Source organism: Ixodes scapularis, unplaced genomic scaffold (genome assembly GCF_016920785.2).
Source record: "Ixodes scapularis isolate PalLabHiFi unplaced genomic scaffold, ASM1692078v2 PGA_scaffold7__128_contigs__length_106722199, whole genome shotgun sequence".
Taxonomy (NCBI): Eukaryota; Metazoa; Arthropoda; class Arachnida; order Ixodida; family Ixodidae; genus Ixodes; species Ixodes scapularis.
Window position 1 is genome coordinate 453,663 of NW_024609882.1, and position 60,948 is coordinate 514,610.

The 60,948-nt window shown below is 48.2% G+C and overlaps 2 protein-coding genes across 10 annotated transcripts; one reads left to right on the forward strand and one right to left on the reverse strand.

Annotated features, from left to right (window-relative positions):
- Positions 1-21,440: 21,440 nt before the first annotated feature.
- LOC8027361 lies at positions 21,441-40,561 on the forward strand. 9 transcript variants are annotated; one of them, XR_006076626.1, is made up of 14 exons: positions 21,441-21,501; positions 22,856-23,024; positions 23,413-23,534; positions 23,633-24,395; positions 25,592-25,751; positions 29,733-29,864; positions 32,170-32,211; positions 32,280-32,339; positions 32,397-32,438; positions 33,620-33,673; positions 35,824-35,886; positions 35,984-36,035; positions 36,107-36,402; positions 38,481-40,561. XR_006076626.1 is itself a non-coding variant. In XM_042286492.1 (12 exons), exons 3-11 carry the CDS (start codon positions 24,123-24,125, stop codon positions 35,992-35,994), a joined length of 837 nt encoding a protein of 278 aa, XP_042142426.1. In that variant the 5' UTR covers positions 21,448-21,611; positions 23,413-23,534; positions 23,633-24,122; the 3' UTR covers positions 35,995-36,035; positions 36,107-37,708. The 9 variants fall into 9 exon arrangements, 3 of the variants coding, with proteins under 3 accessions (XP_042142426.1, XP_042142427.1, XP_042142428.1); XR_006076625.1 differs by having other exon boundaries at positions 21,452-21,611; positions 22,848-23,024; positions 36,091-36,402; XR_006076624.1 differs by having other exon boundaries at positions 21,452-21,611; positions 22,848-23,024.
- A 531-nt stretch (positions 40,562-41,092) lies between these two features.
- Positions 41,093-59,251, reverse strand: LOC115310934 (max dimerization protein 1). Its single transcript, XM_029969429.3, has 6 exons — positions 57,855-59,251; positions 57,618-57,705; positions 57,432-57,461; positions 51,688-51,802; positions 46,205-46,370; positions 41,093-43,880 (listed from the first exon to the last, which is right to left on the reverse strand). The coding sequence occupies exons 1-6, from the start codon at positions 57,913-57,915 to the stop codon at positions 43,750-43,752; spliced, it is 591 nt and encodes a 196-aa protein (XP_029825289.2). The 5' UTR covers positions 57,916-59,251; the 3' UTR covers positions 41,093-43,749.
- Between the last annotated feature and the right edge of the window lie 1,697 nt (positions 59,252-60,948).

Sequence of the window (60,948 nt, forward strand, 5' to 3'; positions counted from 1 at the left end):
AAAAATCTATCAAAGTAAAAATCACAAATATCGGGGAAAAGGCTCGAGTCTGTTGAAAGTAGGGTAGGCGTTTTAGAAAACGACTTGCAAGCACCAAGACAAGACGACGACGGCCAAAGAAAACCACATGTCGCACTACGCTCAAGGCTCGATGAAATGGAAGACCAGTCAAGGCGAAATAACATTCTTTTTCACTACTCTTTTAGGGATTCCCGATGACTCGGCAGAAACGTGGAGACAGGTAGAGGAAAAAATAAGAAAACTGTTATCGGACTGTTTGGTCCATAGAGTTATTACAAAAAAATGCTAGAGGCTCAGCTGGCGCTAGTGTCTATGGGACTTCCAGTTGCAAATTGAAGCAGACAGCATGCAGTCTAGATTTCCAGCCTCCTATGGGAAAACGCGTGTGAATTTTGTCTCTTCGCCAAAAAAAAAACATGAATAACTTTTGTCATTTCGGTTGTACCGGATGTATGTACCTTTATTGGTATTGTGAGAGAGCAATTGCTTTAGTTACAACATTTTTCTTTACTACTGAACAATGTTAAACTTCACTCTATTTCAGGCCCAAACCTCTGTTGCAAGGAAGGTATGTAAAAACAAGCAACGATTCTAAGCAAACTAACGATCGAAAGGAATTTAGAGTGTGTTCAAGGTTTGCTCGCATTTCGGTGGTGCTTATATATTGCTAATTGCCCGTCCTGTCATTGGATGAAAATGACTCCGTCGTGCATCTTTATGATCGGCTAAAAAAACATTTGAACGCAAAAAATAAAGCACGTGAACTACGAAAGGTGTGTTTTCTTATTATTTCCTATGTTGGGCAGTTTTTATCGCGCACCTGTCCTCTGGCTTCCCCTATTTGCAAAGATTTGGAGCGTGCGGGTAGATGATTTGAACACAGAACAAGCATCTTCGCACATATTCATGAGCAGAAAGAATAAAGCAGTACTTATTTATTGCAAATCGGACTATATTACGTGACTTTCAATTTATTTTGATCGTCTGCAAGCATAAGGAGTTACCCAGTGTGACTGCGTAGTTTTTGCAGTCTCTCTTGGTTTTTCAGATGTCCTTCGTTCGTTTGGCACGTATATCCCCCATGCTGGAAAGCGTCGACGCCGTGTTCGTGCTAACAGTGTCCGACAGTGCACATAAATGCACGTACGAAACGGTTTTAACACCGTTTTTAATGCCGCAAATTTCACATAAAAATGCTGTAATTGACCAATTATTTCGTCCGCGTGACTGAGAAATGTTCCAATGTGCCTAGTACGTACAAATTATTGGTGACACTTGCTCTTATAATCGAGCGCAGAGAGAAAATGCACCCGCTTTTTCCCATAGAAATGCATTACCGGAAGTCAATTTCTGACTGCTTGCTGTCTGCTTCAAAATGCAACAGCACACTAGCGCCAGCCGAGCCTCTAGCGTTTATCGTAATAACTCTATGGTTTGGTCAAGGGGGGGGGGGGGGGGGGAGCTGACTCATTCGCCAGCGTGAAGTCTTAGTATTGAGCGGGCTCCGAACAAGTGCAGACCAGTCATTGTTAAGTTTGCTTCTTTCTAGACAAAGGACCAAGTGCTGCGATTAAGGGCTAAAGTTAAACTTGTAATATAAGTGCTGGCGAGGATTTTTCGTTTGCGACACGTTTAGTGCGGAGAAACTTAATTGAATTTGGAAAATCTCAAGGTTCCCCTTTCAAGCTTAACCATAACAAACTGCTCCTGACCGATAAATGCTTCATCTATGATCACGAACTGGGCCGCGCCACGCAACTGGCTCAACCACACGCCTCCACTGTTGCAGAGCGTCGCGTTTCGACACCCGACCTAGATCTGATTAGCGGTCAGCGAGGGGGCGTCACGACGCTTTACGTAACGTGTCCGTCCTATTCACTAACGCACGAAGCTTAATAAAAAAGCGTGACGAATCATGTTCTATGATCGATACTTGCGACGCTGGCATTGTTGCGTTGACCGAGACGTGGCTTTTGGCAAAAATAAGGGACACAGAGCTATTTCTTGGACAAAAACACTTTAATACGTACAGTGATGCGATTGGCCTAAGCCATTTCGGCGCACGTTTCGGAGCAACCAAAACAGTGTTTTGGAGCAGCAATAGCGGCTTTTGGAGCAGCCAAGACAGTGTTTCGGAGCAGCAAAAATGGCTTTTGGAACGGATATTCTTTGAAAAATAAAAAAAAAAATATTTGTTTTAAGGGCTGTACAAACGAAGGGCACTTTGTGCTGTGTTGCGTTCTGATGTGACCTGTTACCTGCTGCTTGTGTTTTTACTGCTGAGACATCCCACAAGTGCATACCGCTACGTTAGGCATTGCCGAGCAATTCCGAAAAACCGCTTGCCACCGTTTTACTGCTTCCCGACGTGCCAGATTTTCTTCAAAAGTAAGCAAACGTTAAACAAGGAATTGCAAGCGTCCCAGCTGGTGCCGCAGTCACGCAATCATGATCGCATGCACGTGAGGCCAACTTCGGCAGGCTTGCTCTTTGCATGCTTCGTCACTCGAGCACAGACAACGGCTGTCCGATCGAAACCGAAACCATGCCCCATAGCTCCGTCGCTAACTTATCCTCAAAATTGTACACAAAATGTAACTTTCGAGCATGCGACAAAAACAGTCCAGTGGCGCGTGCTTGCCAGGCCGGCAAACAAGGTACAAGCTAAACACAGAAAAAATAAAGAACCTGAGTGCATCGATGCAAGACATTGTGAGCCAGCCTCAAAACGTTCTTGGAGCGCTTTGTGCAACGACTGGACTCGAGACAAACAAGCGCGCTGTGCGGGTTCAGCGTGCAGACATTGCCTTCTTTGCTTTAGCTCACTTCTCTTCACCAACTGTCTTTCACGGCAGATTTTTCACGTACCGAGGTCCCTCTTGAAAGAACGCCCACCGAGAGGAATCTAGATAATCAATACTTTGACAGAGCAGTGTTTGAACTAAAGATGGATTTTTGTAGTAACGTCTGATTTCAACAAGAACAGGAATGTTGATGAACATGCGGCGGTACATGCGGCGGGCAACATTCGACGTCGCGCAACCACGGTGACTGAAAGGCAGTGACCAAATATAGTTTTCCCACGGCCGTTGATTCAGCTCACAAAGTAACTCCTGCCGCGCAAAAACATGGTTTCGTTTCACAGCATGACGGCATGGCTGGTACCCAGCACGGTAGCGTCGGAGCATCTGCACACATCCGCGTCCATCGCTGAAAATATAAAAAAAAGAGACGAGAGACGAAACCCACAAGAGAGAGCGCGAAACGCGAGACACCGGGAAAACCATGCAAGACCGAGTGGACAATGGACTTGTTCCAAAACCGACGCGCCCCATCATGGCGAAATACCACGCAGTGCACCCTGGGAACTAGCTCGCTACTCAGTTTCGGTTTCGACTGAGCAGCTTCATCTCATGCTATCACGCCGCGACCGAATGCGCTGCTTGCACTTTTCAATTATATGAGTTTTACGGATGTACAATACACCCATTCTTGAGCGATACAAGACGAAGACCGGGGCACTTTTCTTGGTTCCCGACACACCGGATATTGTTCGTGCATATGCAAACTTAGTAAGACGTGGCTTAGTCCCCTCACCCCACGAGTGCATCTTTGAGCTGAATTTCAATAATCCCGTCTCGTACCAGTGAACTAGAACTGAAAATTGGTCACCTTGAGCCTTACATGTGTTTTGTTTGCCAAACGTCCGCTTCTTGTTACTTCATTGGGCGAAAAGCAAGCCGCATTCTCACGGGAGTATCAACGTTGACCCCAGCGTTGACGCATGAACTTTTCAGGAAACGCAATAAATTCGACCTCACTGCTGCACAAAAGTTACTACAATGTCTTCCTCGTGCCATCATATATCTCCCACTCAAATTTTATGCTGACAGAAGGTTAAGTTTTCGCAAACACTGAGATTGGCTAGCTACGACAGAGGATAGCAAGCGTCCCCTACTCCTCGCTAAGCCTTGTTGGACGAGCTTTTACTGACGCCCGAGATCTGTGCCTGAATGGTGTGTCTGAAATTATCTCGGCATACTCAGTCAGAAAGAAAGCAAACACATAACAAATATAATGGCCATTACCAACCATCAAATGCGCTTTGAATAATTTCGTTCGTTTGGCGCACCGCCATAAGGGTTCATACCCTTCCGGCGCACTTCCGACGAACGGTGCGACATTTTTCACACAAGTGCTCGACTTTTGCTTTCTTAAAACGGTTTGTATGTGCGAATGTGCCTATAAGATTTCAGGATAACTTTATGCGCCTATGCGATGTTGAATATTAGTGGAACGCAAGCGGGCTTTGCTTCGTGCAGTGCTGCGGGTCAGTACAGATAAGAGATAAGAAGTGTGTTAAAAGTGAGCTTTTCAATGGCGCCTCCAAGTTTTACCTCGCATACTCAGGCGTATTAAGAAAAGCAGTAATTGCAAAAGGTTATACTTCGTCTATGGACGCACGAAACAAACAAACTTCTCGATCAACAACACTAATGTAAAGGCGCGAGCTCGATGTATGCATACTTATTGGTTGCTACAGCTTGTTGATTCGTACACAAGCAAGATCCCCGAGCTTCGCAGCGTCGAGATTCCCAGCACTGGCTCGTCCACATACCTCGAACCGCTAACAGAAAGGCTCAAGCACAAAAATACAACAAGCATGAGTTAAGACAAGCTATACGTCTTGGGCTTGCGCTAAAGCTTCGAGGTCTGACCATTTAGGTTAGTTTAGAGACCAAAAATGACGCTCTTGGGACCAGAAAACATGAGATAACGGCCGTTAATAGTCCACGCTCTGTGTATACCGTATTTACTCAAATGTAACGCGAGTTTTTTTTCAAATTTCCCTTACCTAATTTGGGGGTTCGCGTTATAATTGAAACGCCTCAAAATTTGCCTTGGCGGTGTCGCAGCACAGGCTCTTTAAAATGGCTACGACAAATCTCGCGATCTTTCAATCTTGTGCTGGTAACATATACACGCTGGAAACAGCCAATCCAATCCTATTCTTGTTTGCGACTTGTTGCGCCACCGTTAGGGTTACGGGTTACCGTACCCATGTGCGCGTGTTGTCCGTGTTTTGTGAGCTGCTGCTACGTGCTTCCGCGACTGGACTCTCGAGCAAATGGCGATGCGACGAGCTCAGTACGACGCCCGCTTTAAAAGAAGCGCAATTATGATGGCTGAGGAAATCGGAAACTCTGCCGCGGCTCGACGGGTAGACGTGACAAAATCGACTATCCGTGGGTGGAGGCTCCAGCGTGAAGTGCTCTTGAAGTGTGAACCCGGCCGAAAAGGCTTCCGCGGACCACGTTGTAGTACTTTTTAAGGTACTTTTTTCCCCTCACTTAACTCGCGTTACATTCGTGTTCTTTCTTTTTTTTTTTTGCGCTGCGAGAAGTCATTCCTCGCGTCACAATCGTGGTCACGTTACATTCGAGTAAATATGGTAATCCCTCGTCGATGTGTCGATCGAAACCGAAACCATGCCACTCTCCTCCCTGGCCAACTAGTTCCCAGAGTGCAACGCGTGCCGTGTAGCATGCAGGGCTTTATGGAAATAGTCTATCGATGCACGGTACTTTGTGTCAGGTTGCCGCTTGCGCCACGTAACACACGCCTGCTGAATTACAGTACTCAGTCTAGTTTTGATTTTGAAAGGCGACCTAAATTGGTCCTTTGGCGCAGGCTTGGCGTAGATTACCCATATTTTGGCGAAATGTAGCAGGGTGTAGCAGGGTTAGCCCCTTGGCGCAGTTTGGCGCAGCAATCGCATCACTGTACATGTCGGCACGAGAGGGAGCAACGAAGCGGCAGTGGCGTGTTAATCGGCGTTAGGGACTGCATCTCTTCATTTCTTGTAGATATTAACGGTCCTCTCGAAGTAATTTTTGTTTGTGTTGAGCATCAAAGGCTAATTCTAGGCTGCTGTTATTGCCCACCTCCATGATCAGCTGACTTTGCTGATCAACTGCATGAATACACTTCTAACACGTTTTCCTCATACACCGCTACTGTTCTTAGGTGGTCTTAACTACCCAAACATTGTGTGGGGCTCGGCTTGTCCTCACCCCGACCCTTCTTCGCTCGAGTGTGCCAACTTTTTGCTGCATCCAAATTCCATTTGTCTCAGTTAGTCGACATGCCAACAAGAATAACGGCTGCTACGTCAAACATTTTACATCTTATTTTAACTACCATACCCAGTCTGATTGGTTCAATTTCTTATCTTCCTCGCCTTGGCGATCATTCATTGCTACATTTTTCACTGCCCATTCCTTCGAGTTGTGCCCGTAATCAGAAAGAGCTGATTCGCAACTACAGCAAAGCAAATCTATTAACGGTGATTTGTGTACTTTTTTAGACTTATATTTTGCAAAGTTTTCGGAGCGCTCTGTTGAGATTAACTGGACACTCTTTAAAGAAATGATTAGCACACTTACTGAAAAGTACATTCCCTCGAAAACTATCGTTGTTAATGCTAGTGCACCTTGGTTCAACAAAGTGCTCCTCAGACTTTCTAACCAAAAAAGAAACGCCTATTCAGAGCCGCAAAAGGTTCACTCTGTCCAGTTCGCTGGCAGAAATACCATGATGCTGCTGAATGTTAAAAGAATGCGATTAGAGATGCAAAGTTCAAGTTTTCTAACCGGGTCTTGCTCCAAAATAATCCTCGGCAATTTTGGCACGTTATGAGCTGTCGTGATAGGCCATCTGTGACTTCCCTTAAAACAGCAGACAACACTCAGGTTGACAAATCTCATTGTGCCTCAATTTTTAACAAAGTGTTCATTAAGTCTTTTTCCAACCCTTTTAGCAACACTGATGACGTATCGTGTAAACACTCTCTCATTCATGGATCATGTCATTATTAATCCCGATGGCGTTTCAAAAATTATAAATGACCTTAAGTTATCTTCAGCTACAGGCAAAGATGAAATCAACTCTAAGTTCCTCAAAGCAACTGATCAGTACTCCGCTCTTAAGGCCTGTTCACACTCTTGCGACCTCTTAAACCTGGGTTCCTTAAAACTTCGTAAACCAGAGAACACACTGGCGCCATCTATTGGGAAGCAGTGTAAACTCGGCGGTTTGGCATTTTTTTTTTATTTCTCGCGCATTATCCTTTTTTTCTTGGCTCGAAAAACTTTTGTCAATGTTATAAACGAGCCTTTCTATGGGTATTACGCACATTTGTCCTCGGATATCCCGCAAAACCTTCGCTCTTGTGAAATGCAGTTCCAGGGTCACCGCATAGATGGCGCCACAATGCCAGTGTGTTCCCTCATTCTAAAAACATTTAAGAAGTTTTAAGAGGGGGCGCACCTCAGAGCCCCATAGAGAATACATGAGGTTTTTCACCAAATTAAAAAAATTCTCACATAATAACGGCTGCGCGGATTTTCTTGAAAATTTCGGCTTTAAAGACATTGAGTCATTATCGAGTCACTAAGCGCAACAAATGTTTCATCATAAATTTAATTATATTCTTTAAAAAATCATGAAAATGGTCAAAATCGGCTAATTCGGCACTCTTGCGTTCGGAGCGAATTTACAAAATTATCTAAATTCAAACATAAGAAATATTGCGCTTAATGTCTTCTAAATTTATTACGGAATCGAATAATATTCAAATGATTCATGTAAGTCGATTTGTTCCGTAACTACAGCAAATATAGAGAACCAAGGTGTCGGTGCTTGTTTTCGTCGTTTTTAAGGTACCTCTCTCTCCCGTGCGGTGGCGCTCGCTGTCCACGAAATGCGAAATTGTCCGTTCGGAGATCGGCCGGATCGGCACTGTGCGAGGTGTTCTTCCGCGGCCGTATTCCGCGCCCGTATCCTGTTTCATTCTGCACGCCGAGGCGTCAGTGTGCGTGTCTTGCTTTCCTGGTTCTTGGCCTTGGGGTCGTGGAAATCGGGGATGAAGCGTGCACAGAGTAGATCGTTGTTTGCCTCCTTTTTATTTTTCACGGACGTCCTGTGACCTCCGTATGGTTCGTGGTCACCGCAATCTAACGCGGGGAAAAACGGGTCGCCTGCTCTGTAGTCAGGGTATTCCTAGGGGAGGGTGATAACTCGCTGTTCTTCTGGAAATTCACATATCACCCAAAAAGGTGACATGGCTAATGATTACGGTATGTTTTTTCCGGTGTTTATTTTTGAGCGAAAACCGGTGCATGTTTTTCGGTGCTTATTTTTTAATCACTAGTGTATTATGGGTTGAACGTCTTGTGATGATGCTAAAAAGCGTTGATAACCAAAGAAAAATGCGATTGGACAAGAACATTTCAAATTTCCAATTCTATTCACATATCCATTACGCTCTTCTCGTGGGAGCATCTATCCTGACGAAAAATGCCTAAGTCATTGAGCTGTGAACGCATACTCAGTGTACAATCTTTCGGCCTAGAGAGGTATTGCGCACGCTCGAACGCGCTTCACAGCCCAGTAGACGAAGTTGGTGGCACCCAGAAGGCGAGTTTTTGAATGGTCTGTAGTAGGCAAAAGAAACAAATAACAATCAACGCATATCAGCTCTTCAAGCGAAGAGCCGCGTTTCTAAGGTCAATGGTTCCGGACGGCACTAATGTTGTTGGCGTTGTCGTAAGATGACGTCAGTTCATACGAACTGACGTCATCTTACGTGATCACGTGACACAAACACGTCATCTTACATGATCTCTTTACACGAAATGACGTCATCTTACGTGATCACGCTGCACGAAATGACGCCATCTTACGTGACCACGTAACACGTCATCTTGTAAGTCAACCTCTCCCTACAGCAGCGCGCTCCGCGCTTTCCGGGCCCGTGCAGCGCTGTAGTCGAAAGCAAGCTCCATATGGCAAGCGAAAGCTTCTGAAGTCTCACATTGAGAATACTCGCAAGCGACCGTCTGTGGAAGCTTCGCACGTTGAGGTTTTTGTTGAGATCGAGCCATCGTGTTCCATTAACTATAGTTGAAGTTATCGTTCAATAAAGCCCTAAAAAATATGAATGTAGTTGGTGTAGACATCAAGATCTAATCAAAAATGCGGTTTGACGTCGTTTAATTAACGTGTATATACAAGTGTAGAAAAAAATGAGTTATTTGTGCATAGATGTTTAAAAAAGTGTTTATTATTCGACATAGGACTTTGGGAGAAGGATGTGTTCAGATTTTTCTTCATGAGCGCAAATATACCTGACGCAATAAATAGTGACGATTTCATCGTCCCAGTGGTGAGCAGGTGATTTCTTGCTCGAAACAATGATGCCATTTCATAAACCAAGTTCTGTGACATATGCTTTTCCAATGTCTGGTCACTATTTTGTAAACCTTTCAGTCCAAACGAGTATACTTGTTTGTTTTTGTTAGCTTAGGAGGGGGTCACAGAGCCTATCTTTTTGTCTTCCTCTAGGACAGACGTACAGAGCAATCTTGTACACGTTACTAAAAAAAAGTAATCGATTACAATTACTATTACTCTTGGCTAAAAAGTATTCGATTAGATTACTTGATTACTCGACGGCAAAAGTAATTGGACATTACTTAACGAAGTAATCGTTACTTTTCCGATTACTTTATTGTGTGAAGACACATCTTTAGCGCTCATAACAATGAACTACTTCCAACCTATATTTCACATTTGCACAAGTATTGAAGAAGAAAAACTGGCTCCCTCTTCGTGGTCGTTGCACCTTCACAATGCGGACACAATCATAGAATTCGTTTGAAGACGTTTAATGATTTGGGCGTTCGCCAGTGCGTGTGTGTGTATGTGGGGGGGGGGGGGCGGAGGGGGTTCCTGATCTTGTTAAGCTTGAGCAAGGGTTGTCGCTCAAAGTTTGCGTCACTTATTTTATTATTCACATGTAGATAAGCTCGCATGTTATACAAAAGAGCAGCAGCTCCAGTATTTCAAACGGATCATGTGTGGTATCCATTAGCGGAAGAGATCGCCCCGACCACTTCTCAACTCGAAACGTTGCTTGTCACAAAGGCCACGTAGGGGAAATGAGGAAATATTTCAACTGCCTTTGTTATATTTTGCATCCGCTTTAGACATTCTTCGGTTCTGGTTCTCCTACGGGCTACGAGTAGGTACCCTAAGCAGGATTTTTTTATTTTTTTTATTTCTGTGTGTGTGTGCGTGAGGGGGCCAGTTTGAACGAAGGACTCACAAAGCTACATTCTGCTCCCTCAAACTTCGCCCTGAAGGGCCTTTGTTACGCACTGTGGCTTTCCTGGGGCTTTCCACTCGCAGTCCCCAACTAAAAAAAAAAAAAAAAAAAAAAAAAAAAAAAACGGACATTCCACAGAAACTGTACATAGAAAGAGATTGACCTCGTTTCCTACAGCTCCGCAAAAATCTTTTTCTCCGTTCGAAAAAAACAAAAAAGCAAATTTCATTTTTGTCATTTCATAAAAAAAACAGGCGTGTGCCCGGGGGGGGGGGGGGGGGGGGGGGGGGGTCGTGGACAAATTGTAACGGTTACAAGTAATTTTATTACTTCAAAAAGTAATCAGATTACTCGTGTGATTACTGCCTAGTAGAAGTAATCAGCTGATTACAAAATTACTTCAAAAAGTAATCGATTACAAGTAATTTGATTACTTGTAATGCGTACGGTACAAGTCTGGTACAGAGTTATACCACAACACGCATCTGTGGAGCACACAGAGCTATCGCTCTCCTGTTGGCGGTACAGTAGCAGACGACACAACGCAGCTCCGTAGTCTATCGAGGGCACGGCTAGCCGCGGCCCGTAGCGCGACCGTTCAGACTAGGGAAATGGTTTTGAAGAACCGAGAAATGGTATCTTGTGTACAATAATCACATGTCGTTAGTATACTAGTATTCTACTTGCTAAGCCAAATAAATATTTGCAGCTTGTGAGAATATGTTTGCGTGACGATTTACCGTTCACACTCCTGACGGATGCTAGCGAATCCTTCATGTTCGTGGCTCGCAGTTATCGGTACCCCCTCGGAGTGACTTCACCATATATATTTTTTTCTTGCTTGCAGGACATCATAAAAATCACAAACACGCGAGAAAAAAAAAATCTTATGAGTACGCGTGATTTTGAGCTTCGCAGCTCTAAAGATGCCCGGTAAATGTCGTCCAGCTTGGGAAGAAACTAATCCTTTTTGTTGGAGTTTGACTATCGTATGCTGGCAGCTCGTTTCCGGTTTGTTTTGTCTATACTCCGTTTCACCGTAATTTGGCAACGCTCAGTCAGGGCTGCTGTGAGGGAATCACAGTCGCGGAGCAAAGCACGTGACAGCTACTTTTAGGTGCAGTACTATGGCACCTGCAGCGCGTCTCCGACTGGTGTGGTTAGCGTCTTATGCTGGCCATACATCAAAAGTGGTTCCGAAGTGCAACAAATGACGTCACAGAAGACGGAGTGTCACTCTGTTGCATCTCGCGATCCTGGCAATTCATCGTAGAAAGGCTGGCGAAAGCCACGAGGGAACACGAGTGTCGCTGTCGTCATGGCGTCCCAACGAAAAGCAATTATACAATTTCGACGTTTTTGTAATTCGGTAATTTAAATTACTGTATACAATTTTTAAGAAAGTAAAGACATCATAACCAAATAGGAACTTCCGTGCTAAAACATGCAGTGCGAAGTGAAGACAACTACTATCTTTTTTTTTTCTTGATGTCCACAAAAAAAAAAAAGGCTATGCAGCATCGATCCTACCGTTTTTTTGTTGTTTTTTTTCGCACATTATGTGATGCACGAAAGTAACGACGTAAAAGCGCTGTAGAGACGATATAAAAACAAAAATTTAAGGGAATCGAGCTTTGTAGTGGAACGGAAAAAAATAAATAATTAACGACTTTTTACGGTAAACACTTCACCTCTAAGTAGAACTTCAAAAAAGTGACGGTTACGCGCTTTCACTGCCATTTCAACAAAGTTGGGAGAACGATGTATTGCATCTTGTGAATAGACATGTGGAGCAGCATGTTTATGTTAGAGGTATTGTGTGTAATCGCTGCGCAGTACCTGCCAAAAGAAGATATTATTTGGGCACAGTCTCAACCGTTTCCGTCTGTGTGTGCTACGAATACAGCAACTCTTTTCGTAGAAGAAGTGATGAGGAAATGGCGTGCCCTTGATGATACGATTGTGATTATGAAATAAAATTTTTAATCAGCCAATAATTGCGACCTGTCCGGTCGCCTGGAACCCCGACAACAACTATCGTTCTCTGGAAAGTTCATTGTAATATTTACACGTTTTGTGGAGTTCATCGAGCGAATAAGAATGTTCCAACAATGAGCTAAACCTACACGAGTTCCCGAATCCAACACGGCGCTTTTGAATTTTAGCGCCGTAGATAGTTCTGCGAACAGTGTATACTTCTGTGCAAATATTCGTCTAACAGTTTTGCAACGTTGGAAAGCATCGGAATGATTCAGAATCACTGCGGAGTTGATACTCGGGAAGATAAGACGGGCACTTGGGAGAAACGGACCGTGGCATTTGAGACAGGGGCACAACCGGGGGACAAACGTGCTACAATCGCATACCCTTCCAAGGTCATCGCTTGGGCGACCGCGCGCGCGCCCAAGAAACCTTTTTTTTCTTCTTTTTAGGGGTGATGGGGGGGAGGGGAGTGGTGTAGGCTCTGATTGTCTTCCTCCTTTGTGGCTTTTGACAGACGCACAACGAGACTGGCAGAACAAGCGCATGATTCATTTCTTTCGATGGAGGCGTTCTGTCCGTGTATGCGAACATGATTTTTTTCCCCTTTTAGTAGTTAGTTGTTCTTGCCTTGACTCGGGTCCCAGTGGGTGCGTTGTCGTTGTATGCCCACTATTTTTTTTTTTTTTTTTTAGTTATTGGTAGCTTTTGTGCTGATGGGGTATCAAGGTAGACAAAAAGAAAAAAAAATGAAATAGCGCCTCGACAAAAAAAAAAAAGTTGTTGCGATCAGGAACGTTTTCAAAGAGATTTTAGGAGCCTGCAGTGTTACCACAGATGCAGGATTGAGAGCGTAACCCACGCACTTGAAGAGAAGGGGAAGCTCTCGTCTTATTGGAACTCTCTTTTATGGGTTTCCACGTCGCGATTGTCCTTCAAAATCAACTGTCATTTATTTCTCGCTCGTGGCTTCCAAGTACTGGAAGCCACGACTCGAGCCACAATAGTTTTGCGAAATCAAGGTTTCGCTGAAATGGATAACTCTCACGTACAGTTCGACGCGCAATACCTTTGCCGTATTGACTCGCGAGAGATGCCCCCAACACGGCTGGGTATGGCGGTGCTCCAGACCTAACATCTAAATTTTGTTGCCTTACCTGTTACTATTTCGCGCCCATTTTGAGCCATATCAAAATGAAAGCGCATGATGAAATAAAAATGGCACTCGTTTTCCGCTCGATGGAAATTTCACGCCAGCTCGCTGTCTTTGCTGGTACCTTGAGCGTTTCCCAGCGATGCGGAGAGTTAAAAAAAAAAAAAAACACGTACGATGGCATTTTTTGCACACTCATTACTTCTATAACACTGAGCCACCTCGTATCCTTTTGTTTTACTTTCATGGTACTAATTTCTTTCTGCGCATTACGGCTGTTACGACGCTAAGTCTGTCTGCCCTTCGAATTTGAACTTAGGCTCAGATCAAGGACGAACCAGTTTAAATCAGGAAAATATAATTAACACTGTAGCAAAGTAAATCTATCATATCGATCGGAAATACGATTAGGCACATTCCATCTGAACACATATTGTGCACAGCGAATGCAATAGCGAGTCAGCGTGCAAAACGCCGCCACACTGAGCTACCATAACATCTCAGCGATTTTTGCATAGCACCGAGCACGGAAAAGAGAAAACAGTTATTCATTCACATAAACGAAGCAAATTTATTTAAAGCGCGGACACTCCGTACGTCCAATCTAGCTAAGGTTATCAATAGACTCGACCATGTCATTTGTCGAAACAGATAAAAGACGTTGGCAAAAATGATTAGACTGAATAAGTGAATCTAACGCACGTATTTTACCAACCGACGGTCGCGCGCCTTCAATACCCTTTCCAATTGTCATTGCGCACCTTGGACACACTTTGGGGAGCAATGCATATTTACATCGCCGCCCGAGGTCTCCATTGAACGTGTAGTGCTGACCCAAATAAAATGCTAACCTGACTCTCAATCGCTCACCGCAAAGGACGATTTCGAACAGGCGGTACTGTAGGTCACTTGAGATAAAAAAAAAGAAAAACAAGCTATAGAAACGAGCGTCGTAAAAAAGGGGACCGGCATTTTTATTCCTACCTCCGAACAGAAACGAGCGCCACCCACTGCATCACACAGCGCAGAGGCCGGACTCGGCCACCGCGCGTACATACCAAGCGCGCGCGAGGGAGGGAGAAACTTCCTCCGCCGGGAGAACACGGCACATTTCGGGATCTATTTCACGCAGCGGATAACGCGGGCCTTTTCACACCTCGATACTGGCGCCATCTAGAAGTTGCGCGTTCAACCACGTTTCGAGCCGCGCGCCATCTGGTGGCTGAAACGGACGAATAAATAGAGGTACCGCGCCCTCTTAAGAGATCTCGTCTCTCTCAGTCGTAGTCGGTCGCAAGAGTGTGAACGGGCCTTTACACTTGCAAAGATATTTCAACAGTCGCTCGACACCGGGTTTTTACCTCATGATTGGAAAACCGGAAAAGTTATTCCTCTGCCCAAGGCTGGTGACAAGCACTCCCCCTTCTATTACGGGCTTATCTCACCAATTAGCATTCCATGTAAAGTTGTCGAGCAGATCATATACACGCAACTCGTTAATTTTCTCGATTCCAACTCATTCTTCTCCTCAGCTCAACACCGGTTTAGAAAAATGTTTTCTTGTAAAGCACAGCTACTCGGCATTACTAATGATTTTCACGTTGCTCTCGACCAGGGATCCCAGGTGGACTGCATTTTTCTCGATTTTTCGAAAGCGTTCGATAAGGTATCGCATAAACTTCTACTCCAAAAACTAAGCAAACTTAACATCGACCCTAACGTATTTCATTGGCTGGTAGCATTCTTAACGGATTGTTCGCAATTTGTAACCTGCAATGGTGTTAACTCTGCCCCCACAACTGTCTCTTCTGGAGTACCACAAGGGTCAGTCCTAGGTTCGTTACTTTTTCTCATTTAGATTAACTATCTGCCCAATGTTGTCTCTTCCTCGATAAGATTATTTGCCGACGACTGCGCTATCTACCAAATAATAGCTAGTGACTCCGATTCCCAACAATTGCAGCATGATTTGGATTCTATCTTTCTACGGTGCGAGCTTTGGTCAATGGAACTCAACATTAAAAAATGTAAGCTAATGCACATAACCGGTAAAGCTACATTTACTGCTACTTATAGTCTTAATAGCACACCCTTAGAACTTGTAGACTCTTACAAATATCTGGGTGCGATACTTAGCTCCGATCTTTCCTGGAACCTGCGTGTAACTTACGTGGTTAATAACGCTAACCGCATGCTCGGTTATCTTCAACGTAACTTTTTCCTAGCCCCTTCTTCGTTAAAACGATTTCTTTATCTGACATTAGTACGCTCCAAGCTGGAATATGCAGCCTCCATCTGGGATCCCGGTGCTACCTACCTTACTGACTCTATCGAATCCGTTCAGAATAAATCCGCACGTTTTATTTTGGCTAATTATAACCGGACCGCAAGCGTGACATCAATGAATGACATTTTACTTTTACCCAGCCTCGCACACTGCCGCAGAATTACTAGCAATTGTCTTTTTCACAAAATATTCCACCACGACCCGGCTCTCAGAGATCAGCTATTCACCCGACCATCATTCCTTTCAGCTCGTCTAGATCACCAGCACAAAGTGGGCGTTCCATCTTGCCGCTACAATAAATATTTTAACTCATTTATTCCGAGAGTCACAAAAAAATGGAATCGGTTACCTTCATCACTTGCACCAATCGTTGATTGCGCTCCGCTTTGTACAAATGTTAGTAACCATGTTTTCCCCACTAAGTTTTGTTCTACTGTTGTTCCATGTTGTTTATTTCTACTCCCCTCTGTACTGTCCCTGGGCCTGAGGGTAAAATAAATAAATAAATAAATAGACAATACCGTTCACAAGAATTCGTACGAATATGTTTTGCAGCCTACGTCGCAAAGCTGGTGGTTTGGGCTGTCCTCATCTGTGAGGAGATTGGACCCTGAGGAAAGTGTTCGAACAAGATCGGGAGATGCCACGCCTGCCGTACATGAGCGAGGGCTTTGAGCCGTCTTGGCAAACTAGCCGTCTTGGCAAAAGACTACCAGTCATAACCGTGTAAGACTTCCCCTGCAAGGTGACGCATTATTCAGTTATGTGGTGTGTGTTGGAACCATTTGTCTCGCGCAACGGAAGAGGGGACGCTACGAGGAAGAAAAAGAAGCGAGGAAAAGGTGCGAGTGGCCAGGACGCCGAGAGAAAAGAAAAAGGGCAAAGCGACGTAAAAAATGGTGTATCTGATGAGGATGAACCAGTAAAGCAGCTTACGAGTTTTAATCAGACTGCAGCGTCAAACGTAAACTGAAAGATACCGTTACGTCGGTGCCGAAACCCGGGACCTGTTCCGAACTGGACGGTCAGTCAAAGCGTCGACTAACCAGAGCTTAAGTCTCGACATCGGGCGCTTGTCGAGCCGGAGAAGACCAAGACAGCTACGACTAACCGGCTGGCTCAGCTGGTTTACAAGATCCAGGGACCACAAGAGCGCAGCATGGACCAACTCGCCGCGAGGTACCTCTACCTTGACCCGCCGGCAGTGCAACCTGACTATGAAGGGAGCGAGAACCCGCAGCTGGACGGGCTGATCAGTTGAAGCGTTGATGTAGTATTTGCTTTTTTCTCTCACACCCGGTGATGTCTCTGTTTTGTGCTTTTGATTTCCCGCGTTGATTTGAGTGTCTTTCATACTCGTTAATATTTTTATCCTCAGACTGGAGAACTACCTTCTCCTTCTGCACTCGTGTGTATGCGTGTTTGTATGTGTGTGTTTTTGCTCATTTTTTTAGTGTGCCAGCACTAAGACCGATTGGTTGTTCCTGGACACTTTAATAAACATTGATTGATTATTAATAAACAAATTTGGTTGCTTTTATGTCTGTGGCCTCAAAGGCCGCGTGCAATAAGAGACAGGTGGACACTGGATATTTTGACCTTAGTAAGGCTTTTGATGTTGACCAGGGCATTCTGCTGTCAAAACTAGTGCAGTATGGTGTATGTGGGACATTACACCCCTGGCTAGAAGATTATTTCTCGCGTGCAGCGTGCCTTGTTTGAGTAAACGGCAAATACTCGTAAAGATATGGTGTCACGTCCGGGGTCCCTCGGGGGTCGGTGCTGGGGACTCTACTTTTTTCTGTTTTTGCCAATGACGTGTCTAAGGTTATCGCTAATTCTTCAGTTTTGCAATGCAGTCGCCGACCGATTATTCAGACTTCGCAGGTACCGAAAAAACGCCCGAATAGAGCAGCGCGAAAAATCAGCAGATTGAAAAAATTGCCTTTCTTCCAAGTGGCCTTAAAAAAGCCACAAATAGTGCCTCGCTCCAGGTTACGCCTTTGTTTGCGTTCGGCAACTTTCTGTTAGCTCGAGAATTGCTGCCTTTCTTTTCTAGCGTTACGGTCAAGCGCTTTTTGCGCTTTTTAACGACACATTGCGGCAGCAGAAGAACAGATGGGGTCAAGACATCCAAGCCAGCGTTGTCCTAACGAGAAGAGAGGCACAATTCCACGAGCGCAAAATGGCGACTCGAAAGTGGGGCGGAGGCGCGAAGGGATGGAAGGAAACAAAGCAGAAGGAGAGTGACGATGATGACGTGGAGCTAAATGGGAAAAAAGGGGTAGCATAGCGTCACCTAGCGGTAGGACTCGGGAGTACCCAAGTAGCGCTGCCAAACCAAGCCAATCCACTTGCAGCCAACATAGAACTCAAAATGGCCACCACTCGGTGGTGTCTCCTGCTGATCGCTCGCGACGATTTTGCCCGAATAATCGAACTTTCGGACTTGAAGCCGTCCGAAACATTGGTCATGAGGATACACTATACCTATCTGGTAAGTCACGGTTCCTCCTTTAAGCGCGAGACACACGGTCGGCAGAATCGTCCGATCCGACAGTCCGAACGCCGCTCCGAGTCGCCGCACGTGACAGATTGAGACACACGTTTCCGACCTTGCATGCGACACGGCGACCTCTCATCGCCAGCCATCTTCTAATAAAAAGAGAATGGATTTACCAGCGATTTCACGAAACTAGCGAGGCGCGGCTTGAGCGTAGCGAGTTGCAAAATCGGTTTTATGAAAATTCCAATTGCTCCCGTTTTTCTTTTACTTGCTTATAGTTATGCACGTAGATCAAGGCCATACTTTGTGCAAATTTATATAATTATCAACTTTAAACAGCACGAACGCCCAGGTTTTCTCGCTGTTACACGGGAGAAAGGCGGGCGCAAGCGTACCCGATTGCCGGCCGCGCGCATCGCTGCACACAAGTGACGTGACGCTTGGGCGGCGGGGAGAACTGGGAAAAAAACTAGGTAGAACGGTGCTTCGGTTAACTAGAGTGAATCTGGGAAAACGAGATAGCATTTTGGAATCAGGAAGCCATCCGCATTCAGATTATGCCCTTGGATTAGGTAGCTCGAAAAGTCGGCTACCTAATCCCTAAAATGCTACCTAAAATGCCGGAGTCCCCTTTAAAGGGGTACTTCTTCATTGTCCCCAATTTGACTAAAAACCTGCTTAACACCAACAAACATCGCTGAAATACTAACCCAAATATTTGGCCAAAATAACTTTTTTTTGCAAAGTTACAAAATTTACAATTTTGGTCATCATCATGTTTTTCGAAGTGAAAAGTTCTACTGGCAACATTGAAATTGTGACGTCATGGGAAGGCAGGGGTTCACTCTTTGGGCTGTACTTTGTTCCCAACTGATCCAGTTTCATGGCGTCAAAAGAATGTTTTGGAAGGTCGCCCGAAATCTTCCATTCTGCTGGGACCTCCTCTCCTTCCACCCCCTTGTACAGCACTTTGTCATAGGCAGGCGCCCCCCCCAAAACAAAATCCTGGCAATGTGCCTGCCGTGACATCACGGCAATGAGAAGCGCAAGTATACCGTAAAATACCGCGCATCCACCCATTCCACAAAAAGCGCCCATTACCAAATTTGTGAGATCTGAGGAAATATGCACAGTACATTTATATGTAAAATTCATGACCGGACAAGCGCCCATCCCCCATTTTTTTAGATTCTCCAAAGTCTGAGTGGGTGCTTGCCCGGTATTTTACGGTATTTGAATCTTGGCCTCAGCGTCATTTTCATTTGCCGATGTTACAATAACTATTTTGAATTTCGCGATAGTAAATAGCATACCAGAAAGAGTAAAAGATGGCTAATTCGAAAAAGTGGTTAGGTGGGGTTGCCCAAAAAATCGCTGGATTTTTTAAGCAGGTCTCTTTTCTGCGAACACGACAGTGGTAGGAACGTTACTTGTGTCGAGCCAGAGAAGCCATATTGGGGGCTACCCCAGCTACGTCCACACTGGCTTTCATGGCAGTTATGTGCAATGCAGACAGCTTTCACTACTTCAACTGAGTGCCTAGGCAAACACAGAAGCAGCCACATAAGACAATCAGGGGAAGACGCCGAGTTGTACAGGCTAAGGAGGAAGGGTGCAGCAAGCTATCTAGTCCAGGCTATTCTTCTGAGAAATGCAGTCGATGGAAATGTAGGTCAGTTATTCCCGCCATTAACTTAGGTAACTAACGCAAACATTACGCTATTTTGCATATTTCTCTACAGCAATGCTAGTCACCCGCAACGGAAAAACCGCCACAAAGTAAAAAAAAGTCTGGTTGCATTGTTAACACGGACACCAAGTCCATTAGGAAAGGCCAGCTGTGCCATCCACCTGTTCATAAGCGAGCTGGGGTTCATCAAAGCACAACCGAGAATCTCTCGGAAGTACTTGGTTCCTTGTCAGTGGTTATTGAATAAAAACAAGGTGCAGCGGTGATTACCATCAGCACAGCCTTGCCACTGGCACTGCTGTTTGTTGGGTGGCACATGCACGACATGGCCTGCAAGCCACATATATCCCTAGAAGAAAGCTGCATAGGATGCACTTACCGTGGCTAGCGTCGCCACCCAGAGAGCTTGCACAAACCCTCTGCATGGCACGCAGTGCTGTTCGGAAAACAGTGGCACTGGCTAGCCAGTTGCTGCGAAGGCTTGCAGTGTCTTGCTGCTGCCTTGGTAAAGCTGCAAGTCACCCCTTTCACGCCTTGTGGTACCCATCAGCTTCAAAAGAAACGGTGTTGAATCGCGACCAGCTATAACCTGTCGCACAAGGGAGAAAAGGGTGTGAATGTGCAGACTTCTATCTGTTTGCTTTTGTCTCGCGTCTGAGTTTTGTTTGAGAAAAAAAAACAATGACACTTCTTTCCCAGTAACATGCAAAAGAAACGAGAACGGCTCGGTTATGAATAAGTTGTGTGCAGCAGAGGCACGGGCGCGAGGGCGTAGCTCCGCAGAATGTTCTTTTTGCACGGCTGCTCGTGCAAAAAGGGCGCTTTTGTGCTCGGGCCTGTGCCTTTTCTGCACACAACCTATGTTACAGAGTGTATAGCACGCCTTCGAGCACTCGCGTGCGGCGAGAAATCCATCATATACAAGGTACGATCGCAGGAAACCTCGCAGGGGTGCAGGAAGCTGCAAGTGCACGGTGCACCAGAATGTAAAACTAGAGGTGGTGATAGAATTTCACAGTTTGAGAATATGACGTTACTTGGGTCAAAATATAGAAACGAAAAACGTAACTGCCTTACCGGCTGATGATAAGGGCCATCGGAGCACGACCAACTATTTGTTGTGATCGGGGCATTCGATTGGATGCGGGTTGGTAAAGATTTGAAAAACACGAAAGAATAAAACATGTAGGGACGAAGACAGGCAGCGCAGTTCTTTGTTGACATGAAATGTAAGATCAAGCACATTATTCTGTCGGTCATCAAATAGTTTTGTTGAATTAGGTTTAGCTCGCAAGTCAGCCGTTCTTCGGCGGGCTTTCAGCTTTCTGCGATGGTTGTTTTAATCGTGAACGCAGGCTCAAACAATGTAGGCAGCGGCGCCAAATAGATCTGAAACGAAGGAACAGCTCGGACGCGTGAAACGAACACACATAGAGATCACATCACAGGAAAACTCAAACCACTCACCTTTCGTTCGACGACGGTTCGTCAGGCGTCAGGCACGATGTTTCCGATGTTTCTCCGGGCGTTGAGGAGACCGCGTCTGTTTCCGTGCGCCTATTGGTTGTGACGTCACCAAATTTCATCCAATAAAGTGCGCGCCGAAGTTTTTTCTAGTCGCCGGTCATAAACCAACTTTTTTTTCTTTTTTTCTTTTTTTTTTTTCAACGGGTGGATTGGCGGCGTTTTTTGTGCTGTCTGTTGCCTCTGTATTTCTAGGATTTGCAGTGTTTGCGGACTGATACGTTGACATGGAAGTGAACTGCGTTTAATACTTGGACCAATCCAAACACCTTTGCTTAATTGGTACGTGCATTTTGATGGTTCTCCCTTTAGAGTAGCCGGACTTCCTAAACGTCTCAAAAAAATAGGCACTCACTGGACGGTGCCTCAACGATCCGGCGAACACCAGAATAACATTACTAGAGCCAACTCAGGGCATTTAGGGATTTAGGTCTGCACTGCCGGGAGTGCGGCACAACCAGTGGTTGCACCGCGCTAGACCGGGCCAACAAAGACGATGAATGCGTGCCCATGTCACCTTATCTGCAAAAGAATCAGCTTACCTTGCAGATTTGTTTAAAAAAAAAAAAAAAGCCGTGAAAACTGCTCTTATGCGGTTTGTGCGAGTGAATTGTACGCCCAGGGGGACATTGTGCGGGTGGCTAATCTTAGTGATAAGTCGACTAATCAATCGTTAAATACCTTTTTAATTAGTGAAAATAGACATATGGTTCCAACCATGTTGAATGAACCTGAGACTGGGGTAGAGAAGAAACATCAAAACGTAGAAGGGTTCAGAAAATAGACAGGACGACGTCTCAAACTCAGCTAACTCATTTATTTAGTCCACCTCAATCTCAAGGTCATCTCCACCAACACAAAAAAGGACAAAGTTATACAGATCAAGATAAATGAGTTAGCTGAGTTTGAGATGTCGTCCTGTCTATTTTCTGTCCCATCTACGTTTTGATGTTTCTTCTCTACCCCAGTCTCAGGTTAATTCAACATGGTTGGAACCATATGTCTATTTTCACTAATTAAAAGGGTAATTAACGAATTTTAATTGATTAGTTCGACTTATCTCTAAGATTACCCACCCCCATAATGTCCCCCTGGGCGTACAATTCAGTCGCAGAAACCGCAAAAGTGTAGCTTTCACGGCTTCTTTTAGAACAAATCTGCAAGAATAAAAAAAAAAAAGCACCCTGATATTGCTGCCTATTCTAGGATCCTCTTGGAATGGGTCTATCAGCCTAAGCAGCTGCAGGGAGCTTCTGCCAGCATGTTGAGAAAGAAATAAGGAGACAGGCTGGGTCCAACTTGGTTACCTCACCAGCCAGTTTGGCTATGCTGCCGCAATGCGTCGTGGGAGTCTTCCTGCACGCGCAGAACACGAAAGAGAAGGAGTCGTGTCGTGCACAGCTCTTCCTAAGAACTAGAGTTACGGGGGGCGTCATGCATGCTCCCAATGTCAATATCCAGTTGCCCATCAGCATTGGAGTAAATACAGTTAGTATTCTAGTAAGGTGGTTTTTCCAGACTTGCAGCGTCAAGTTCTCCGGAGGCTGGAGGTCATCCAGCTGCAAGAGCAGGGAGATCAACTTACCATTGGGACGCAGCAGTCTATAGCTGCTCGACTTGTGTCTGGGCCATTTCCTACCATGGAGGGAGCGTTTGATAGCAGTCTGGTTGCTGACACAAAACAAGCTTTTGCAAGTATTAAGCATTTGCCTAAAGCAGGGGTGGCCAGGCTGACCCGGCCTAAGAGCCGCAAACAAAACTACGAAACCTCTAAGAGCCGCAAGGTGGGGGGGGGGGGGGCAAACTTTTGTTTAGGGCAATAAAGGAAGCTTGAACTACCTTTGATCTATCTGAATTATAAGCAGTCCAACAGTATGTAAGGTAGCAGTAGCACAAGTCTACCAAACTGCAACCTGCATTTCGATTTAAAACGCCTTCCATTAATCTTTTTGGGGAAGTGCTCGTGTGACCGGGAGGGGCCGCACTTTAACACGCGAAGAGCCGCAGCTTGGCCACTCCTGGCCTAAAGCATCTTCAGGCAAAACAGGAAACGTGTGTATCGGAACATTGGTATCGTTTCCAGGTCCTTGAAGCCACCCGAAGAATCTCGGTGTACCTAAGTGCAGACAAGTTGGCTGCAAAGTTTTCCTGGCAGGAAAGGGAAGACCAACTTGAGCAAATTCACCATGGCAAGCTGCATTGTAGGTACGTTGGCAGCATAGATGCTCATGGTGTAATTTAGTAGCTTTTATGGACATTCTCTTCCTTCGCGCACTGATCGAGTGACTCTTTGCCTGTTTCAGATGTTGTGAGCGCCGCACATCCAGCTGCTACATTCTGCGTCCAAGCTGGAATCAAATCCTGTCTTCACTGTGCTTTGCAAAGACAAGCTTGTGTTTGATGTAGAAACATTTGGTTTTTTGGGACAAAGGAAACCACCTATTATAGCTTGAAACTTTCCTTCAGTGAGCTTGTGAATATTGGATTGGGGCATTGAGGGTGGTTAGCCTATATCCAATGTCTGTTTTCCACCAGGCAATCTGGAGCCTCTGCCTTGATGGAAGAAGGCAGCAGTTGGCAAGCAGCCTTGCAGCGGCATACGCCTTTTCAGCCCCTGCAACCCGAGCATCCCACGATGAAAAGTCCATCTCAGAAACCTCGTTTTAAGGCTGAGAATTGCACTTTGGATTGACTTGTGCTTCACTTGAAACTTGTCAAGAGAGGTAGCAGCATAGCTGATGTATGTTTCACATGCACTGTGTTGCCCTTAGTTGTTGAAGCAGACTTTGGTTGATGGCAGACTTTTCGCGGTGTTTTCCAGCTTTGGCGAGGCAAGTGGTGCCTCTCCTGGTGGAGATCCGGCAGCACGTGAGGAGCCTGAAGCAGGACGTGGACGCCGTGAGGTCGCACGTTCTGCAGCTGGAGGCTGCCTCTCAGCAGGCTGAAGCCCCCCTTCCTGGCCCCGTGGCTTTGCCCTCCCTGCTGTCGGATCTGCCCCTGCGGACATTGCCAGACGTCCAGGAGGCCGAGCGATTGCTGGCCGACGTCTCGGTCAGACAGGCTCTCGTACGTTGCACTTCCACCTTCCCAAACAATCCAACAAATGTTGCCACCTACATTTTGAGGCGGAGCAAAAGCACACGCAATGTCGACATGCAGTCAAATTTTATTCTAAGCGCAAGTTTAAGGAATTTATCGGTGCCTAGGGAATTTAAGGTCTGCTCACACTGCATAGTTTCGCAGAAATGAAGTTTTATACAACCGGCTAATTCACCTTCACACGCAAGGACAACATTGACCTTGGCACGGTGCTGTCTTAATCAAATTGGTTGAAATGCGAAAAAAAGAGCAGACATGCTTAATGTGGGAGAGCTCGCACTGGGCAAATGACATGCCACAAACTCCATAAGTTAAATGTCCCATGAGGCGTACAGAAAAAATATGGAGCACTCGCAAAATATCTCGGTGTAGTTGAGACAGCTTGTGTAGCACTAAAAGAACAGTGATCAGTTTCTGGGAAACTATGCACAGTGTGAACAGACCTCCTTGGGTCTCCATGTAGCACTTGTCGCCTCACCGCGGTTGCGTACAAATGAAGGACTGCATTCTGCCGCTCACCCCTATCCACACTGGTTTACCAACCTGGGCTCTGACTCAAGTACGAGATTGGCCATAAACGGGCCCTCCCAAGAAGAGCTTTGCGTTGGAGGTCACACTAAGGTGTTTTTGATTGGCATCAGCGGAGTCCCCTCGGAGCGGTTCACAATATTCATTGGGTTCTAAGTAAATATCTTGCCCCATAGGCAAGAACTCTGCGCATCTTTTTTCTTTTGGATGTTCAGATGTGCATTTGTTTTGCAAAAGAGATTTGCATAACAGGTGCATTGTGACCATGTGCCTATAGTACTCACTCAAACCAGGTTCCAGTGCTGCAAATATGGGGCTTGCTTGCTCGATTACATGTCAGTTTGGGACTCTATCAGCCTGCTTTGAAAGCAAACGGCATAGTCCGAATTTAAAAGCTGGAATGTTTCAGTTCCAGGCGACTTATCATTGGCAGCTGCGTGTTTGTGTACCAAGCCCAGAGCTGGATGACCCTGATGCGCACTGCATCTAGTTGCTTATGTCGGCTGTTGTTCTGTCTTGTCAAAACATTGCGTATCTGCGTAGATTACGTTGGCTTTGTTTCACTGCAGTTTTTTTTGTAGGATTTTTAAACTAAACTTAGCCGCTGTTGGCACGTGTGTACATCTCCTTGACAGAAAGTGCAGCTGCTTGGCAAGGGGTCCAAGGCACTTCAGCGCTGCGTCCAGATCTTGGTGAGGCTACTGCTCACCAACGACCTGCAGCGCAACTACAGCCTGGCTGGCCGGCAGAAAAAACGAGCCTTCAAGGAGCTCCGCATGGGCAAGATCCTGCTCGGTAATCTCCCTCATTCGTCCGTGTTCATTCAGCATATGCCGGTGGATCAGAATTTGCGACGCCTTCGCTACATTTCCATGGGCATTTAATATTACGACGAGAGCTGGCTCGTTTGGCGACGGCGTTAGCGGAAACAGATATTGCGTCATCCCTCCGAGAGCAGGTGGTCAGAGGGCATGGAGAGGAAGGCCAAAGCGTCCCACATCCTCTCACCATGAGACCGGCTATGGCCGACGCTACAAGCAGGTGCGGCCAATCCGGCGCCCAGATCGTACCGCGTGACCTCCCGGTTCCATGCACCGTCACGCGGCCTCGAGGTGCCCCAGCAACGTCCGATGGAAATTCCTCTCCAAGACGACGTTCCGCAGAAAGAAATGGCGGTTGCACTGGTTCCAAATCCCTCGCCACATCCTGCCTAGACGTCCGTTTCCCAGTGGGCTCAAGAACACGCCTGAGCCCTGAGCCCTTGTCATCTTCTTCGGATGAGAGAGCAGCCAGGTTGAAATGCGAGCAGGCGCGCTGGAAAGCAAGTCTCGCCAACCCTGCCGAGCGTGAACGTTATGAAAGTGCGGCGAAGCAGTTCACGCAGCGTGTGTTGGATAATAGCTTTGGCTACGCACGTGCCGTGGTGCGAACGAGCAGGGTCGGCGAGACGTCTTTCCAGCCTGCCTACTGGCACACCACTATCACCCATTGAACTTGGCCGCTTTCTCGTCCCAAGACGTTTGCAGGCAGCAGCTGTTTGCCGAGGCATACTCTTTGGGCGACCCGTCAGAAAACGGGACGGTTACGCGCGATGCACCAAAGCGAAGCGAATGACGCCGTCAGAGTTTCGATCGGTGACATAACAGTGCGCGTGATCAGTGCATGCTCTTGCCCTCTCTCTCTCTGTGTGGCGCGACCACGCGCTCTTGCGAAATAATTGAGCACCTAAGGCAGCCTGACATTGCGTCTCGCGTAACCTAGCTGCGCTCTCACGCTCTCGCCCGTCCCCCTCGGCAAGCACTGTGTGCTTTAAGCGGTGGAAACTTGGAATGCTTCTTCCGTTTTCCCTCTCGCAATGCCCTCCGGTATGGTGCCTGGAGCGCGTCTCCGACTGGTGTGTTTAGCGTCCTATCCCGCCCATCCATCAAAAGTGGTCCCCAAGTGGCAACAAACGACGTCGCAGAAGCCGGAGTGTCCTGCTGTCGGATGTCGCGATCCTGGCGGTTGGTCGTAGAAATGCTGGCGAAAACCACAGGCAAACGCGAGTGTCGCTGTCGTCGCGGCGTCCCAACTTCCGGCTACTCTAGCTTCCGTGGACTGCCGCATTGGAAAGCGACCTGCAGCAGAACAGGTGTCTGCCATATGTACCACAACTGTTGGGACGCCGCCAGGTTCGCGACCGGCGGCAGCATGAGACTTCTGTGACGTCATCAGGCGGAAATCGAGGGACCACTTTTTTGGACGCGGTAAACACACCAGTCGGAGACGCGTCCAGGCACCTGTGCTGATGCCGCCAGGAAACCGTGGAGGGAGCTAGTCACAGCTCCCGTTGTAAAACATAGTTCTGGGACGAGTCTCTCCACTAGTAATGACAGCCAGCGTAGCATTGAGAACTTTGTCCTCCGACAGGAATCAAATGAGGGCATTGGGACCCTTGGCGGCGGCAGGTCCTCCAAGGTCAGCAATTGCCCCCGATTGGAGACTGCCAGTTGGCTCAATTCTCGGTAACAAAACATGCTCAAGGAGTGTTCCCACCAAAATAGTATAAAATTTTCTCAAAATCATCGTTTTTCGGTTTTAACAAATTTCGCATTTCCGTCACCGTCAGATGTTCATCCGTCTTTTTTTTTTTAATTAAAAGCGGAAAGTCCACAGCCCAATTGTAGTGTAAAGCTTGCCCAAGCAGTAGGTATGCTAGAGGCAGAACTTGGAGCTCTGGCACTATGTCATCGATCTGTTTCTTCTGAATGCTTTCAACTGCACCGCAGGGTGACACTTGGGACAACAAGAAGACTGAAAACGTGACAAACACTATGCGTTTTTGCGCTACCAGGGAGCGTAAAAACACTTTTTTTGGCCTCCATCTTATTGTTGCCCCAACCCTGCAGCGCAGTTGAAAGGATAAATGCGTAACCAACTAGCCCCAATTCAATCGGTGTTGTTCATTCTTGACTGCCTTCAAAGGTTATTTCAGGCGAGCTGGATAAGAAGAAACGATCCCTGGAGAAGGGGAGTGAGAGACAAACAACCCTATTGAAAAATCTCATTTGTAGGAGAAATTTCTCTGTTCAATAAACGCGCGAATCATACAAGATATATAAGGAACTTGCGAGAAGTTTCTTATATGTTCCTATATATTTTATATAATGCTTATATGGTTCTTAAATATCATGTATGATTCGTACGTGTTTATTGGACGCAAGAAATTTCTCATACAAGTTGCTTTTCTGCTAGGGAATCTCCAACAACAGCCAGGTGACTGGTGTGCGGCTGAAAACATCGGGGCCAGGCGGATGTTTCAGCTGCGCACCAGTCACCTACACTCGGAAAACCCCGTGCGTCTACTTTCCCTCACGACACTCGGAGAGCCAATCACCGCAACTTACGGAGGCAGCTCGGCCAATGACGATGCCCAAACATGTTTAGACCAAAAAACGCAGTCCGAGTTGTGACATAAAGTAATGAAGCGTGACGTTTAGCATTGCTTAATGTCGCAACTCAGACTGCATCTTTTGGTCTAAACATATGTTTGGGCATTGTCATTCGCCGAGCTGCCTCCGTAAGTTGCGGTGATTGGCTCTCCGAGTGCTGCGTGGGAAAGTAGACGCACGGGCCCTTTTAAGAGCGTAGCTGTTGGAGATTTGTGTTTGTCCCCTCGTTGGCCTTCTCTAGGTCGTTGAAACGTTGTAGGTGCCATTGCCTCCTTGTCCCTAGGGTTCAGCGTAGAGATTCTCAGGGAGTCAGTTGCTCGAGCTGCCACCGCTTTCCGGGCCGCCATAGCCGACCTCCAGTTCCGTCGCTCCGCGTTGCCTGCTGCACCGGCCACCACCGCAGCTTCCTGTTCTGTTACGTTCCACGTTGAGTGTTTCCTTTAGGTCTTTTCGATATTTCGGGCTTTCATTCGATATCTATATTTTAACGCGGCTCTCGTATTTTCTTATTTGGGGAATGGAATCGGACAGCGAATGGATCGACGATGCAAGCCTAGGCTTCTAGGCTTCATCCCATTCTTTCGTTTTTGTCGCTAATCAAGGGCAGTCAACACCGTTGCGACACATGTGCACTTCAGACATCCCTTCCGTAAGGAAAAGCCGAACCGCATGTAAGTGCTTTAGCGAGCGACAAGACGACCGACAACGACGAGTGACGGAGATTTCTCACCGTGGTGGCCGGTGCAGCACGCAACGCAGAGCAACGGAACTGGAGGTCGGCTATGGTGGCAGGGTCACGTGACGTCAAGATGGCGGCACCCATGAAATGTTGCCGGTCTATGTACATCTCGAAATTCGGAGCTTGTTTTTCCGGTTTTTCTATTTTTTTGCTCGGGTCCGGAATATTTCCGCGTTTTTTCGGTCACGGTAAAGAAATGAGCATTTATTTGGGCCGATATTGCGAGAGTGGATGCATCTATGTGTACCATTTCTAGAAAACACAATATATTTTATAAGTATTGCGGAAGTTCATTTCAAAATGGGGCGTATCGAAACATTTCACGAGTTAGGAAAGCTCACCTAGGAATTTTTTGGGTTGTACCGATTTCGAGGAAGCCGCCTTGAGGTTTACTTTTGGGGGTTGATGATGGACTAATTCTCTCCAGTTTTCGTATGATGACCAGCTTACCTTGAGCCTTCTTTTAACGCTTCAGGATATTCCTTGAGCTTACAAATGAAGTCTGCATATTGCTGACTCCTGCTCTTTGTCAAACATTGTAACGGAATGGCAGAAGCTAGCGTGATGACTTTAGGGTATTTGTGAAGAGTGAATGTGTTGTTGCAGCTGCTGTGGAGGAGAAAACGGGGCAGGACAGCGACAGTGTGGAGAAGGCAGTTGGTCGCTACCTGGCTGGCGCCCCTGCCCGGGCCAAGGAGGCCAAGGAGAGGGGCAATGGAAACAGGGCTCTTCAGGATGGTCAGTTTCACTTTTAATGGCAGTCATTACGCTAATCCTGTAGTAGCGACTTGGATGTATATAGCTTGCTGGAGGTTCGAGTCTCAAGAGGCTCGGTGATTTTCAGCATCGGTTGTTCGAGCACTCAAACGGATAAAAATAGTTGGGACCGTCCCTCCAACCTAGAAACTAAATATACTGGAAAATATCTCTGTCTAGCACATACTTTGTGAGTTCATTGGCCTATGGGCTGGTAGCGATTTTGGCCGGGTGGATGGCCGGCGTTACCTTTTTGTACTACTTTGGCAAAGCTACTGTAGCCGAATTCTCGAATGCTCCGAGCTCGCAAAGGCGTCGCAGAATACTTTGGAAAGCATTCTGCGGGGCCTTGCACCGCAAGCGCGAGGCGCTGCGTTGGCGCCGAGTGAGAAAGCAATATTGCTTCATCATTCGGCACTTGGTGTCGACGAAATACGGCGTTTGCGCGCTTATCGATAGAGAGCGTTCGTAGACCGGGTTTGCACCTCCGCTAACGCCAGATCGGTCGTAGAATAGTTTCGCCTGGGCATGGTTCGCAGCCAAGACGGCAGCCATGTTGGTTGCAGTGCCCCATGCCCAGGCATAGATGACCGATCTAGCATTGGTGGAGCTGCAAACCCAGTCTACGAAAACTCTCTAATAAGCGCGCAAACCATGGTATTGCACCAATACTGAACACGTATACGCAATGCCCGGCGGATACTTGGCGGACGCTCCAAGTACTTTATAGACATACGCGCGATATCCGGTGGCTGCTCGGACGACATTGTAAGTACAAAATTGGCATACGCGACCCCCGGTGAATGCTCATCCGACGCTCCAAGTACTCTATGGATATACGGGCGATATCCGGCGGGTACTCCGACGACACTGCCCGACTCGATTGACCTTGGATTAGCGCGCAATGTCCAAAGTGCACTCGGTCGACGCTGCTAGTACTCTATAGATATACAGTCAAACCCACTTATAAGGAACGCAATAGTTCCGCCAAAAGTGGTAGTTTTATCGGTAGTTTGTTATATCTGGACTTACCTTTAAAGCATTATAAATAAGGACCTTTAAAACGTTATAAATAAGGATAATGAAGCTGGTACTGGTAGTTTCAGTCTGCCAGCTCTTTATTTAAAGGAACTGTTTGCACAATTCCAACGCGCCCCCAATCGTAATGCGCAGGAAGATTTAGCTTTCGGATAATCAAAAAGTATATTGCTGCCGATTTTAGCGTGCAAGTAAAATAATGAAGTTGACCACACACCTTATAGAACAGATTTTATGAAATGCACACAACACAAAAAGAAATGCCGTGCACCAGTCCGACGATGGTTCTTCCCTGTCCATGCAGGTAATTAATACTTGCTTTGGTCTAAAGCGTGTTAAGTGCCGCGCCTCTTGCGCACGTACGAGCGCGCGGCTGTGGCCTCTGGCAGGGTCGTCTTTCAAACACTTTGCGAGCTCGTCGGGTGGCTGGGATTCCGAGGCCACGCAGTGCTGCTCTGTTGTCATCTTTTTCCGCCAGCGTGATGCCCTTTCGTTAAATAAAACCTCCTAGTGGATTTTTTTGTCCCCCCAATCTTAAAACGACAGAGACGAGACGCGAGGGAATGTGCGTAATGCAGATACCAAAATGGCGAACGTAAACAAACGGTCACGATGGTGATGGGGCCGGCCACCTTGCACCGAGCAGCACGGCGTTGACTCGCTCCTTCTCCTCCTCTTCCCACGCACACCCCATCGCGACTTGGGAGGGCGTTTTTGCTTTTGTAGTTTTGTTTGCTGCCCTGCTACGCAGCCGCGGAAATTACCTGGAGCGTCTCCCGGAGCGACCAAAATGTTTTTATCTCTTGTTTTTCTTCTTCTTTTTTTTTTCGAAAGTGGATTTTGTGTTTGTTGTAACAGTATGATGCTTTGAAAAACGGTCGTTTTATCTGGACCAGTTTTAATGAGTAGGGCCTCGAATTCCTATATTTTCTGAAAGCTGTTCGTTATAACCGATAGGTCATTATGTGTGGGATCGTTACAAGTGGGTTCGAGTGTACTCGACGTCCGGCGGGTACTCGGCCGACGGTGGCGCTACTCCGGCGATATTGTGCCGGTACTGCCCCGCTTTTTAAACGATGTTGTCTAGACGTCGTGTGGACGGGAAGAACCGCATATTGGCAGTATTAGCGAGCAATATTGCGTAGATGCTCGCTGAATGTTCTTGCGCCGCTTGGGGTACGTTGCCGATAGCATTTGTAGCTAGGAAGGTGTATGCACATAGCCTCGTTTCTCCCTTTTGAATGGCCAGATTCCACGGATGGGACCACGGTCACGTTCCACTTCAATGCAGGTGTGCACTCTCGTAATTTTGGCCTTCCATCGCCGGCAGCCAGTTGAATGCGAAATGGTTCTTTGCAGAGCCAGAGGTTTCCCGAGAGACTCGACGACGGGGCGGCACAGCAGTGGCTCTTAAGATGGGTCGGTTGTCTGGGTGGCATTTTAGGGCTCCATTCTAAACGTCCGAATCACTTGCAGAGCTGCCACAAGTCCAGAGCGAAGCAGTTTCCACGGGGACGGGTGCGTAGCCACGCTGTTCTTTTCGTTGCTGAATGTGTTTTATTGATTTCTATATAGGGGGAAAGCTTTAGTGTAACGGCTGGCAGTAACCGCCTGCTGTAAGGAAAAGCCCGTAGGTGACCGTATAAAAACACTCGAGTTCCTGGCAGGATTTGAATTAACCAGCTTGAGATTGTGAAACAAGTGCTGTGCCCCCTGTGCTGTGGAGGGACGGCGTTTGGAACGCACGAAAGCCATCTCTTCCCAGCCAATTGACAAACCCGAGTCCACTTGCTCGAGGAAGGCGCGAGGGCCGGCACTGGCCAATCGTGGCCACCCCTCCATTGTCGCGATTGGCCAGCGCCAGCCCCTTCCTCGAGGAAGTGGAGGGGCGCCTCCGTAGGAGTGAGGTCTGGAAATTGGGCGGTCAGGCGCCGTCGCCTGCTTCCTCGTTCAAACATTCTCTATACATACAAGTGAAGAGAGCCACCGTCTCGTTTTACTTTCACGGCGTGATGGGCCTTTGAGCTAATCGCACCGTAACAATCGGCGACAGGCCCGATAAGCGCAGATTTTTTGCTTACTGATCTTTGTCAGCATGATCGAGCTGCGATGTTTTTTTTAATTTGGGCACGGAAGCTTTTGAGGAAAGCCCACAAACTTCCTTCTCCTTTGTGGGCTCTCTGGCAAACCAGTTCATGGTGGTCTCTTGACAATCTGATCTGTTCTTTGGTGCATCCTTCGTGATATTTCGCACGTTTTGTCTCCGATGCGCGGGATGAGTTGGTTGCCCGACAAAGTGGGGCCACTCCGGCGAAGGCTAGACCGAATTGATTCTCTGGCTGCTCCTGTCGCATGACAAGACACAGCAACGCTGGGTGCGAATAGGTTTTCAAACCCCAAAGTGCGAAACCTTTACCCTAAAGTGAGGTGGAGTATATATTGGAACAGGTTCCGGGTGAACTTGTACCTTGATGTCTATCCTGCGTGGCCGACAGTTGGATGGGCTGTACAACGGAAGACTTTTCTTCTCTTCATGAAGAGCTTTTGAGAAACTGCATTAGCATATTAGCGTCAACGGGATCATTGCATTATTAAGGGCGGCAAAGCGCTTCTGTGCTTTGAATTAGACGTCAATCACACCGCTGTTTCCAGTGCGTAACTTTGTATTAATTGCAGCCTCTTGCCATGTCCTCTTGCAGAGTTGGACGGTTCGAGCGGCAGCACTGCAATGACGGCTGTTGCCATCAAGACGGGTGTGTTGTTGGACGAGCAGTTTTCGAATTAAATCTAGCACTAAGGGAAGCATTTGAGGTTCCTACAATGAAACAGCTGGAACACGTGGCAATGCTCACAAAGTGGCAGCCCAGCGTGTGATTATCAAAATCCGGCAGACACATGTTTGTTGCTTTGTAATGCATGCAAGGCATATGCACAAGTGCTCAAAATGGGACCAGCCCGTTTCTTGAATAGTTTCTAGGATGTGGATGCATCGTGGTCAACTGTTATGGGGCCAGGGACAGGAACAAAAACTTGTTGGTGCAAGTTACTCGTTTTATAAAAGAAGGCGATTAGATGTATTGACAACCTAGATTTATGAACAAGACTCGGTTTTTTAGCTTCTAGCTTCTTGTGTTCATCGAGAGTTGTTATAATTCAGTAACACTATAACTTGAGAAGCCAGAGTAATATATTGTGAGCGACTTTGTTAGCAGGCAGATTTTTGTGTGAATTTTGCAAAGTGCAGATTTAAGATAATTTGCGAGCACGAAATTTCTCGATTTGGAGCAATACGTTGTGCATTAAGTACCATATATTTGCGGGATAAATGTTTTGCGTTTTATTTCAAGTTGCGATATTCTCAAAAACGAGTTGGTTTACATTACAGAAGGACTGCTGCTCTTTCTTGATGGAAGTCTAGCCACAGAAAACCGCAGCATAAGACTCATGGCACAAAATATTCTTTTAAAATAACATTTGTGCAAATAACGGGTAACAATTTACGATGAAGCTTGTTTCGTACCTGAAATTTCCATCTTTTCCCAAAGACACTGGGTGTAGGTGATTTCTAGCTGTCTTGTGTTGCAGAATTTTGGAGCAAAATAAGCTAGTACATTTTAATATGAAATACTTAAAAGGATCTATGTCTCTTAATGTTTTATAGCCGAGCTGTTAAGGGCTAGTTTCCTCAGTTTCCTGTTTGTGGACTAATAAATCTCGCCACAGAACTCTGGACAGCTACCGCCATCTATGAGCAACGGCAGCAACCAGACAACCGGCCTTGCTCATAGATGGCGGCAGCCTTTCCAGCCTTTCCGCTCTGGTTTTCACCAGGGTGGAACGGCTGAATTTCTCTAGGCGTCGTCCTAGAAGTCGTCCTCAAAGACCGTGCCTAGATGACGACGTCCTCTGGGCATCGTCCTCGAGGTTGTCCTACAAGTCTTCCTCGAGGTCGTCCTGGATGTCGTCCCTGAGGTCGTCCTAGACGTCGTCCCCGAGGTCATCCTAGGCGTCATCCTTGAGGTCGCCCCAGCATAGTACAGCTCCGCTGGCCTTCCTTCTTCACCAGGGTGGAAAGGCTGAAAGCTTTTTGTACAAAGTTGATGCAATTAATATTGCACCAACGATATTTTGATAGAGTATTAAAACATGCCAAATGCATAACAGACTCCAAAGATAATTGAACAGGGCACATAGAAAAATTATTGCCTCAGGTGTCTTCTAGCTTTATGGAATTTCAGCGTAAGTAGGGTGTATACTTTCCGGCGTTTATTTATTACAAAAATCGGCGGATGTTTATCGGTGTTCATTTGTTTCTAGAAAACCGGAGCTTTTTGGTGAATTCAGTCGTGCAGACTAAAAAGGGTGATTATGGAGGGAAAGAATTGGGAATGTTAACGACCACTGAGGAGGAAAAACAGTTCAAATGTAATGTCCAAGTTTCCCACTTGATAATTGTAGTATATGCACGCGTACGTTCTAGGCTGGTGTCTGTCATTCCTTCCTGTTGACGAGTCGCAATGTGGAGAAAAGAAAGACGGGCAAGCTGCGTGATTCTGGGGAAGAGAATGACGCGTAGGACTTTTTCAATGAAAAAACAACATTGCTAGGAAAAAAGAAACCGGCGTTTTTTAGTTTGTTTTTCAATGATTTTTAATTCCGTCATGTCTATCGGTGTTCTCCGGTTAAAACCGGAAAGTATACAGCCTAAGCATAACCTAAAGTGTCCCTCGGTGCTTTTCTTAATTTGTCGTTAGTAAAGTGCATCGAGGGCATTTCTGTCGAGACAGTTAAGCATAGACATGTCGATGTCTATGCTTAACTGGTAGCATCTCGAGCTAAGTGTCCTTTTAGGATCTCATGGTGTTTTAGCTAATGTGTTGCTGTGGCATCCCTGCATTTCCAGAGCCAGCAGAATTTGTTGAAGAGGATGAAGAGCCTAGCAGCCATCTTGGATCTGTCACGTCGGGTCAGTCCTAAAATTGGCTTTATTGGGGGGGGTTTTTCCTTTGGGCCTTCCGAAGCATTACCTGGATTAAAGGCGATGGCACTTTCTTCACTCGCAGAGCCAGAATGATACGAGGAAGTTTGGGAACCCAGTGCCAGCTCTTACCAATGGTATGTCCCCGATAACATTTCTTTCTCTACTAGGCGTCAAAATGTTATGTCTCAGATTTTGTTCCTTCCAGGGGGCGAAGGACAGGCCCAAATCTCCAAACACAGCTAGGTGACCCCCTGACCAGATCACTCGCCTGCACAAACCGCCTTGGTGTCAATTGCGTGGCTTTTCCCCATCAAAACAAGGCCCTTTCCAGTGTGGTCAGTCTTGGGCTCCTTCTGGGTGCTTGCAAAGAGTTCCCATTGGCTGGGCCACTGCAGTGGGTCCCGTCCGGGACGAAGCGCTATCGCGGGCGAACGTCGCCTGCTTGCACAACGGGGAACGGCATTGCAACTTGGCCCGTGCGGCCAGAACGACCGGACGTCCGTGGGTCTTGGGGATTTCTTTCTGCCGATGTGAAGGCTGGTTCCAACGCTTGTGACTGCTATCGACCATGTGCCCTCCAACCTCCTAAAGGGACGGTGAACCGAAATTTGGATTTCAGAAAATAATGCAGGAGCTGTAGGCGGGACGCTACAATCCCTACAACACTACTCGTACGGCGATATCTCGAATGGACGGCCATATTTTTGGAAAAAGAGGTCGAGATTGAACGAGACGCGTGACCGTGAAGATACCTAGCTTCCTCCTCTCTTCGCTCCCTCAAGGCCGCGACGCGGAGAAGACGCGAGGCCGTTCCTTCTCGGAGAAACATGACGTGAACATTCCTGCCAAATGCGCCTCCTTTTCTTGAAAAGATAGGGTCATCCATTCGAGATATCGCTGTACGAGTGATGTTTTGGTGTTTGTGGCATCCCGTTGCACGCTTTTGCCGCGTGTTTTGTGGAATCCAGAGTTTGGCTCAGCATCCCCTTAATATCCCTTGCAACGAGAACACTCTGCATGTCCCCACATATGTTTCCTGTCTTTTTTTTTCATTCTTCATTTTTTGGCTCAAAAAACTTCCCACAATATTAGAAGCAGGATTTCATGTGTTCAGAGTTTATTTTTTGTGGGAAGGTGTTTATTTGAGTTTTATTTTTCCCCGGAAATTCAAGGTTATTTTTGTTAGATTCCCAATTCTCCGAAATTTGGAGCTTTGTTCTCACTTTTTAACAAAATTAAATTAAAAAACATACTTTAAATTCATTAAAAAAAAAGTCGCCGGTATCGAAAGATATTTCTTTCGATACCGGCGACTTTCGATTTCGTCCTGGGACAGTAATAACTGTCCCAGGACAAATCTTGAAAATACAAGGCAATATTTTCAAATAACCAAAGCAGCGTAAAAACCTTGAGCATGGCCTCCTCCTACTAGGAAACCTACAGGTTCCCATTGTTGACCCATCTTTGAAAACAGAACCTGTTTTCCCTGGAAGGAGTACAAACTGGAAAAGTCTGTTGGTGGATTGTACTGAACGAACCTTGAATTTCCTTTTCTCAATCGTCCGAGAGAAATAAAACTGAATTAGCCTCGACTCGAAAGCCCTGTGCTCCGACGAAATTTATTCCTCGATTGGCTGTTTCCGAGTTGATCGGATTTATCCCAGAACGCCCAGTGACAAGCGAGCATTTCTCGTAGGTACATTTGATCTCATAAATCGTGCAAAAGCTCTGCTCTAGTCTAAGCTAGTTCCAGGACCGGCAGGTGGAGAAACAGTCACTAAAACCTGCTTCCTGGCGGCTTCTCTGCCAGAGATATTTAAAGTAGAATTAACTAAATCCTCACGAATTAGCGCGCGATTGTTTATCAACATTTTTTTCCAAGTTTTATGCATTTTTCAAACCAGGCGAGCGACTGGTAATGTCAAGTCGTCTGCGAAACGTCCCACTTGCTTTTCGTTTTGCTGCTCAACTTGCTTGAGGCAGACAAATATGGCGGGACGAAACTCGCATTTCTCGCCGTGTTTTGGCACCCGGGTACAGCCGAGATTCTCGAGCTATGGGCCGCTACTGTTGTGTGCCTGACTGTCGGGTTATGGCCCCAAGGAAGAAACATTGGCGATATTTAATGCGGGCATGGTCGTGCTGAGCACAATGTAACCACACCACGTTGAACTGAAACTTACCTTGCTTGCCCGTAAACAGCGGAAAAGCTAGATCGCCGAACTTGCAGTGCATGGGTACTATAAGGCAGTTGAAGCAGCTTCTGAAGCTGGGAGCTTCCACTCTTAGCATGTCCTAAAGATGCCTTCATCCGCAATGTGGGCACCGAGCAATCGGTCCCACCTCTGTAACCAAATGTTGGCTTTATCCTGGGGGTGTCCATACAGTAAAACCTCGTTATAACAAAGTTGAAAGAGCGGTCGTAATTATTTCGTTATAACCATTAATTTGTTATAACCAATGTCCATTTCTTCCCACTATTAGCGAGCAAGGGGAATTATGATTGCTTCGTTATATCCATTAGTTTGTTAAATCCCATTTTGTAATAACGAGGTTTTACTGTAATTGGTTGCTTCTAGGTCCGGGGGCGGCATCTTGGCAGGAAGTCTGACAACATGGGGTCCTCGTGGAACCGACTGTCGCGGCCACCTCTGCACTCTCCCCCCGTCGTCTGCGACGGACCATGGCCGCAAGCAGACGTAATCACGCGAGGTTGAACAGTTGTAGTTGTTTGGACAAAGTTGTTGTGGCCTCCCTGCAGCACAGTGTGTTGCAACACAACCTGCTGGTTCGGGTGAGGGGCTCTTCTCGGCTAGCTTTTGGAGATGGCGTACGCTGCCCGGATCGATTTTCACCCCATGACGTTGTACAAGTGTTGCTGCAATGGTGACGCAGCGGTGGAGCTGGGTGCGGGAGACAGTCGTTCGCCAGCTTGACGGTGTACTCTTGGCCCTGGCAGCCAGGAGTCGGAACGCCACGACAATCTCATTGTTTTTGTTTTCTACGGGACTTTATTTGCTAGGATCACGACATCCAAGGGACTTCACTCTGGCTTTTGCGACGTCATTTGTTGTCGTGTCTTGGACACAACCAAATGCTAAACGCAGCAGTTGGAGGCACGTTCCAGGCCCTTAGCACAGCAACTTTTTGGGCCGCAAGCACCATTAAAGTTTTGTCTCTAAACTGCAACAGTTCACTTTGTGCCCGCTCTGCATGAAAGTAGACGCCCAGGTCCCAGTAAACGTGGCTTTGCTACGAAATGGTCGACCCGTGTTTCGATAAATGGCACGAGGTGGTTCTACTCCATCGGCCGGTCGGCCGCCATTTGCGTGCCATTCATAGACTGCTTTGTGTGAGCCATGGGTTCACAGGCGGCAAGAGCCAACAGTTGTACAAGCTCTTCCTCGGACACTACGACGGACTCGAGGGTGACTCGGGGCGGCGAGGAGTCTGCGGCCAGAGGACACAACCAGCACAGCCCTGGGTTGTACTCGAGTGGCGGCACAGTGCCCCGAACACTGCCTCCTCAAAAGCGGTCCGCCTTAGAGCTGTCGTGGTGCTTGGGATGGAGATGCTAGCTCGACAGTCGAGGCAAGCTCCCACAACCTGGGGTTGGGTCGCCACATCTCGACGTGGGACACAACGCCTGGCGCATTGTCCTTTGTTTGCCGCTTGGGAACTGGCTCGTGATGTGCGGGCAGCATGGGACGCCAAAGGCACCAGACGACCTAATGGCGGCATGCGAGCTGGCAACCAGAGACTGCATTCCCAACGTCTGCTTTTGCCAAACTCCAAATCTGGCCAAAGAGATCCAGTGCTTGCGAACGAGCGGTCCAATTAATGGTGCGCGTAAGACGGTCGCATTTCTTTGGCGCATAGATTTGGTCGGTAGCCAATATCTTAGACTGCAAGTCCTATCTCAATCTTGGCACTGGGTGTAAGCCTACGCCAATAGACGTGGGGCTTTGCCGATACTCTCCGTTGAAAGGTGGCCCATATTGGCACTGTCTAGGCACGGCCAAAGCGCTCTGGGCTACTACATCACGACGGAAGCACTGCGACATCTCGATCCCACATGGAGTATCGTCGACGTGCCAAAAAAGTCCAAGTTCCAGTGGCCCCCAATGTGGCATCCGCGGACACGTTCCGTGCCCGTCGTGGCTTCCCTCGGTGTGTGCACAAACGGGTTGGGGTGTGGCACGGTCGAGCTCGTCCAAACTCTTTCAAGTTCATCCATCTTAGGAGCATTTTTGCCATTTTGTGAATTCATTATTACGACGCGGAAGTCGCAAGCTCGTCGAGCGGCCGAGCCAATTTAATGCTAGTGCTGCCAAGAGTTTGTCATAGAAGGGAACAGGATTTCCCCGGCTCCCTTTGAGAAAAAGTTTGTTTTCAGTTTGGATCTGTCAAGTGCTCTCGTTCTGCCCTTTTTCTGCCTCGTGTCTTAGAAATGAATAAAGACCTCGAGCTGCGTCTCCAACTGGCACTTTACCTGCCAGCCTTCTATTTGGAGTGCCTGCTTGCATCGCATTTTAGACAATACTTAATTTTCTCTCGCAATTATAACTCGTTTATGCACTTTTGAGACAGCTTGTACCCACCCCCTGTGCAACATCCCGAGGGTATCGAAATAAACAAATAAAAATATGACTTATCCGCACCCATATTGTTTCTACGAAGAGCTACGTAATTTAGAGGCAAACGGGACCACTCTGGCAGCGCACCTAACTGCCCACCTCTCGACAATTTACGCCGTTTTCTCTCCAGACTTGCATTCTGGGCGAAAATATTTGTTCATAAAATAGAAAGATTGAGTCCACTAAAAATGAAGGTAGGAAGATAAGCCCATCGGTGCATGGAACCAAAGACAGCAAGGCGAGAGCGTGTGTAACAGGGCGCCGTCACCACGCGACAGATGAGCAGTTCTTCTTCCCTAAGCAAGCAGCCAGGTGGGGCTAATTGTACGTTGTTTTCAATGAACCTTCCGTTGTGCGCCTGCTTCGTCCACTCTTCTTCCAAGCGACTAAACATGTCCATCTTTAGGTGAATCTTGGCTCCATCGCGCCCTTCTACGCAGCAAGCGCTCGATCCAAATACGAAAAGAGAAAACCGTGCAACCTTTGTATCTCCCACGGCTGCGTGCCAGCCCATGGGAGAACCGAGGCTCTCCGAGACAAGAAAGACGAGCCTGTTACGTGAAATAACATTTTATTTTAGGAAATATTAATAACGGGGCGTAGTGGCGTATGTACAGCAAGAGAGGGTCTTATTGGTGGAGGAGTCCTCCCAAGGAGGGACTGGGGAGCGCACCCAAACACTCGTCACAAAGCGGGGCACCGGAAACAAAAGACCTTCGCATTGTACTTGCCTCCAAGTTGCTTCTCGAGACATTATAAATAAATATATATATTATCATTTTATGTACAGATTTGTTACAGTCAGGTTCTAAACACGTAGCGTACGGGTGGGCGAAACAAAATTTACACAATTAGATGTGCAGGAACATCGCAAAGTGTGCTCGAGATCCTCGAAAAATGACTGCCTCTTGTGCGCTTGTTTTTACCCTCGGGGGCGGAAAAGAAAAAGTCACGGGGCAAGAAAGAAGAGGGGCCACCCAAAGCAAAAGTGGCCGGGGTTTGCACCGGAGGCCAGACCGAGATTCTCACTGGCGGCGTCTGCAACCGTCCCAAGGACTTTCGCGTCCGGGAGCACGTACGACCATCGTGTATGACCATCATTTGTAAAAAAAAAAGGGCACTCCAAAGAAAAGAATTCTTCCGCAAAAACGAGGAGCGTACAGTGATAACTAGTAAATTACCTAAAGTCTACTAATTAACTTCCAAGATAGTGGACTTTGTAGGCCCATTCCAATCTGTTGCCCGTCGCCAAAATATGTCCCGGTCGTCGTTTGAATTCCGACGACTAAGATCTGCCCCCCGCTATTCTTTGGCTAAGCAAGGTGGGGGCAGATGTCGCAGCCATACTCCATCTCGCGAGTGGTTTTTGGTGCTGGCAAAGCCACCGGAGCCAAGTCCCGCAGAATGCCTCGTTTGGTAGTGTTGACGATTGGGCTAGTTGGTCATTCATATTAGCGGAAAACAAACAGCGCAAGGACAGAGTAGAAGGCGGTAGACACACACAGCGCTGTGTGTGTCTACCGCCTTCTACTCTGTCCTTGCGCTGTTTGTTTTCTGCCTCGTTTGCACAATCGCTCGCGCATCAAAAGCGCGTCGACAACGCGCTTAGGGCCGTGCCAGCACTAAGGACAACTTACGAGACGGAATATGCGTGCAAATCGAAGTGGCGCCGCCCTCCGCAGCAGGTAGTCAGTGGCTCCGACAGAGTCGCATTACCTCGCGTGGTCGTAGAAGAGGTGCGCCACGCTCGGTCTCCTCGGTAGAGCAGCCTTCGTTGCTCTTTCCCCTTCGGCAAGGTCGGACACTGAAAAGTCTTTTTTTTTTTTTTCACTTAGCATCTGCGGACAATAGGCAACAAATCTCTAATCAAAATCTGCCCGATAAATCGAATATTTCAAAAATTAATTAGCGGATCCTACCTAAGTAGATCACTATCAATTTTCATCCATGCTCCAACGCCCAGCGCGGAATTATTTCTTCGCTTTCAGAGTCCCTTTCCGTAAAATTCTCTCGAGTCGTCGGTGACACACCCGCCTCGTATAGATGGACGGGAAAAATGGTGAAAAAACGACGATGTAAAGTTGAAAGAAAAAAAAGCTGGAAAGAACGGGAGTGAAAAAGTAAAATCTGCTTTCCAACAAGACACACCACAATGCCTGGGGACAGCGTGCCATTGGGGGAATAATGCCCACATTCATACGCACATGCACGCTCGCGTGTTCTGGGTTTCCCAAACGAATGGAGCGCCATTTCAAACGGCTGCCCGAGGGAGGGATCCCCTCCAACCGTCTCGGCAATGGCCAAAAAAGGGCTGGTTTGTGGGCGGGGAGGGAATCCCCACACGGGGCTGCTCTTGCCCATCGATGGGGAACGACAGCCACAGCAGAAGGTCCCCAGCGTGCAACGCCCGAGTGCAACCTGGGGGAGAGCTACAAGAGATGGTTTGGGCATGGCCTCTACGCCCGCCACATTCCCAGAGACAATGTTGCCAGATGCCGCAATGAAGACTCCGGGGCAGCCGAGCATTTTTGGAGAGAATGCAATCGATTCCCTTTCAGTTTTTTGCAGCGGGTCACGCGAGAATGCAAACGCATAAGATGTGGCTCGTTTTACCTCGAGAGAAAACACGTGGACGGGCAGAATGCACCCGAACCGAATAAAAACGTGGCACGCAAGCCCCAGACGCCACAAAGAATCTTCCAAACGCGAGGACGGTTGGCGAGCAAAGAGCCGCAGCAGTTCCACGAGTGGACCGAGACAACGCGCAACATTCCGCTCTTTGGAGACAAAAGCCGAAACAAGAATGAGGACAGCGGAGCAAAAGCTCCCGTCGCATAAAAGAGCCCTCTTGCCTCGGCTAAAGAAACCAAACTCTCCCGTACCAATGCCGATCACACACACACGCGCTATTGACACGCACAAATGGGCACGAGTAGCACTGAGACAAACATTTCGACTACGGACTGCGTGTATTCCAAATAAATAAACCTCCAAACCAAACGCTTCCACCGCCCCTCTCGGAAACGCGTCCCCAGGCGTCGAATAATTCGGATGTGGAATGGGTGCTCCGAGACAATCCAGAGGAGGGGGAGGCAAAAAAAGAGCGAACCGGGGCGTCTCGGGGGCGTCGGAAGGAAGAGTGTGCAACGTGTGGCCCTAACGGTAGTGGGGGCGTATTGCTTGCGGGAGCCGGTGGGCGCGGGGGGGAGGCCTAGACGCCCTCGGCAAGGCACAGCCTCTTGGTCGAGATGGCCACCCCACCGTCGCTGGTCACGCTCTGGATGCTGCTGTGGTCGTCCGAGTCGCTCTGGTTCGTGTTGAAGCCCATGATGTCCACTTCGTCTGCAAGAACGCATCGGGGCTCAGTGCTCGCCGGACCTCCGTAAACGGAGCGACGCATGCCGTCCTTTACACGAGAACAAACCGACCCGCGGAGCCCCCCCGGGCGACCCTAGGTCAAGGAAGGGGAGAAACCCGGGGTTGCTCCTCGTCGGCTCCGCTTACCAAAAATTCCGAAAGAACGCCCACTCCAAATGAAGAAATGAATGGTGAAAAACATGGGGTGGGCTATCTTGGGGGATGCCAGAGCGAAACTTCATAGAACATTCATGATAAACACCGAGGCACCCGCTACAAACCGCGCGACGCCGGAACTGATACTTTAGATGACAGACACCGCAAATTCGTGTTTCACGACGCAATTATCACGGAGGAATTCGCCACAAACTCCCATGTCACGGGAAAGGATGCCACAGGTTGCGGACGCAGCAGATATGCCTCTTATTGTGCAAAGGACCCGCCTATTGTGGGAAAAAAATACCGCAAGTCGCAGATGCAACACATGCAAATTTTATGGTGCAATAAACGTGCGGGAACCCGCTACAAACTTGCCTGTCACGAGAACCGATATCGCGAACAAAAACGCGGGAACCCGCTATGAACTCACTTCTCAGACGTACCGGTACAGCAGATCACGTGGCAGATGCGATTCCCGTCGGACGTCGCGTGACATCCGACGGGAACCGGGGAGTGGGCGGTGTTTCGGAATTTTTATGGTACCGATATTTAGCCAGAAGAACGGGACGGGCGATCTCCTGGGGGGGGGCGTTCTCTCGGAACTTTACTCTCCTGGGGTGACGACAGTCGCTAGTGCAGTTGGCGTACCCAATGGGCGCGTTAGGTCCGTGCTCCGGAGCGCGAGAGTTTGGCGCTCCTTCCACTAAACGGACAGGAGTGCCACCAGAGACTGACACTCAAGCGTGCTCTTCGTGCACCCAGAATTTCTTGGAGCGCGTGGGACTTCTTCGCACTCCGTGACGTCACGTAAACAAACAAGATGGCTGCGCTGCTGTTGAGATCGTCGAGACGATCTCAACAGCAGCGCTGCCCCTTTTCAGTTGATTAGTGCTTAATCCAGCAGGTAAAAACGATTTGATTTGAAAGCCAAGACAGCAATTAGCGTTCCGAAAAAGGTTTGTTCGTGCATCTCGCCTGAAAAGGAAATTCATCTATCAAACAGTAGCGTGCCGATTGCACAGCGTCGGAGAAGTTGTCGAGATACGGAGACATTTAGACCACTCTGTCTTTTTTATAATGCTTAGCCCAGCGAATAAAGATACTTTGATTTGAAAGCCGAAACATTGGTGAGCATCGAGGAAAAGGTTTGTTTGTGCGTCTTGCCTGACAACGAATTGATCTGTCGAACGAGCGTGCCGATAGCTCGGCGACAGGAAAGTGATAAAAAGACGGCTGCCCTGCTTAGAATACCTAGCCCAGCTGCAGCGAATAATTTGCGAGAAAGGTTGGTTCGTGCATACCGCCTAAAAACGAACTGACATGCTATCGAACGACGGTGTGCCGGTATCGGCGTAGCTTCCGTCTCGCTGCGCGACGAAACCGATGGAACCAGGTAATCTCCGACAGATTTGAGGGTTTCCTGCGTCGACGAGCGGGTTCAAGAATGCTGTCTTTAATTTAAATCGCAACAGCATGCACGGTCAATAAATAGATTGGCCAAGCTAGGTAACCTTCCACATATGTGCACGAAGCGAGTCTTCAAACCTTTCAGGAATATTAAAACGTTCGTAGAAACTTCGTAACGTCGCCGTCTCTTTTGCTTTAGACTCTGCCGCACCACGCGGGCCTACTTATTTATCTTGGAAATATTTTCGGCTTGTGCCACCCGTATCCACGGTCGGAATGAGCTCATGTGGCCCGTCGATAGTTTCTGGCCGTGTTCCAAAACTTACTCGATCTAACTCTAGGGTAAAGGTGGTTATCGGAAGCCAACCCACACCCAGCGTTTCTCTATTTTTGTTGTCACGTGACACGATCCGCCAGGGTATCTCGGATCCATTCGAGTAGGTTTGGAGCGCAGCCTCGGTGTGTCGCGCTCCAGTACGCTATGCGCCGTTTAGTTCCGGCGCTCGGAGTATGAAACTCGGAGCATCGGATTACGAGTAAAGGAGCGCCGACTTAACGCTCCCAATCACTCTTTGCCCAGCCAGGAAGCAGTTGGCAACGGTGCAAGAGGGAAAAGGTCGGAAACCAGAAAAGCTCAAGTGGAGCGACTTCCTTTTTTCCCCTGGCGGCGTTTTGGTCAACTGGGCGTGGCTCGGACAAAGTCGTTCCCAAACCCTTCGGTGGCCGCGACAAGGTCCACTCACCCGTCTCGGAAGCGGAAGAGCGCGACGAGGAACCGGACTCGCTGGCGCTGCGCCGCTCCTCGCCGTAGGCACCGTCCAGGTTGCACAGTCTCCGTTTGAGGAACCTCTGCTCCCGTCGCAGCTGGTCCTTGGTCGTCTGGTTCTTGCGGTCCTTCTCTTCCAGCATCTGCACGGGCACCCGTCACGTTGGCCCAGCTCCTCAAAAGCTCCCCATTGGCCTTCCATCTTTCTGCCCACCATCCTTTTACCCCGGCGCTCCAAATCCTTCGCACGTATTGTGAACAACCATTTCCCCTAGGGGTCAGCAGTGTTGCCGCACTGTTACTTTGGTTTTTCCCGCGGAGAAAATTCCCATTTTTTCCCACAACACCATTTTAGTGACAGAAGTCGTTTTCAAGATATGCACGACACCAAGTACCTTTAGATTCAGCAACACCTCACATATGTTTTTGTTTTGTAGAAATAGACCTTATGCAAAATGGCTTTGTGGTCTGACAACACTGAGAGCGTCGCCATTTTAATGTTGGCAAGTGTCTTCGGTACCGAAGCACGGTGGAGGCATCGGAGAGAGTTGTACGGGCAATGTGCGATGGCGCAGCAACTGTCTTCCGCCTTCTGACCCTATTCTGAGGACGAACAGCGTAAACAACCTACCGCAACTGTCTGAGAAAACTCTCGGAGGCCCGTGCACGCTGGCAACAACCTCGTCCAAGCGGCGGACCAAGTCCCACGCCTTCGCTATGGAAGCTCCCACAGTGCGGGTTGTCGCCAGCGTCTGCGCAGGCCTCCAAAAGGACTCGGCCGTCCTGCCTTTCAGCTTTGAGAACACTTTCCATTCTTTTTTCTGATGCGAATACGCTTCAAGTCGTACTATTGAGCGGTATACTGCTCCGCGCAAATACATGACTCAAGATTAGTTTTTTTTTTTTTTTTTTTTTAGTTGTTACTGGCGGGAGGTTTTTTGATGGAACGCTCCGTGTTCTTCTAAAAGAAACTGTCCGGGGAAATATTTTTCGAGCGATGCAAAAGGGCTAAAATTGGTTTCAGATAGCATCGACCTCGAGCACAGTTGACGGATGTTGCGCTCTTAATAAAGATTTGTTCAACCCTGGCAGAATAACTGCATCGACTTTCACAAAACCACGCCCGAGCTTCGTTGCACAAAACAAAATTTCTACCTCAAGTTCGACAAAAAAAGAAAACTAGATGGGGAAATGAGGTTGACCCCACCTGCATTGCTTCATTCGTCGTGAGCAACGCAAGTTTTTGCCGCCGCCGACATCGAAGTTTCAACCACTGCGACGAACCTAACTGTACCACTGTTAACCATACACGCATCTTCAATTATGGTTGGTGGTGCAGAAGGTTAGGGCCCCATTCAATGGTTGCAAATGGCTTCACGCCGCAGGATAACGTCCGCACGTTTCTTCGCGTTGTCACCGATTCTTTTTCCCAAGAGCTTCGTTTTAAGTAACAAATAAAAATAAGGAAGAAGGGTGAACCCCGTTCACGTCACACACAAATCGAAGGTTTATCGCTGCATCTGCAGCCGAACGCAGCAATCGACATTGCATCTCTCACACAAAGCGCGGCCGCTCGTTTACACGGGGACTTTGCCGGTCGGGTCATTGGTTTCGTTTGCTCGTCGCTACCAGGATGGCGGACTGAGTTCTTGGCGTGCTACATTTCGCATATGGTCTCTTAGCATCGCATAAAGTACGATATGCAGAAGTTGACATTTGGCATCCCCCCTTCACTGCTTTCCGCACTTTACACTGGTGGAAGGAACGGGGAGAACTAAATGGAGGCAAGCGGCTACACTAGAATCGCTCGCTCCTTTTTGTGATGGGAAAGGAACACCATTCACCGTGAAATGCCCATCACACTGACAGAGGACGCGTGTGCGTAGCTAGCGGCGAGGAAAACTCGCCAACCAGCAGTGCTGTACCTGCAGGCTGGCAGCATGCACACGACGATGGAAATCGTGCTGAATTAGATTGGCTCTTCAAAACAGCAAAATGTCCGAGTAGCTAGTGGCACTCTGTTTTCTGTTTCGATGTACATAAGAAAATGAAGGCCTTTTTTTTATTAAGATATTTCCCACGTTCAATGTGTATTTCAAATCTGTTTTCCCTTTTTCCCTAGCTGTCGGGCTTTTTCCCACAATGTGGGAAATTTCCCAAGATTCGGCAACGCTGATGTCGGCCACCGCGAAGCGGCGTTTACGGGAGGGGCCAGGTGGGTTGCCAGATTTGTAATGAGCCGCCCCAGACTGCCGCCCGAGCACATCCCCGTAATTCGCTCACATAACGCCGTTCCAATAGCGGCGGCGTCTCGGGGAGCACGACGCTGCGTTCCGTCGCCATCAAACACGCGTGTGAGCTAGCTTTTATGCGAAAGGCACGCTAATCTTTTGAGTGCACATTTCCGACTCTCTGGCGAGGTTCTGCGGGCCGGTTACTTCCAAAAGGCCTAGATCCAAAGAAGCTCAAGGAGACGTAGGCAGACCTCCCCAACGACGGGCGTTTCGAGGAGTCGCTTCACGAGACGCCCCTCGACACTTTTCAATGTGAAATGACCGTGAACCCAGAGTCGGCTTTCTGGGAACGGCCGTCCTCCCGCAGACCGACACAAATGCTTCCAGGGGGCCATCTTCGCAAGAAAGCCCAAGTACGCAAAAGACGCCGTCGGAGCTGCACTCGACACCAAATTTGTTTGCCACGGTACACCGCTTGAGACTACAAAACACGAAGCAGACTGGAAGAGGGGGCATGAACCATCCCCATAACTAAAGCTACAGAGCTCGTCCTTTCGCCGGTGCCTAGGGTGCTTGCTCTGCCGTTCGCATCAGTGGCTGTCAAGAGCTGGATCCCAATCGGCTGGGGCATTGACTCCAAATAAGCGTTTGAGCGCATTGCGGCAGTTTTAAGGTAGCCGGCCTCGAGAGACTCGGCCGGGCAGCGAGAAGACGTCTGGTTCCTCTGAAAGTTCCGCGGGTATCTGCCCAAGATGTTGCAGTCTGTACTCGTACACGTTTTGCACATAGTTGATACACCGCACAAGTTCCCTCAGTTTGATTTTTAAAGAAAACAATGCGGTTTGCAATGAAATGTCTGCCCTTTGATAAGAGAACAAACAGTCATCACTAGACAGATAAAGGGGGAAATTAGTAATGCTGCGTAACAGAGTACCAGGGGTACACCTGTCTATAGCAGAGCGTCCGGCCGAACTGAAACAAAAAGAAAAACCTGCACCAAACTGTTATTTTAGCCAAACCAAAATCGACGCCGCCATCTTGGAACTGAACCAGAAAAACATTTAACGGTAGCCAGCTCAAACGCCAAAGCAACCTTGGGCCGTGACATCATGCTCTTGTTTTTCCCCGAGGGGCGTAACCGTTGCACGGTCAATCAGTGTGAAGTGCGCTTCTTTGAGCCGCTACTTGGGCTAATGATTGGCGGGTTTAGCTGTCACTTGTATCCGTCGCCCGTGTAGCTTCGGTATAGCCTCTCGTTTCTTTGCTCATGAGGGGCTCGTTTGAGCGAGCATGTGCACTCGCGCGCATCGGGGTGTCGGAAGGACCGGCCCGGCTCCAGTCGTGGGCACGTTACTGCCAAAACATGGCAGTGTTACTCGGGCATAAAAGTAACCCTAGTTACAAAATTGAGAGTAACTTGCTACAGTCCTTTCACTAAACTACCGCCATTACTTTACAAAGAAACGTGAGAGAACATTCGAAAGGGACATTCCTTTATATGCCTTCAAATTAGCGTAATTTCTTTTAAGACACGGTGTTGTTCCCAGTAGTGAATCTGGTTATTTTGAGAAACTAGGATTTTCTTAATAATCAATATAACACGTTTGGTTCTTCCTATCTCCATTTTTACCACGAATAGCTCCTCAAACATGATCATAACTTAAGGCAGCATCCGAGTAAATCCACTATGCGATAAAAAATTTAGTCTTCTTTGGCAAATTGCGGGTGACTTTAGTCTTTCAAATTTTTAGCATAGCAGGTCCACGAAGAACTTCAAAATAAGTGCGACTGCCGTAAGGTGACCAGACGTCCCGATTTAGGCGGGTCCCGCTTTTCCGGCCGTGGTCCCGCCGTCCCGCCAGCGTGCTTGTGGGACGCCCTTTTGTCCCGCTTTGGCTCCTCGAACCGCGGATAGATGAAAGATTCGGTTAGAATCGCACCGGCGAGAGGGTGCTTTCTCTGATCAAGGGACGAGATATGCTCGACAGAGAAGATGCTGAAGGTCAATTGGCCTATGACATGTGAACAGTACTATGGACATGGTACACAAAAATAATGGACATGGTACACAAAAATAAATACGGTAATACTAAAGGAATATTCCAACCAAATGTATTAGATAGCTGCAAGCGACACAGTACGCAAATTGCCAGAAAAAGAAATGCGCACGGTGTATATGAAATAATGAAAAGGTATGATTTGTTACCAAAATTTAAACTTTTCGAATCTCGCAACACAATACTCCCCCCCGATACGCGTCCCGCTTTGGGGCCCGATGAATATGGTCACTCGACCGTAAGGTATCCACAAACACAACAGCAGGCTTCCAGATTTTGTATATATCCAATCATGGTGCCAGTCTACAATCGGCCAACTCCAATTTCGAATTTCTTCGACGAGGTGAAATCGGACGGAAGCTGTAAAAACTGTGCAAATGTGAAGCCAAAAATAATATAAATCCTACCTCGCATTCAGCTTCGTAGACGTTTTCTTATGCCACTCGAATTCACTCTTCGGTCGAATCATTTTCTATCGCGCGTGCGCAATCTTTCGTGAAACACTCCGAGAGCAATGTTGCGGCGACATTCCGCCGACAAAATGAGCACCGATCGAGGTACAGACGACCACTGCGCGTAGAATTCAAACGGCTGTTGTTTACAAACGTTTCGAGTAAATACTTTCTCGGGTGACGGGACCCAAGGAGGGGAGAGAAGGCGGCGTCCGATGTCGGCAGCCTACGGGGCACTCTTTTGTATTCCTCTATTTGCCTGGGTTTTCCAGAATGGGTGAGAGAGGCGCTTGAGTACTCCAACTACTCGACAAAGAGCCCTAGAAATGTGTGCCCTTTTCACCGAAGAGTAGCTTTTTTTTCTTTCTCGCTCTGCCCCCCGAATGTCCCTAAAGACCCTAGGCAGAAGCTAGCCGTTGAATATTCGAGCACGTTCGGGCATTTGGCATTCGGGTTCCAATGCATTCCAACACCGAGTACGGACGGCTTTGTCTCGACTCGGAGGAAGAGCCGGAGCCAAAGAGTTGGAGGCCGAGGCAAATTCTCCTCGGGGCTCGGCTCCCTCCACCGTCTTCCGGGCGACCACCGGGATCGCGGCCGACGCTTCCAAGACGTTGTCGGGCACGAGTCGAGGGACCACGGTTTGGAACGCGCCCAACAGACCGGTCAGAGACGCGTTCCAGGCGCCGAGCGGACGAGGGCAGCGGGGAAGCCCACCTTGATGAAGCTCTTGGCGTTGTTGAGCAGGCCCAGGGTCGTGTGGCGGCTGGCGTCTGGCCCCAGGGGCACCATCTCCTTCAGCTTGTCCAGGCAGTGGCGTAGGTGGGCCCTCCTGCAGCCACAAGAGAAACTCAGTGCCCCCTCCGCAGCTCGTGCAAACCCGGGTTCCTAAATGAGCTTCCTTCCTGGAGACACTTGCCACGTCCCCCCGCAACCGTCCAGTTCCATTGCTGGCTCAGCGACACGAGCGGGGGCCGAGAGCGTAGGCTGAAAGACGCTCGTTTAAAGAAAATTCGAGTTCCAGGGCTTTTGCCTTTTGTCAAGTTATGGATGGTGAGATGCAGTATTGGCCTCGAGATCGACCTACGAGTGGCGCTATTGTCGCGCTATCATCATCATCAAAGCGGGGATAGCAGCATGGCCGCCCCATAGGCTCTCCTCGTTCGCGCGCAGGACAGCGCAAATTCTCGCGTTTGCCACCCAGTATCGGTGGGAAAATAATTTTAGTGGAAAATGGTGCCGTACCGTTCGGTCCTTCGGTGAAGATTGAATTGTGTTACCAGCGTACGGCCTAAATTTAAATAACCGCTCGCCTGGATGCATCATCTGCTCTAGGCAGACGTTGGGAAGCGTGGATCACCACGACGGATGCTCTTTGGCTGAACTGCCCTACTTATGTTGAAGATTTTTCCTTTTCAAAGAGATGTCTCGGTCTACCAGCGTGGAAATTAAACAAAACAAGGAATTCCAACCCGGATATTTGTAAAATATACCCGTACCCTGGGTCAAAAAAGTCGTAGGTTCTATGCAGTGGCGTCACACAAGGGGGGTGCAGGGGGGTGTCGCAGCAGCTCCAGGGGGTGTCGCAGCGCGCCACGAGAGGGGGGGAGGGGGGATGTTGCAGCGGGCAACGGGCGGGAGGGCAGGCGACGAGCGGGGGGGAGGGGGACGGGGGTGTCGTTGTGGGTGCCGCTGACCCTAGCGACGCCACTAGTTCTTTGCATTTCACTTTTTTGTGTAACTTTTAGCTTTTGCAGTAATATAAATATTTCGCATTGAGAGAAGTTAGTGCTGTACTGTAAATTACCGTGCTATTGCTACCCTTTACGAGTACCAAAGTTCCACTGTAGCCAATGTTTCCCTTTACTGTACCAGGGTGTGGGCTATTGCTAGCTTTTATGAGTAACAAAGTTCCACTGTGGCCAATGTTTCCCTTTACTGTGCCAGGGTGTGGGCTATTGCTAGCTTTTATGAGTAACAAAGTTCCACTGTGGCCAATGTTTCCCTTTACTGTGCCATGGTGTGGGTAAGTTTTTTGGAGTCTGTACAATTCTGCTATGTAGCGATGAGGACAGAGCGCCTCTTCTAGTTACGATCCACAAACTGTTAGTGTGCGGGACAACTGAAACAAGTGAAACAGACTGTCCTAATCTATGCCGCTAGTGGAATAAACGAATGTAAAGGCAGCAGCGTGCGTCTTATTAGATTCTCTTCTCGGTAGCGTGGGTTCACCCGATTTAATTTTCCCGGGGAGGTCTGTGGATGTCAAAATGTTCTAAATTTCTGGCTAAATCATCTTCTATTCAAACACAGTAGACTCTGCAAGCCCAACAAAAGACCCGCACCACGACCCAGACAGCATCGCCCGCAAAGGCACTTTTTTACCGATGAGGGCTAGCGACCTTCACGAGACTTTCCGATCACTCACCTAACACATATCGGGACTGGGCAGTTTATCGATTCAACTTCAGATTATTCGCGCGATGCTTTGACAGAGATTTTTTTTTGCCGTTTAATCGAAATATTGTGCCGGAGAAAGTCAGAAAAAAGTAAAAAATGCCCGTTTTAATATTTGACGCGTTTATTTCTTTTAGGACAGACTTGCACGGCAAGCCATTTCAGCACGCTTGTGATTGTCATCGAGGGTGATTATACCATTTAAATAATAACTCGTAGGACCAGCGGTTCTACGAGCCACATCACTAAGATTACGGGAGCATCCAACTTAATATTTACCACTTTGCCGAATTTCCACGCGTGTTAAACGATACAGCACAACCTTTGATAAGAAGAAACAACAAAAACATCGTACATTTAATAAGGAAGGTCCAACTCGGCCGGAAATGGGCTTGCATCGTCCCAATTCATGCTTCTGATTGTGCGCCCGTAGTAGACAACGCGCGGCAGTGTCCCCGCTTTCGCACGTTACCAATTTTGGCTGCACGGTGGCGATACGGTTCGAACTCAAGGTGAATAGCGACGATTCGCTTATGTTCGTCACAGTCACCCACCGCAATGCGAAACCACGTGCCAAGCTCCACACACGGTTAGAACGGGACTATTCCCAATGCAGTAACGGGCAAAAGGGGAGACGTAGAAAGCACCTACGTAGCATTCTGTCTTAACTGGGGCACTCCTTCGAGCGGTCATTGCATTCAAAATAAACCGGGGGCTTTTTTTCTGAACGTCGGTTGCCCTCGGGCCGCCCGGGCCACTCGCGCCCAAGCCCCGCGCTCCGAGGCCTCGCCGCCACGTAACCGCCACGTTCGTGCAGATGCGCTCAGGAGACGGACTAACCGCGGTCGTGCGAATGGACCGTAAGGGGTAGTCCCTGCGACAGTCTAGCTCGGGGAAGGGAAAGCCCGAAGTTTGCTTTAATCCTCAAAATTATGCCATGGCGAAGAAGCTTCCGGGTCGGTGGTGTTGCACACAAATATACCCGAGCCACACTAATCCCCGCACACTCACGCAAAGTGAGAAACATTGGAACCCAGTATTGTTGCGCACCCCCTTTTTCCGTACCACGAGGAAAAGCGGTAATTTAAAAAAAAAATGACGAAATGCGTTTTTTTTTTTTTCTTTATTTTAAAGATGAATGCCAAATTTGGGGGTTTTACGTGCCAAACCAACGACGAGCATCTGGCACGCCCCAGCGGAGGACTGAGGATTAATTTGGACCACCTGGGGATCTTTTGACGTGGAACCGAAAGCTCGGTTCCGCAATAAGCCTCCGTCAGATTACGGGCACCTCGGCCGGGATTCGAACCCGCCACCTGGGGATCCGTAGGCCGGCGCTCTTGCCTCGGAGCCACCGATAAAGACGATTGAGCATATTGCTTATTACGATGCATCAGAATGTAGCCTATAAGCTGCTCTTTGGCGAGGAAAAACGGTTACAATAATGTCCGAAAAGAGTTTTCCAAATTTAAACGTTGAACTTTAATTTTTGCAGAATTGGAACAAAAATAGGAAACATTTGTGGCTGGTCGTTCTAGGAATTTAATAGATCTTAGATGTACAAAGTGTGCCCCACAAGTCGGGTGAGTTACGGCGCTCTAGCCGACGCTGCCTTCGTAGAAATCCCCAATGTCGGCGGGACCGTGTGGCAAGTGCCACTTCAAGCAGAAATCTATTTTCGACAGCTCCCCAACTCTTAAGAAAAAAAGACTACATTTTGTTAAAACTGCAGCTTGGATCATAGGCGTACACACCGGGGGGGGGGGGGGGGGGGGGGGCAACGGGGGGTGCTTGCCCCCCCACTGAGAACTGGAGGGGAAAGCGGCCCCCTTGCCCCCTCGGTTCTCAGAATGAGGGGGCAAGGCACGTGTTTTTCCCCCCCGAAACAGCCGCCACTGGGCAGGGCAAACACTGGCCGGCGGCGCCCGAGGAATGCCAAGGGCACCGCCCCCCGGCCCTGGGGAGGGGGGAGTCTGGTTTGTCCCCCCACTTAAAAACAAGTTGGTACACCACTGGCTTGGATGGATGGATGATAACAGCTGTACACTTTGTAATGTTAGGTGACGCACCACCTAGCGTAAAAACAATAACAAGAACCAGATTTCCCCTTTCAAGCCAATGTGTTTTCCTAACTATCACCAGGTCATGAAGATGATCGCCAGGCAGACCTTTAGGGGAAGAAACTAGAACATCCCCCCCTCCCGCCTCCTTTCCCCGGTGAGGGAGCCGCCAAGTTTCCTCTGGTTGAACCTTGTGGGCGTCACCCAAGAGCCGACCCACTGAAGGACAGGGTTGAGACTTTGGGCCAGAGCCACGCGGGAGGGGGTCTTTTTTCTGTCCCGCCTGGCCCGGAGCTGTGCTAGGACTCGGTTCATATTTCCCCGAGATAATTTCCAGCAGCCCTCCATCTCCTCTTTGTTTCCACTACCCTTTTATAATCCAGCCTTCCATCTTCTCCAGAGAGGGCCACCGGTGCCTCTGTCGCCCCTCAGGGAAGGGCAGGACTAAGCTCCTCGCATATTAGAATCACACGCTCATTTGTTTCCTCCATACACACTGCCCACATTGTATCGGTCTACCAACTACCCTGTTGACTCGCGCAATGAACGCACATTTTTCCCCAAGGACGACGCGGCAAGGTACCGTGGCACGTCTCCACCAACGGAGGCGCACCCACGGCTGGTCGGGGCCACAATAACCGTGCTCTTGAAATTGCGAATCTTTTTAGGGCGCTTTCCAAGTTCCTTTCACCGAAGGAAAAGCGCCCTACGAAGCTCGCCCAGCACGGAGGCAATGCAACCGTTCATAGGCCTAACCACTTTCACGATTTCACTGTCCGAAAAGCGGACCACAGGCAGCGGCGTGTTTGTCGACATTGATGTATCCGACGGGCGAAGAATGTCCGGGGCCGAGCAATTCTTCGTCGAGAGTGTGTGCCACTCGGTTTCACGGTTGATCACTTCCGCAACTATGCACTTGCGGCCATTACGACATTACAAGAGTGGCTTGGCTCGGCTCGGCCCGACTGCTCGGTGGCAAAAGAAAATTGGCTCAGTGGCTAGCTACACTGGACGCAATTCGAGACAGTGAATCGTACACGATTATTCTTGTCATTTGTTTTACAATGCCTCCGTTACCTAAACCTACTCGAGCGTTGCCACGACTATTGTATTCTGCCCCACCTATAACTTTGAAGTAAGAATTATTTTGTAAGAATTATTTTTTTTTTTTATAAAAGACCCGTCTCTCTGAGCAAGAATTGCACCACTTGAATTTTGAGATTTAAAATCAGACCCATTTCTTTGACAAGTCGTAGTACAATATAAATAATGGGTTGCATTCATTTTCGCGCACAAAACAGTGACTGGCCACCTTTATTTTTAAACGTTCACGCTCGCAGACTTGCTCCAACAAGGCCTCGAAACCGAAACTTGTGCATCGTGAATGCATCTGCTACCTCAACCTCATTGTCACACTACTTGTGCGAAAAGTCACGGTAAAATTGCCAGTAAATACAAAAATGAAAACGATACAACTGTCTCGTAGTATATCCCCTTATTTAGTAATAACTGCGTCAATGTGCATTAAAAAATAAAACCTAAAATCTTTTTTCGCCTAAAAAAAGGAAAAATAAACTTTGACGTCTGCATACAATGTAATTTTGCCGAAACTTTATAAATGTTTGGCAAAACCTCGGCTTTGCCGAATCGTAAGATTCAGCGCCGAATTTTAAATTGACAAAAGTTCGGCCCCATCACTAATAAATAAATAAGACTGCTGGCAGTTTGGAAATTGTCTGTCCCTTTGTATTATCTACTTCCCATAATCCTTACCGGCACGTTCCAAGTATTGTAGTACAGATTTAAGTCTCAATAGGAGCATGTCCTAATGGCTCTTCGCCGACAAAACACCTAGGGCGCCCGACGGCAGCCGACGGCCCCCATCTGTGACGTCACACGGAGTGGTCGACCGAGCCCCAGCGTGGCCAGACGAGGGCGGCTCACCTGTTCTTCTCCAGCTCGTTGTGCGTGCTCCTGGAAGGGGGAAAAGGCGATCAGCTGGCCGCCGCCCGTCCCCCGGAGCGTCGAGCGCCGTCAGCACTCGGTGGGCCGACGGCGCGCCTAGGCCTAAAGGCCTCCGCCGAAGAAGGCGTCGGCCCTCTCCGGGCGGACGACGCGAGCGGCACTGACCTGCTCCCCTGCGCCTTCTTTGTCTTGGGTCTCCTCCGGGAAAGGTCGGCCGGGACGGGCATGGTGGACGCGTAGCCGTGCTCGGCCTCTGCGGGGAGGGACGCGTCAGGCGGGGCCCCGTCGGGCACGCGAGCTCGGCCGCCCGCCCTGGCGGCCTTGTTTGCGCCGTGTCAAAATCAGCTGTGCCAGGGACGGCGTCCATGTTGGACGCTGTCAGTCGCCCGATCGGCCACTCACCGCGCTCCCGCCGCTCCAGGTACTCGGCGGCCTCGAGGAGAGTGCGGATGCTCATGCTCATCCCGGGACGTAGACCACGAATTTCCAGCGAAGGCCCCCGCGCCCGACGCTACGACCGTGACCGTTTGGAACGCTACAACGAAGCCCTTCCAGCGGGCACCCGCCAACAATCTGACGTCCCGACGACGTCACGCGCCTGCTGACTGGCTCCGAGCCCCGCCGAATACGCGACGAGAGGAATCGAGTTGTACCGAACGTAGCCGAGCGGGATTCTTGGCGCCGAAGCTCGGCCGACCAATGGCCGCCTCTGTTTATGAGGCACAGCCGCGCTCGCGTGGCCACGTGGTTTCCACGCCCTCAGCTGAAGTCCAGCTGCTGCCGCAAAAAGAAAGAAAAGCGGCCGCTCGCTGCTTCGCCGCCAGAGACCTTGGACGGAATGCGCCAACGGCGCCTCGTCGCCCGCCGGCCACAAGGCACCTTTTCCCTGTGAGGCGTGTGGGTGCATTGTGAACACTGTGTTGACTGTGTTCGGACACACTGGCTGCTGCCAGCAAGGTCACTGGGAGCGAATCAACGGCCGCGCCGCCCGTTACACTATCCGTGAGCCTTACGAAAACGGCCTCTGGTCATTGCCATTTGCAGCGTCCTTGAGCGTGGTGCGCTTGTTGGCTTGTTGCGCGTACTGCAGTCTGCCGAATCGAAATTCTGGCGAACTTTTCAAAAGATTCGGCAAAAATACATTGTAGCCAGACTTAAAAGTTGATGTTTCGTTGTTTCTTGTTTTTTCGGGCAAAAACAAAAGGGTTTCGGTTTCTTTTTAAATGTATATTGGTGATATTCTACGACACGGGTTTTATTTCTGTGTGTTTGGCAATTTTACAGTGACTTTTCGCAGAAGTGACGTGACAACGAAGTTGACGTAGCGGACGCAGTCAGGATACGTGAGTTTCGGTTTTAACTCCTTGCAAGCCTGCAGCAAGTGTATTAACGTGCGAGTCACCGTTTCGTTGCTCATCTACAGCGAGTGACTCGTCGCATTATAACCTCCTTGCTCGTCGCGACTTTCAAATGGTTGACCGACTACACGCTGCATAAATATCCACACAACCCCCAATTACTATTCACCGTTTCGGGCGCGAAAATGAATGAAACGGCTCATCTTTCACCAGGACAATATTATTGTAAACATGCATGTTTTTCGATTTGAGTCACTTGAATCCAGCTTTGCATGAAAGTGTGCGTCCCATATTCTCAACGTCTCGTTTTTAACTTTTGAAATGCCGATTTCTGATGTTTGGACACGCCGGACGTTTAGCAAGATGCGAGAGTTAGAACGGGTTCGTTTCGGCTGGCACTCCACGAGTGGTTGCACTCTCCGAGTTCGTTTCAGCGCTGACACCCCACGCGTGCGGCACTCGCTGCACCGATAAATCGGGAGTGCGCCAAAATGCAATCCCGTCATGCCTCGCTTCGGCGGTGCCGGCGAGGAGCGGGAGCAGACGACGAGGGTCCGTCTGCTACGATGTGTCGCGGAACCGAACGGAAAAAAAGTAGATTTTCTGATAGAAATCGCGTCCCGCGGGCCACGAAATCAAACGCGAGCTTGAATTGTGAGCGTCTTGCTGGATATTCCAACAGGCTAGTTTTAAGCCGCACCCTTTCAGCGGTTCACGCATAATACCATGTTCAAACGGATCATGCTTGTGCTCGGACAGCATCATCAGTTTTCTTCAGTGTAAACGGTTATAGGCTCCTTGCACTGACGTCACATCGCATACTTTTGAACACCAAGTAAAAGGAGGAGAGGGAAGCTGCTTTTGTGAGAATTTTGAGTGACAGGTTAATCTTCTATAATCTTCTGGGAGGAGAATAGCAACGCCTGTGCAAATCCGGGAGCCACAAAGGAGGCTCGTGATAAGAGGGGAGCTCCTTCTTCCCCTTTTCTCTGGAGGGCATCGGAAATGGCGTCATGTGCAAGCCATGTATAAGAATTGAAAGATCGCAACCAGCTGCTTTGTAGACAGCTGGTTGCGGAAATTTACGCCGTCTGTAACTATCTCTACGGCAGCCGAGCTGCTTGAAGTCATCGCAACTATAAACTACAGGTTGCAGCAACCAACGTTTCTAGATAAACGTTGGTAGCGACTGCATTCTCGCATTCGCACGCATAACTCCGATCAGAAAGGCGCTAGTTTCGGTTTAAAGTCGGTACCTTTTCTACAACATAGATGGCGGCAGAATCAGTCTTCTGCACTCGGTGCATTTGGTGAGTTCGTTTGAGTTCAGTTTTCCGTGCAACACTCTGAGGGTGCGATGCATTCTGGGAGAGAACTCGAACGGTGCCAGTGCGTGTGAAACGAACTCGCTATTAGAAATGTCAGATGCGCAACCAACGTTACTTATTCGCGACTCCAACTAACTATAGGTGGCGCCACTCATTTTTCAAAATGGCGGTTGTAGTGAGGGTCGGAGATGCGTCCCGCTGTTGAGCCTGTCTAGTGTGCTGGTTGCACTGAGCGACACTAATTATTTCTGGTAATACGAAGACGCTAGGGTGTTATGAGCGAAAGTCACCTCTTTACCCTGAAAACAAGAACGGTGTTTAGCGTACATTTACGCAAGGATGCGCGTTTTAATTCGGGAACGAAACCGAAACTAACCTCTATTTTGGATTTAATTTCTCAATGTAGTTAATTTCAAATTATTTCATAGCTCGGGATGTGTCTCACATCGTAATTGTTGAGTTAGAGAAGTGGTTTCCGGAAGCTTTATTTTGTGACATACATGTTCCATTCAGGCTGATGTTTGTAGTTGAAAAAATCAGTGCGGATATCTGCGTTCTCGCTGCCTTTTCTCGCTCAGATAATGTCATGGGCAATAATAAACTGCGGACTTTTTAATAGGTTTCTGGGTATTTAAATGATTAATTGGTTTTACACTATTCCCTGCACAAGAATAAGAGAATAATTCAAATTTTTACAATATGTCCACAAAACGTAAAAATTAATAAACGCTGTTCTCACTGCAACAACCCAAAGACGGAATCCGGGTCAGACAGCTGAAGTGTGTTTTTAAAGCAACGCGTGACACATAG

Coding starts and splice junctions, on each gene's coding strand:
- LOC115310934 (XM_029969429.3), bottom strand. CDS start 57,915: ATGAGCATGAGCATCCGCACTCTCCTCGAGGCCGCCGAGTACCTGGAG. Junction 57,706..57,854: donor CCTGGAGCGGCGGGAGCGCG/GTGAGTGGCCGA, acceptor CCCTCCCCGCAG/AGGCCGAGCACGGCTACGCG. Junction 46,371..51,687: donor ACGCCAAGAGCTTCATCAAG/GTGGGCTTCCCC, acceptor GTGCCCGTGCAG/ATGCTGGAAGAGAAGGACCG.
- LOC8027361 (XM_042286492.1), top strand. CDS start 24,123: ATGGCAGACTTTTCGCGGTGTTTTCCAGCTTTGGCGAGGCAAGTGGTG. Junction 32,340..32,396: donor AGCAGTGGCTCTTAAGATGG/GTCGGTTGTCTG, acceptor AATCACTTGCAG/AGCTGCCACAAGTCCAGAGC. Junction 33,674..35,823: donor GGCTGTTGCCATCAAGACGG/GTGTGTTGTTGG, acceptor CTGCATTTCCAG/AGCCAGCAGAATTTGTTGAA.